At 41.0% G+C, this 58,088-nt stretch overlaps 2 protein-coding genes across 2 annotated transcripts; both read left to right on the top strand.

The window, feature by feature from the left end:
• The first annotated feature begins 2,593 nt into the window (after positions 1-2,593).
• On the top strand, positions 2,594-37,186 carry RFX8 (regulatory factor X8). The gene is made up of 16 exons (XM_068924690.1): positions 2,594-2,673; positions 6,084-6,207; positions 9,232-9,293; positions 10,879-10,965; positions 15,080-15,142; positions 16,789-16,852; positions 17,903-17,995; positions 18,081-18,158; positions 18,690-18,803; positions 19,472-19,622; positions 21,106-21,164; positions 25,412-25,568; positions 27,147-27,241; positions 28,451-28,565; positions 32,449-32,741; positions 36,568-37,186. The coding sequence occupies exons 1-16, from the start codon at positions 2,624-2,626 to the stop codon at positions 36,727-36,729; spliced, it is 1,767 nt and encodes a 588-aa protein (XP_068780791.1). The 5' UTR covers positions 2,594-2,623; the 3' UTR covers positions 36,730-37,186.
• Positions 37,187-38,527: 1,341 nt separating this feature from the next.
• Positions 38,528-57,211, top strand: CREG2 (cellular repressor of E1A stimulated genes 2). The gene is made up of 4 exons (XM_068911787.1): positions 38,528-39,136; positions 41,214-41,383; positions 52,475-52,588; positions 53,559-57,211. Exons 1-4 carry the CDS (start codon positions 38,528-38,530, stop codon positions 53,704-53,706), a joined length of 1,041 nt encoding a protein of 346 aa, XP_068767888.1. The 3' UTR covers positions 53,707-57,211.
• The last annotated feature ends 877 nt before the right edge of the window (positions 57,212-58,088 follow it).

Below are 58,088 nucleotides of genomic sequence, written 5' to 3'. Positions count from 1 at the left end.
ATTCACTTTCTCTCGTCAATACTTTTCTGAGCAGTAGGTCTGTCAAGGGACCTTCTAATCTGTGTGACTGCGCTTGTTTTCAGTCTCTTACCACAGAAATTATCTTTTCATCATTTTTTAGTTTTAGATAAGTTGTAAATTTTTTTTCTGCCAAAGCCTCTTTGAACATTTCCTTAAGGAGCTACACCAATGTTGTGGAATTTCAGATAGGCCCAGAGTATCAGTTGTCAGCAGTGAACCTTAAGAACTAGAACCAGGCCCAAACGCATATGCAAGTCAGTTGTTGGAAACTGGAGATAAGGCTTCATCTTTCTCAGGTACATGAACCTGGAAGGCACTGCTATGACTGCAACGGGGATGGACATACCTGAATTAGCAATAAGTGAGCCAGGCACAAATAGAGCTGCAATCTCACAGGGGCTGCACATTGCTGAGCATTTGTTTACTGGAAAACTCAGTTCAGAGGCTCTATACTTACGTGGTAAATCCACATAGGGCTTACAGTTGCTGCAATGTGTCTGCTGCTGGTTCTTAAGATAGCTGGTTTAAAATAACTTGAGAAAGTTTTCACTACACACTATTTAGAAGAGTATTCACTGTGTAAGCTGAATATCCTGCAGAGAAGGCCAGTGGATTGGAAAGATACAGAATCAGAGATCAGCCAAGAACAGTTATTAAGGGAAACTTCCATTTGCTACTAAGTTTTTGCATTACTGTTGCTTCTTCCTTTGCCTAATAAAATGTCCCTTAAAAAACGCAAATGGAGTTTGACTCAAGTGCATGGAGGTCTTTTGGTCTGGAATGCTCTTGCCTACCAACTGCGTGGATTGATATTAAGCTTTGAAATGCTGGCTTGTGCAGCTTGAACGTCATGCCTGTCACATAATTAAATTTCATGTAGGATTTATATGCCATTTGATTTGAAGACAAAAGGTTATTAAGCACATTTATTAATGTGAGATCGTACTGGTTGCTAAGTGTGTATACTAACCCATGTTTTGGGCAGCCACAATTTTTGAGGCTTCAGTTTGGGGCCCTGAGAATGAATAGGGTCTTCCCATGGGGTTCTCAACGCCATATAAGGCTTTACAGATCAAAACCAACATCTATTATGCATGACAGCTGCGTGCACGCTTGCTCCTTGAACGCAAGCGACGTTGAGAGGCTAGAAAACCAACAACCCTCTACAATAAATTTGCCTTTTTTGCCCCCTCGTCCCCTCACTTAATATTGCTGTCTACCAACACGCTGGCTTCGATTGTCTGGCCATAAGAAATACAGCAAATCTGTCTGTGTCATAGCTAGGCTTTCAGCAACTAATTAAGAAGCCATGGGAGTTTCAGAGAAGCACAACTCTGATGTAACACAATTCCATCCACTAGGAAGCTTTTAGACGCTCTGGCCATACATAATTTATTTTGGTCTGTCACATGGTTGTAAAACTCCTTTTGCATAATGGATAGTTGCAACGGAAAACTGCTTCCAGGGTTTCAGCGGAGCCGACAGCCTTTTCATCTATCTGTATCAAAGAGGAATTAAACAATTACGGGAGTTCACAGCGTTCTTGTATAAAACTCTGAGAATGTTTTAAACGCGTACAAAACCCACTAAGCGTCACTTAAACGCTCTCCAAAAGTGCTGCTGCGCGATTGCTCATCTACGCCTCTTTCCAGCATCTTTGCCCTTACTTATTTACAGATAGCTCATTTTCTGGCTTGTGAAATTCATACTTGGGCGTTGGCGAGTCAGCGCCAAGCGAGGGTCTGCGGCGGCTGGAGTCAGCACCTGCGGCACGGCGGGTCACGCCCAGCCGTCCCCGTCGGGCGCGCTGGCTTGCGCCCTCGCTTCGCTTGTCGCGGGAGCCACGCCGCTGACATCGGCCCGCGCGGCCGCAGCGGAGAGAGGTGAGGCCGCCAGCGCGAGGGTGCAGAAGAGCTTATTTCACGTCAGTGACTGCAGCAAAGGTGACGGGCTACTGCGTCACTGGTCGTGAGCGCTGCTCGGCTCATTAAAAGCGGAAACTAAGCGGGTCTGCCCCTGAAGTGGGCGCGAGTCGGTGTGAAGAGGGCGCACGACGGCATTTCCATTCCCCAAAGAGCTCCTGGGACATGCCGGCCACGTCAGGGGGCAGACGTCGCGCTCTTTGCGCCCGAGCGCATCCCTCTGCGAGCCCTGGGCTGGCGGGGGCCAGCATTATGGCCTCCAACACGCCTCCTTCTGAGCAGGCCGGGAGGCCAACCGCCGCACCGCCAATTTGATGTTTCGGAGGAGCCGCCTCCCGCCGCGGGCCGTCGCGGGGCGGGGGTGAGGGCGGCGCGCTCGCCGCCATTTCGGTGCCGGCGGGGAAGGGCAGGAGGCTCTCTGCCCGACGGGGCAGGGCGGCGCGGGGGGCGACCCCCTCGGCGGGGAAGGACGGGCCGGGCGCCGCTTTTGCGGGGAGGAAGGGACCGGCTGCCCTGGCTACCGTCATGGCGCGGCGGGGCCAGGAGGGGGCCGGGCCGAGCCGCCCGCCGGGGGCGGCCGCCGGCCCCGCGCTCTGGAACCGGCTTCTAAAGTAAACAGGGCGCCCGCCCGCCCGGTCCCGCCCGGTCCCGCCCGGTCCGGTCCGGCCCCGCCGCCTAGGATGGCCGCGGCCAGCCCCAGCGCCGCCGCCTACCAGTCCATCACCCGCTGGTGCGTGCCGCCTCCTCGCCCGCCGGCGTGGCAGGGGGAAACGGGGAGGGGTCGGGGCGGCCCTGCTCAGCCCGCTGGGGCAGTTGGGCTGCCGGCACCGGTCGCCCCCCGCCCCGCCTTGCCCCCCGGCCCCCCGTGCCCGGGCTGTGGGGTGGCCGTCTCGGGTGGCACGGCAGGGCACGGGGGCCAGCGACGAAGGTGGGCAGCGGGCCTGCGCTCATCCCCTCCGCCTGTCCCGGCGGGGACCCAGCGCAGGAAAGGCAGAACTCGGACTTTTTAGCGCCTAACGGCATTTCTGTGAGGCGAAAGTCTCGTTTGCTGTGGAGGGGCTGCCGGGGCGGCGGTGTAGAAACGCCCGGGGGAGCTTCCCAGAAAGTCCGTCCGCTGGCATGATTTGCGCCGGCGTAGAGGTGGTTTGATTTGAGGCAGGGGGAAACGGGCTTTCAGGGATTTACCCAAGCCTGTGCACTCGTTCACATCCAGCTGCTAAGCTGCCGTTCGTTTTAGACGACGTTGCAGTGAGGCGTGCGGACGGCTGGGCTCACTCGCTGCCTGGGCCTTGGCTGCCGGGCTTTTAAAGCACCGTACGGGCAGCTGTGCGGCTGTACGGCCCACGGCCGGCCGGCGTTAGGAGCCGCTCTGAGTGACGGGCACCCTCCGAGGTTACGTGCCCTGGACGCTCGGGTGAGGGTTGGACTCCTCGGCGAGACACCTTGCTGTGACAGGGTCAGGTTGTCACCGTTATTTTTCTTGTGCTCTGAGAGGAGTGTCCTCTGTCGTGTGAGACGCCGGCATTACTTTCTCCTCTTCCCCCGAGCGCAGCTGAGTCCAGGTAGTGAAGGCGACGGTCTTGAAAGTGTGCTGGAACAATAACAGCACTTGCAAGGGAACTTTAACTTGACAACACCTAATCTCAAATCGTTATATGCTACTTCTGGATTGCCTTTTCATGTGTTGAAACTTCTAAAATGTGTAGCTTCAGCTTTGTGGTCGGTATATTAACACCAGCGAAACAGGTTTGGGTCCAGAAATGGTTTAATAGCAGGTATGCAAACTGATATAATGGTCTAGCTACCAAAGGATCACACAGAGCAGGTGGCAAACCCCAGAGAAATGCGGAGTACGTTTGAGGTGGTTGCCTGGAACTGATCCCACATCACAATCCCAGGGGAAAGCATGGGTAGAAAGTAGTAGATAAATAGGAGTGGTCTTTCCCCATATGCTTTTTCTTTATCCTCCTCTTTATTCCTCCCTCACCATGCTCTTTCCCTTTGATTTTAATGTCTTTTATTAAAGTTTTGTTTTGATGCGTGCCATGAGCATTCAGGTTTTGGGAACCTGGGGGCTAATGAGCAAGAAGATAAGCACCGTGGTCTTTTCTTTGTAGAGTTTTTCCGATACACAGTACTTCTGTATTTTTGTGTCAGCACTAAGGTTTGATTTTTTTTTTTTATTTGAAAAAGGCTCACAGTTTAATGAGCAATAAGTTCATGAAATAAAATTGCTGGATATTTTCCCACTAAACAGTTAAGTGTTGAGACAAAACTATTGGCAGGAAGCGGTTAACTAAAGTATGAATTAATTTCTGCCACGCTTCCATCGACTCTTGTGGTGTTATACTAAGGATGAATTTGGACTTGGGCTTAATTTCCTCCAGGACTACTCAATTAGCAAGGGTTTTGAGATGGTTGCTCTGGGAGAAAAAAGTATTTCTGGCTGCTGGGAGGCAGAGCTCAGTCAGGTTTCTTATCTGGAGTAAAACTCCTTTATTTTTTAGCTGCATGATGGGAGGTACCCTGTCACCGCACAGGTCCTCCCCCTTTCTCCTGCCTGTCCTGGGTGCTGGTTTCTGCTCCTTTTTTGTAGCTGGGAAGCATGTCAAAATAGGTGGTCAGGCTGGAGGTGGTGAGGACCTGGCAGGGAGCCCTGCAGGCTCAGCTGGGGAAGTGGAGCAGAAGCACAGCCAGTGGCTTGGCAGTGTGAGGCTATTGTGTTCGTGGGTGGCAACGTGGGCTCCAAGCAGGCAAAAACGAGGCATTTCAGGGCCTTTTGCTAGGGAAAGTGAAAACTGGGGGTGGAAGTCAGACTTCTTCCCTGGACAAAGGGGAGGAGGCGTGAATAAAAAGCGGGGTGGAAGCAGAAGCGAGGCGTCACTGGCCTGCACAGTGATAATGTTCTTGCTCATGGGTATCACATGGAGCCTGTCCTAGCAAGCCAGTTTGCTGAAGACCTTATCCATTATCTACTGCCACGAAAGCTAATACAGAAAGGTAAACACTGGGTAGTGTGAAATCAGGCTATTAGTACAATGGAGAATGCTGATTTAAAACCTGAACTGCTTATCTCACCTGGTGTTTATGAAAAGACTGCTTTCTCAACCAAGTGAATTATCAGTAAAGTCACTGGGAATAACTGGCACTGTGTTGCACTAGCATTCATCTGATACAATAATTAAATACGCACACATCAGTTGGTATAACGGAAGCAGAGTCACAGTAAGAAAACACTGTCATACGATCCATGTGTCATGCTTTGAAAATTAATCTCCTCTCTACCTCTCTGCACCAGCTTTGCTTCTGGTTTGTACTGCAGGAAGCTATTACCTTCTGACATTGAAGCTGTTGGCATTATCTCATAATTAAAGGCCTTTTTCTGGTGAAGGTAATGCTCAAGCTAGATAATTAAGTTCACATCTTCCTTACCTTACTGAAACACACAGTTGCGTTTACTTGACTGTGACCGTTCTGACAAGTAGGAAGAGCAAGAGGTTTGGCCAAAGGATGAGTATTTAAACATACTTACAACAGTTGTAATACTGACAGTTTTGTTGCACAGTAACTGTAAATAAAGTTCAGTTCACTTTTTATAGTCATACTAAAATCAGTGGGGTTGTATGAGAACAGAATTTGGGCCTTCATAGTTTGTTCATTCTCCATCCCAAAGCATCTTACTGGGCAATGGTTTTAGATCAAAAAATGCTCATGTTATTATCTTGGATGTAGTAGAGACCTGTGTAGTTAGAAGATCAAAGTTCAGTTCTATTAGATGCTACTATTTAGCATATTGGTTTAGCATAATATTATAATAATATTAACTTGTTTATTATTAAAAACTTTGAGATCTGGTCTGTTTCTTAGCAGAGTATCACATGACCTCTCACTATAGAAACAAGGTTAAAAAGGTAAAAAGAAACTTAGAAAGCTCTCTAATATATATCTATGAAGATGTACTGTTTTTTCAAGAATACAGATTAACATGAAAGGAGTAGGTCTTACTTTGATTTTACGCTTCTATAAAATGGACGTAACTAGTACAAAGTTCACTGTAAACCTGATGAGCTATTAAAGTGACAAGCTAACAATCCTGTTTTCTAATTTTTACATAAACTGGTTGATGTTTTTGTTTTAAAGGATAGCTGATAATTTCTGTGTGTGTGAAGGATGCAGTGTACCCCGTTGTCTACTGTATGAAATGTATATAGAAAACTGCGGTCAAAATGTCAAGAATCAAGTAAATCCAGCCACCTTTGGAAAGGTACAGAGTAGATAGGATTTATAAGATAAGAAGCTGAGCTACCTGAAGAGAAAATTGGACAAGTTTGTATCAAATACATACATTGCAACAAATATATGCATTGCATACCAAGAGAGATTAAATTAAAAAAAAAGAGTGATTTTGATGCATTATGCAGTAAATAATTTGGCGTTAGGATCCGGGAAGAAGGTTGTGTTTGAAGGCTTCTGTCAGATCTTTCGTTCCTTTTTGGTCTGTTTGGGGAGTTGTGTCTTTATTACTTATTTTCTGTGGCAGGTACACAGAGACTTTTGTTGATGTAGTAATGACAGCTGTGCTTGTGTCTTGTCTAATACACTTCTGGTAAGTGCCCTCATCTAGACACGGTTATACTAGGGAAAAAGTATTCTCTGTAACGGACTTTATTGTCTTCATGGAACTGGTGTATGTTACACTAGCAAAGATTTCTTTTGCCCATGTATTTTAGAAGGCTTTAGCAGGGTAAACAGTGCAAGGTTAATAAAGTAGTCTTGAGTAGTTGCTTCTTCTGTTCTTAAAAGGTTCACTTGATTATTACATAACTAGTAGCTTTTAAGTGCAAAACCCTTCTAGTTCTCATTTCTCTTTTATTGGTGAGGGTTTTAGGTTATTTTTTAAATGTGCTTGGGGAGACTTTGCTGCAAACACATGTCAACAAAGTCTTTATAGAATCATCCAAGTGAAACAAATGCAGATGTAAAACCTAATCTCCTTTAAGCAGTTACATTCTTCTAATAAACGGAAACTGATGCAACCCATAGGGCATTTACCGTTTTAAAATCCCAAATGCAACAAACACTCATAGATACCCAACTTTATTTAACAAATTAAAGAAAACAGAAAGGCTTGTGGTTATTTGTTGGTCAAAACTTTTTGTTCAAAGTTTCCTATTGTTACTGCTAATATTCTTCCATTAGTGTCCATGGTAGGACCTAGTCAGCATTGTTTTAACCCAAGCCAAATTAATGTAAGTAAAAGTTATATCTGAAATTAATGTTGTGTATGCGGATAACCTCATTTTGTTTTAGGAATCATTTGTCTCAGTTCAGCTGAATGTGACTTTTTTACTGGGTTTGCAGCAAATCGCTCACTCTTAAGATTGGAGTGAGTGATCCAGCAAGATTTATTTGCCACAGCTTAATGATCATCACCTATCCCTCAAGCCTGTGAGTAGAGTTTATCTGGCTCAATGTAGATGTCTGTCATGAAACTAGTCATGTTAAAATCTCTTGGTAGTCAATGGAGAGAAATAGTTACATGTGATTCCTCTCACCCTAAATTAGTCATCTAAAGTAGGTCAGATGAATTGTGTTTTGGAATTGCCTGGTTCTCTCTCTTGACTATAGAGTGTGCAGTGACTGTCCTAGACATGTCTACCTTGTAGCCATGTAGGTAAGATTAATCCCATCCTGTCTGTGCACTTTTCAGGTGCCCTGACGGGACTGAGTTGCCACCTGTAAGCTAAGGCTTCCTGTGGTTTAAGTTAAGGCATTTTACTTTACATTTGGGACAGGCATGGATGAAGCATGAGGCTGGCCATGCAGAAAAGCTTAGCTGCTCTAAGTTGATACTTGAAATTGTTTATTCATAGCCTTAACCTATTCCATACATTGCAGTGCAAGCTAACACGTGACAAATGAACAAACTGGAGTGCAGCTGCCTAATGGCTTGAACTGGTCTGTGCTTCTGCAGCAGGGGGTGGGACTGTGTGGCCAGAGGTTGAGGAGAGCAGGAATTGCAGCAGTGCTGATTTCAACTAAAGGTGCGCGTGCATTCGGTTACCATAGCTCAGCTAATGTGCTGAACCATTCATAATTGGTTAAGCTGTGGTAACCTGATTGCATTACATGTCTGTATACCATAATGACATTTGCAGTCAAGCCCCATGTGAATCAAACTGTGGTAATTTAAGATGTTACTAATACCACCTGCCGGATCCTTCTGCCCAAATATAACACCACTTTTGTAGAAGAGGCAATGGAAATGAATATGTGCCTCGTGCCAGAGCAGCTCCAGTTCATTGGCTGGCCTTTTAAAAAAACAGGATTGTGCTAAAACACCAGATTGAAAGACCTGAGGTATATGCTCACAGAAACGTGCAAAGAACAGAACCACCCAAGCACCGCTAAAATGAAGCTGCATTTTAGTGTGAGTTGGGGAAATTTGTCCTTTACAAGGCCTTTGGACCAAGCAAGTGCACTTTTCACAATGTCCAAACTTTGCACTGCTCAGTGGAGACTCCCTTCACTCATCTGTAGCATTTTGTACTTGATCCTCTGTTCTTGCTCTGTAGAGAACATTAGCTCCAGCTCTCTTTGGTTAGCCTTTGGTTAGCCAAAAAGCTCATGCAGAATAATCGTAATGAAGTGGATTATTGCACTGATGGTATCTTATTTTTATGTAGGGCCTAACCTTGACAGATGCTACGTGCCCTCAGTTCACATTTGCCACAGTGATGATTAAAAGGTCACTTTGCAGCTTGATGACTCAGGTTCTTTTAAAAACATAAGTCAGTCCCCATCCTGCAAGCACTCCTTGTAAGTGTGAGTAGGTAGGCTAAGTCCCTTGTGTGAGCAAGGACTACTTGAATGAGTAAAGCTTGCAGGACCGGTAGAATACTAGACAGTCACAGTACCTTTACAAGGCATTAGTCAGAAGTGCTCTTGCAGATCAAGTTCACTTAGTTGATATACAGTAAGTGGCTGTGTGGGGTCTCCTGATGTGTGCATCAAGTATGTTTCAGTATAAGGCAAAACAAGCTAGTCTGAAAAATTCATACTTGTGGGAGGTAATCCCTTAAATTACTAGATTTTGGATCCATAGAAGCCTGTCTTACTGACTTGCAGTTCAAGTGTTACCATTTGAGAGGTACATGAGAACAGGTATTAGCCTGCAAATGACAGAAGGCAAAAGAAATGATTAAGGAGAAAAGTAGTGTAGTAGATAACACTTCTGTGTTTTAGAATGAATTAGCCAAGTATCTCTTATTTTCTGTTTGCTTTTTAGCTTGTTCGGTTAGTTTTCCCAGGTCTGGGGACAAGAAGGCTGGGCACAAGAGGGAGTGCCAGGTATTTTTTTTTGCTTCCTTTGTTTAAAAATCTTACACGTACCTGTCCTAATAAAATTTAAAAATGGCTGAATTTTAAGCTCCAGCACTGTGATACACCAGCTGAGTTGCTGGTTGCAGTCTATAATAGATCAAAAGAATAGATCCAGAGTGATTCATGATGTCACCAAGTACATTAAAATAGAGTTAATTCCATGAAACTAACCACATTGGTGCTGCTTTGGCAGTGCGTGAATTCCAGATCAGACTGGTTTTAAAAAATGTAACACTCTTGAGTTGTACTGGCTGTTACAGCATGGCTTGTGTAGGCAGCCACAGGACCTCAGAACCTGGGTCAGAGCTCTTGAGGCTCTGTGTTAGGAACACCTGGCTCAGGGACACACAGGGATGGCAGCTGTGATTAATGTCTGTGCTAGGACCCTCGTGCACTGAGAATGCTTTTTATCCTTGTGCATATCCATGGCGTGACCCGGCGTGTATTGGTGGCCAGTGGAACTGTTATAAATGGTTGAAAGCCATTTAAATCAAATCACCTCAGTTTCTCCTCCTCCATTTCCCTCCTCTTCCTCTCCCCTCCCCTCTAGCTCCAGAAGAGCATGGAAAGCAGGAGAATTGAGGTCAATACACTCCTTGATTTAGTATCCGCATTTATAACCAACTCATGAAGATCTAGACTGGAAAAGGGGATGTTTTAGGGGCATTGAGACACAGTAATTTTACATGCCTTCTGAGCAGCTGTAAAGTATTGGTTCTGAGAATGACATGCCCTTACTTCATTTGTGATTTTTCTCCCCTAGTCCGGACTTGCTATCAGCTTGATCCAGCAAGATCCTTTATTTTGGGAGTGCTTTACCACGGACGCTCCCAGGCTGTTTCTCATACCTGGCTGGAATTGGGATGGTGCGTGATAGCCCTCAGACTCCATGCACTGTCTTCAACATCAGCAGAAGGTTACCCTCTGCTGGCTGTTTGCGGCCAGAAACTGTTGCACTGCTGTTACCAACTGACCTGTTCCAGGTAGTAACCCAGCCTGAAAATGCCAGGGAAGAGCCAGCTGGTGGCACATGGGTAGCAGGAATAATCACTCCACTACTCACCAAGACTGGCAAAAACTTTATTTGCAAGATTGTTTTTTAACTTGTTACGACTACAGATGGACCGTCCAGTCCATAAGCTATTGTAAATCACAGTAGTGTAACTGAACTAAATCCTTAATCTTCAGTGGGGATACAGGGACATAGACCAACTGAGACTCTGCTCCCTGGCCTATGTAGTTGTCTTGTACAAGTGTGTTGCACTTCATTCACTGACTTCCTGTGTTTGTTCATTTGAAAAAAGGTATTTCTACAGTGCTGAAACTGTTAAAGAGTTTGTAAAGCCGTTCTAGAAAGATTAGTCGAGTATGTACAATTATCTTACTTTTTGGGAAAATAATGTTTCAACAGAATTAAAAAAAATAAATGTAACTTTTTCTGCTTGCTCTTTTCTTGTTTAAACAGAAAGATCAGCTGGAGGAATGTGTTTTTTTGCTGACTTTATCTTGAAAATTGTAGGCTTGTCAGTTCATCTTTTTTTTTGTTTTTTAGGTATCATTATGATGGAATATATGTCAAGAAGAGTTCTTCCTTTTATGCACGTTATTGCTCTCTTCTGTCTGAAAAAAATTATCACAGGTTTGGGTTTTAAATGTTTTAATCATAAAAGGTCACACGAAAGTCTATATGCTGTCTGCATATAAATGTCTGTAAATCATCTGATGAACATTGACAATCATATTATTTTTCCTGTTACAACGGTGCTATGCCATTAAGTAATGTCACTAATAGAGAAGCCCCATTTTGAATAAGTGGCCTGCCTAATTGGCTTCCTTGGGTTCAGCACTTTAAACATATAGCTCTTAAGAGCAGGAACTCTTGCCAAACTTAAAAGAAGAGCTTACTATTTTCAGACTCTAAACGGGAGCTAAAATAAACAAACATATCAACAATTGCTTAATGACATTATAGCACCTTCCTTGTTAAATAGTAGGCTGAAAAGATATCTACTAAAGTATAAATGACTGCATTGTTTTGAAGAAAGTCCTGTATGTAGTCGTTTGTTATCTGCTTTTTTACTACTTGAACTCACGAGGCTTATTACTTGGGAAACACTTCCTTTTTTGTGTTGAAATTTCAGATTTTAAAATCATCTCATGTAAGGAAGCAGCAATGAGAAAATATATAAGACAAGAGTATGGATTGATTGCAAAGATTAAAACTCTCAAAACAGTTAAGAATGTAGGATCCTTAGGCAGACTGTAAACTAAAGGCTTGATCGCGTTCCAGTTGTAGGCAGGGCTAGAGAGAGGTCTCGTGATTAAGCTCATGGTCAAGACAAAAAAACTGCAGGCTTGCGTTTCTCCTGCGTCACACCTTGTGTAGTCACACCTGAGAAAAGAGGAAATGAAATGCTGCCAAACTTTAACAGTTTTGCACTTATTTCAAATGCGTAGGAGAAACAAAATAGGGCACAGCCTTTGCCTTGTCACATCCTCACTCTTTCACATACTCATCCATGACCTTAATGTGCATTCTGTGTTTTGGTATCCACTTGCTAAAATGGGGATATAGCATTTCTCTGTAGCATGAATGCTATAGGTATACCAGAAAGTAATGAGGTATTTTGGTGATGATGAAAGCTGTTTCTGTTTTTGTGATATTTCAGATTATGAGTACCTAACTGAATACATGTTCTTCAGGACACTGGGAAGATTATTCCAATGGGTTTGTTGCCCTTCTCCACTGATTTTATTGCAGGGTGATATTGCAGAAGTCCGTAGAGTGACAGCGGTGCAAGGGTAAAGAGTGGAACAGAGTAAAGAATTAGAGCCTGTATATGATGAAGTAGCAGTCAGTTGTTGTGAGACTAAACAAATTATTCTTAGGCCACTTGAGGTTCAGTTCACCCTTATTCAAGCGATATTCCTAGCTACCCAGTGCACCCAGTATAATCAGAACAGGCCTGAGGTTTGGCATCCATAATGGGAAAATCATATCTTGGCCACTGTTCAAGGAGTACTGCAGGTATGTGGCTGACTCTGTGCTGCTCCTTCAGGAAAAGAATAGTATTTTTTTTCCTGAACTGTCCCGTGGAAACTGCTGGCTCCATGTATCTAGTAGGAGAGCTGCTAGTTCTGGTGATAGAAGAGGGCAGACAGTGAATAGAGCAATTTATATTATTGTTCTTTTTGCTCTGAGGGTAGAGGCCTGCTGAAATTACAAAAAGTAACAGGAACGCTACCCAAGTGACATTGGCTAAGTCGAGGCCAGCTGCAGGAACAGTCTTTATCCGCTGCTGAGCGCCAGAAGCACGAGCTATGTCAGCATATCTTGTGCCATTTGCCCATGACAGGAAACAAGCTGCATTCCTTGCAGATCTAGAGAATACTCTAGAGCCTGTGCTTACTTGCATGGGAGTCACTGCGCTGACTGACGCTTTTCCACTAGCTGGCAGAGATGCCTTCTAGGACACCTACTCCTAAAAAATGATCTTTCATTTAGTCAAACTGGGAAAAGAGATCTATTCCACAGAAGGAGCTTACGTCAAGTAGCCGTGTGCTGATTTTGGTAGAGTTTCTTGGGATAACTTTTTCCAAATGAAAAAATCAGAAAATATAAATTGTTTCAGATAAGACCACCTTTCCAGCTGCAATAGAAAAGTCTCATAACTACGTGATTTCTTTGTCCAATGCTTCCTTCATTTAAGACAGTTATAAGAAGTGATTAAGCTGTCTTGCGAAGCCAGATGGTTGAAATTAAAACAGCTTCTACTTTAAATACTGCCACTTTGTCACTGCCCGGAGCCAGTGCGCACATTAGGAACACCTGGGCAGCTGGCTGTCCCAGTTACTTCTTAATGTCCTTTATCAGAAAGAAACTGAGAGAGAGAAAGCAATAAAAAAGCACAAAGCTCCGCCAGAGAAGCGTGAGTATCGTAACTCTGAAAAAAATAGTAAGGCTATCAACAAAATAAAACGCAGCTTGGCCCAAATGAGTGAATTCATTTCATTCTATTTGCAGAGAAACAGAACTTTGTACATTTTGGCAAATAAGTGGGAACACATCAAGAAAATATTGACTGTTGACATTTTTCTCCTCTGATGGGGAACAACTTGCAGAACCCTTGTTTTGACTTAGAAGTCGAGAAGGGGTAACAGCACTGATGCAGCTGCACTGACCTCTGTATAGAGTTCAGTGCTTTTCAAATTCAGAATTAATTTTCCGTTGATCCAGTGAAGTTGGTGTAACTACTACCAACAAATTATAGAATATATATATAAATATATATATATGTGTTCTTTTACCGTAGGAAACAAATGTAGAAAGAGATTAATCAGAACCTGGGGATTTTTCTACCTGCAAGGCCAAACTTCTTGCTGAGGCAATTTTATAATTGCAACGGGGTTTTTGAGCCATAACATCTCAGTTTGAAATAGAGTGTTGGTGTGGAAATTTCTGACTTCTAGTGAAGAAGACTTTTAATGTGTTATTGCAGTGCAGTGCAAATGCTGGTCTGTGGACCAGACTGAGCTAATGGGATATAGCCTTCTGGCTTGTTGCCATTTTCTCCTGGCAGAGACAGGGAATGGCTGTTTAAGTACTGATCATGGCCTAAATAACTGTTGCTTACTCCCGTGCCTGAGTACAGTCCAACACGCAGATGTTTTTTCTGTTGCATCAACCTGAGGGGAAGGTGGAGTCAGGAGGCCAGCTCAGAGTCCAGCACACCCAGGCAACCTGCAGGCTAGCTGGGAAAGGATTAGTTTCAAACTTGGGATCCGCCATCTCTAATTACTGAAAATAATCTTTGTTGACCATGTTAAGGTTGCTGTCAATTGACACAGGGCTGGTAGAAAGGAACTGGGCTCATGAAGAGTCTAGCAGGTTGTGAGCTTTGCTTATTGGAGTACTATAAATAGCAATAAGATTGTAATTGTTTGCCTTTGACTCCAAAGAAGGCATTTGCGTGCTGATAGTCAGCGAAGCCTTGGATGTGTCGGTTTGCCTTGTTGAAATGTACGCACACTAGGGGTGACGAGGATGTTCTCATAAAACACTTGTGGGTTGGTGTGTTTTGAAATCTTAGATGTTTTGAAGATATTGCTACTGCCACTCTGATGGTGATGTTTTGTGAAGGTAATGCAAATAAACAGAACTGTAGCCGATGGAGTCTCCAAGTGTGTTAAGGAGATTTGAAGGAATATTTTGATGGTTTGCATTACGGTAGGGTGTCTTTGAGGAATGGGAGCTTTGAGGAGGTGATCTCCCTAAAATGGTACCTGCTCCGGCAGATCAAGAAAGCCTGGAGTATGGCAGTGTTAACAAAAATGCGAGCACATGTTAGCCTTATAAGAGTTCCCTTATGATTCTAGTAATGTGGAAGGTCTGGGCCTCTTATTTTCTAGTGAAGCAAAGCTACGATTAAAAAAAAAAATCTAATGTGATTCTTCAGGAACGAGGCTGGCAAATGTTAACAGGGCCTTCTCTAATCTCAGTATAAGCTGATAATCAACAGCATGCATATTCACCAGCCTCCCTTATTTCATTCTTTCTTTGTCCCTCCTGTTTGCCACCTCCAGTAGTTTTTTTTCCATCCCAATCACTGTATTTCCTATTTTAGCTCCAGTTCCCACCTCATACTGTCCTCCAAACTGAGCAAGAGATACGGTTAGATTCCTTGCAATTTTACTGCTACTCGTTTTTCCCCCTTCTTCCACCCACCTTCTTTTTTTGTGTGTCTTGTCTTTAGGCACGGTGTTCCACAGGAAAGGGACAGTTCTGCATGCCAGCCAAGCACGTGTACGGGTGCTGGGTAAGTCTGAATTGCATTTGCTAACAACAGGAGCACATAGATGTTAATCTTCCCTAGCAAAGATGAGGTAGGTATTTGCACTTAATTATCACTCAGCTTTCATCTGGCTGCTGCAGAGTGGGGGGAGAAGGCTACCGCTTGTCTGTTTCTAGGCAGCACCTGTTCTCGCACTGACTGGCCTGCACATGGGGTGAGCCCAGGAGCCAGCACACCCCAGCCTGCTGAACGAGAGTGCTGCTGATACGTGTTGCCATAGTAGCGGCAGCAGAAGATACAGCTGGCCGCCTTCTCAGTCAGAGCAGGAACTGGAAAATATTCGTTAATTTTGTATCACAGGCTTTAGAAATCTGCAAGAATGGCCCATTTAAAAAAAAGTATTATAAAACATCCCTATTTACCTATTCTTTTGTTTGTCCGGCCATGAACTTTAAAAGATATGTGAGAAGGGATATTGCTAAACATAAGCAATATTAAGGTTGTGCCCTGTAACAGTCGTTGGCGGACAGCTTTTTGTTTCAGTGGAGCACAGCTTTCATGGCAGAGAACAGTAGCGGAGGGAGAAGTGATTTTTCAGGTGGCAGGGGTCAGTCTTGTGAATGGGAAGTGGTCCCTGTCCTAATGAAGAATATTCCTTAGACTGCGAAGAATCATGAGGAGGCATTCACAGTGGCTTGAGTTTCGAAGCAGATAAGCCGCTGCATTTTGTCTTCTGCCTTTTCAGTGCATATGGTGGCACCCTGATTTATAATAAATCACAGCAATGAAACCCTGCAGTTGCCAGTGCGCTGTCAGTGTTTGATTAGACAGCCTGAGTGCTGGCTTCTGGCCACTCACCAATGGAAGCACATTTTTTCCAAAGCCCTGACTATGATCTTCCAAACTAACTGAGTCCAAAAGGACCCTGGAGTTTGAAATGACTGCACAAACAGCAAGCAGGTGTCATCAACAGATGGGGGTTCAAATGCAGGAATCCAAATCTCACAGCATGCCCCTTTTCCTAGCAGCATTACCTCTCTCTCCTTGAGGATTAGCCTCATTGAAACGGGTGTGGAGAGAGGTAGGAGATGTTCAAGCAAGAAAGCAGCGTGTGGTTCCCACATTCCTGTTTTTTCAATCTGATTGTCAAACCAGCTTCCTTTGCAGGTCCACATGAATTCCGAAGGTGTGGAACATCGTGGAAGACTTGCAAAGAAAACTGGGGACAGAGTCTTTATTAGTTTGTTATCTAAACTGATAAAGGGTGCAGAAAATGGATGGATATACTATGTAACCAAAGCACGAGGATGGTTATGCTTTCAGTATTGGCATGTTTATAATTATTTTGATTATTGCAAAGGAACTGCAATTATAAATGATAAAAATCATGGATTTGGTACAAGAAGTTGGAAGACTTAGCACTGTTAAATGGCTAATACTTTGCTGTCTTTTTAATGATTCAATTCTATCTTGAAGAACTAAGTCTTCACAGACTCATTAAAAAATCATGGGGGTGCTGAATGACAAGGATGAGGGTTTTTTTTTCACAAACTAAATGTTGTATGCTTCAGCCTAGTGCACTCTATCCAGTTTGAGATCATTTGCAAACTAAACACAGAAGGAATTGGTGGTTTTTTTAAAGGGTTTTTATGTTGTGCATTTCACCACAGTGGAGATGCCTGCAGTTCTGGAGATGCAGCTGGTTACAAGAGCAATAGCCAAAAAACAGGAACAGTGAGTTTTGGATAGATTAGACTTACAGCAAAATGGATATTTGTATGTTTAATTAGAACTGCTCTACGAAAAGTTTTACTGAAGTACAGTTAAACCATCATGTTATTTGAAATAATCTTTCTCTATATAGTCTCACTATATGTTTATACCTCCCATTCTTACTTCACCTGGTAGTTAAATATTTTTATTGTCTCAGTGTCAGCTCAAACAATGTTATCTATGCCGAGAGTGGAAATTGTGGCTGAGTGCCCAGGTTTTGAATACTAGGGGAGTTAGTGGGCACAGCCTTCTTTGTCTGAGGCCCACAGTTGAGAGACCTTCATGCTGCTGAGCCAGCGTCTTTTCAATTCACTGGAGAGTTTATTGGCATGATGAGTATTTAAATACTATGGAAGGAGTAAGAAAAAAGAACACAATCCCTGTTCAGCAAGAAGGGGTGATAACTAGGCTAACCTGTAGCAGTTCTCAAATAAGCGTGTTGTTATGAATTGGCTTGACACTGGAATTGCTGGAAGTTGGCCAGCAGAACATGAGCAACAGAATTATGTGGACCAAAGTGAAGAAAAAGAAGAGACTGGATGTCTTATTTTTTACAGAGCACTCAGATACGGTAATGAGGGCAATGAACTGTATGTAATGACAGCTGATGAAAAATGTGCTGTCACCTCCACAGCAGAGCCAACTATCTGTAGCCTTATTTAGAAGGTTACAACGGCGAAATGAATGCTATGGAAAATACATGTGTGAGATATGTATAGCATCAAATATTCACTTGCTTTGAAAAGAAATGGATGTACTCTTTAGGATTTAAATATTTAGTCAAGCGTGCTTGTTTCTTTCATCTACCCCAACTTTCTAAAGAAAGGGACAAGCATTTCTGTGGAGAAGTACATGCTGTTAAAAAATAATGTTATGCAACTTTTAAAAAGTACTTAATACCTTTAGCACAAGTGACAGGATAATTGTGTGATTTTTTTTATTGTTTAAAATAAATTCTGTTGCATTGAGAGTAAGGATTTGAACTGCTTCCCTTCTGTCATTAATTTGAAGAATGAAGAAGACGGATTTGAATACTCTTTGCCTGAATTTAGGAGACTCTATTCTTGGGAGCAAGAGCTGGGGAAGAAACACCCCTATGAATTGGTATGTTTAAGTATTCAGTAATGAAGCAAATTAGCTCTTTGCCTGTGTGATCTTTTTGTACACTCCTTTTGTTCACATTCTCTAGGTTGCACTGCTTGCAGATGAGTATTGTAGCTATTGTCAAGATATTTTACAGAATGTGAGAAAGGAAGAGCTTGACAAGGTATGCCTTGCCTATGCTTGAGTAACATTCATTTCAATGACAGCAAACAACTGTAAGGATAAAATTGTTTCTATGTAGCTTAGTTACCTGAGGGTCTTATCTAAGGTAGATGGTCATTTGTAGACAAAAGGAACATTCAGTCAAATCATTCTGGAATTCTTAATTAACATAACGTGCTCTGAGGACTTGATTTTGTAGGCATATCCAAAGCATTCCTAACACGCCAACAGGTCTGAGCTCAGCACAAAACACAATGGCCTTTACATCAGCATATCTGTGACCAGTCCTACATTTCTTTGCTTCTCTCTTCTTTCTTATTCTCCCTTGCAAGCTTCAAGCTTGGATTCAGCTTGTTGCCCCCAGAGGCTTCTACTTATGCTTGAGCGTGGCCAGGATAGGGCCAGGCAGAGAGCCAAGCTCCCAAATAATTCTTTTTCTTCTGTGCTAATTTGTGTTGGGTTACTGAATTGCACTTCACATTTCACAAATGCAAAATCAGTGTAAATTAATAAAGGACTTTTTATGCAATAGGTGGAAGACCGTATCATATCATTCTGGAAGTCTTTGCAGCCTGAAACAACAACACTTATGTCATTGCCAGATGTGTGCCAGCTGTTCAAATACTATGATAGGCAGCTATTCAAGGTATTGTAGACACATTTGTTTGTTGTAATTATTTTATTATGTGTTTGTATCTTTCCAGTGGTTCTACCTGAGGAGAAAGATCAGTTGCTTACTATGTGCTGTACAATGGAATTTTTGTTTGAACCTCAAGTGTGTCCTTTGTATTTTATTTTGAGATAGCACAGTTTGGATTTTGACAGAAGCCAGTGGAATTTGAGACAACTTCCATTTTGCTGCCATATATTCCTTTGGAAGTCCCTAACATCAATGGAGTATGCCGTTGTAAATGTTGTCTGTTCTGGCATGAGCATATGTGTGACTGAAGTAGTGACTGATAGCTGTTTTCTAAACTAGGAGGGAGTTATTTTTCCTTTGATAATACTACTGCATAGACTTTCTCAGTGACATTCCACATAGCAATAGGCAGTTTGCTGTTCAAAATAATTTACTTCTTGTTTACAGCTGTTTATCAAGTAATGTCTAATAATTAATTCAGGAAACAGTATTTATAGTTAGGATCTTTTTCCTTCTGCTAATAAAGTGAATGTAGCTTAGCTGTTGGCTTCAGTGGAGGTAAAAATGGGCTTCTAGTGTAATCTATGTTTAAGCCATAGTATAACTTTGTTTTGTGCTGCTGTAAACATCTGTAGTACACCAGTCATATGCAGTTCCATGAATTTGTATTGCAGGAAATGGAGAATATTCTACTTTATGATTTCCTGGAGGATGTGTCTATACAGTACTTGAAGTCAATCAGATTGTTCAGTAAAAATGTTAAACTTTGGCTGCTTAATGCTTTGGAAGAGTTTCCATTGCTTCTCCGAAAGTCCAAATTTAAAGGTATGTTTGAGTAATGGATTTTCAGAAAATAATCTTTGCTTAAACTGCAGAGAAGACTGTGTTGCAAGACTCTTGCATAATTTATTTTTAAAACTTTCTTAGCTGATGTAACTTCATTAGTAGTGAGGACTAGAGTTAATTGGGATACAGTTAAAAATAAATGGTCTCAGATAATGTCTGAGAACAACTTTAAGTCAAATAATTCCCAGTTTATGGTAAATTAAAGTGTGCTTGAATCTTTTTAAAGCTCTGTCTCTTGCCACGATCTCTTTGGCTATGCAGAGGATTATGAATAATATGCAGTGAAGGCCTCCTCTCTGACAATTGGGTATTGTTCCATCTCTTCACCTTCCAAGTGGTTTTATGAAGAAATATTAATTAATAGCTATAGGACAGTTCAATATTAAAGTAAAAAAAAAAAGTCATAGGCCCTTAAGGAAACTATGACTCTGTCCTTAGAATAGGATTTGAACAGTGTGTGATGTATAAAGGTGTGTGTATATGTGTGTGTTTGTAAATATATATGTAAATTCATATATATGTATATATATTTATATATGATGCTGAAGCATTTGGCTAAAACAAAATGTTGCTCAGTTGCTTATTGAGTGAAAACCATCTCAGTGACAAAGCAGAGCTTCTGTGTAGACAAAGTATCGTATTATCGTTATTTTGCAAGGAAGATTTGCACGGTCGGTCTTAATTCTGGTATTTCTTACCTTTTGAATGTTTGACAGTGCAAACTTAGAAGTGTATTTTTAACAATTTGTGCACATGCAGGTATATGTAATTAATCAGATACAACCCTTTCTATACACATCCTGGGCTTTCTGGTATGTACAAACCTCGGCGAGGCGGAAATTTTCACCTGAAAACCTTTTCACTTGAAAACGGTTGCCTGTCTGCAGAAGTTTTAAAATTGCTTTATACTTGATCTTTCTTCCACTAAGAATCAATTATTTTATATTTTATTCTTAAAAAGGATATTCTTGGACCATACTTTTCATAGTTCTAACACTGTGAACGGGAGCAAATAGAACCAAAGAAATCAACTTTTAATCAATGGTGCTGCAGAATTATGGATGCACAAAGGTGAAGATTCAAACTCTTTAATCAAAGTGTGGAAGGTTTACCATTAATGTTGCATTCATTAATCTTAAACCATACGTGTAAAACAGTGTTGCCCTTGAATAAGAAGAATTTCATGTAAAAATTGTTTGAAGTATTTTTCGCTTGTGTCATTTGTTAACAGATTTGCAGTGTAGGAAAAGTGGTAACCTGGGCAGCTACAGCTTGCAAGCTTTAAACCGATACGGTCCCTAGTGCCTAATGCTGGCTCAGTTCCCTCACTGTGCCCTGGTTTAGCCTGTTACATTGCTCCCTCAGGGATCCACTTTCTAACTTAAAAGATCTATCTTCATTACTGTCTTTGCGAATGTAAAATATCAATGATATGAAACATCTGCCTCTTCTTCTTTAACAGAAGTTACAGTGTTTGTAAAAAGACTCAGAAGAAAGACATATCTTTCTAATATGGCCAAGGTAAGTTCCAGGATCCGTGAAGAGAAAAACTGTGCATCTCATTCACTCAAGAAGCCCAGCCTCAGTTTCTTTTATTTATCAGCTGCTTCACTGTTGTGCAACAGCAAAACAAATGTTCTTATTTGTATACTAACCATCGTCCAAATCATACTCGCCCTCCTACGCATCTCTTCCCACACAGAAGCGGCCTTTTCTCTCCCTTTGGCTTCTGTGAAAACCTCTGAGATGATGGAGTCAGTGGTCCTCCCTGAAACACAGAATAGCCACAGTAGTCGGAAGGTTCAGATGAGGGTTTAATATATCTTTGCCCAGCCATAGAAAGTAAGTCAGATAACACATGCTGGAGTTACCCTAAAGTTGATCTTATGTAGCATGCTAACCGCTGTCTCTGAAGAGCACTGTAGCAGCCTTTACCAAGGAAACCACTAATACCCTAGTTTCACTGAAGCCATGCTCTTGAGGAACTGGACATAAGATCCTTAAGGGCTCAAGCTGTTGCAGAGACCCTGATCTTTTCCATGGGGTCAGTTGACAGACTCTTCTCCACTCTCTGCCCAGACCGTGTTGGAAGGAGCATTGCAGGAGTGTATCCTCTGAACTTTCCTCCTCAGGGTCATTACTCTGACTTTTTTCCTTGGGAAGAATGAGACAAAATGGGAGTTTTTGAACAGTATCTCTTTTTACTTTTTGCTCTGCGGTATCATTCTTCTCAATTATAGCGATAGAGGAGATATATCAGCCCGTTGAACAGTGTCGTATATTGTTTCATAAAACTGCAATTACTCAGTGCTATTTAAGTATGATGGGCTGTACCCTCACAGTAGGGTTCCTTCCATTGCTAGCCTTAGCTACCTTTGGCTTTTCAGGTGGTCCAGGCCACAACAGAACAGATAGGCAATGGATGGGCAAGAAAGCAGAAGAAAATAGGCACTATATTGGCTCCTCTGCGTCAAAAAACAAGTACAGGATTCTGCCAGGATACTGGCTGAGTTAAATCACTTCACTGTGTCCCAACAATGAAGGGAATGAGAAGGGGAACTGTGGCTCTCTGAACTGCATGCTGGTGTCACATTTTCCCTTACTAAATGTAGCCTTTCTTTATGAGAAAACCTCATCACCAGCAACATACAAAAGACCCACTTCAGTTATTTAAAAAAAAACTAAAAAATTGATGCACAAACATGCATACGAGGGCTAACATAGGCAAAGGGTTTACTTCTGTGAAGTGCTGAGCACGCTCAGTCCCGATTTACTGCAGCAGCCCTTGGAGATACTGAACACTTCATAAGCTCGGCTTCATATGCTTCTGAACAGTGCTTTTTATGCATCAAAGAACTTGATCCAGCAAGACTGCGAGTGCCAGCTACTCCCAGTCAAGTTGAAGTTGATGTGTGTATTTAGACTTTCTTCCTGCGCTTGATCCGTGCTGTCAAGGGGCTGGTTGGAGCTTTTTGATTCTTCCCTGCCCATTCCTAATGCAAGGAAGAAGCCACAGAGTGTCAACTTTAATTTATACCCTTAAGATTTATGCCAAGAGAATTTTAGCCTAGTTGGGGGCAATTCTCTTGTGGCGTCCTCTAGCTGCTTTATGTCCACTTCACACCATTTAACCAGCACAAAGTGAACCTTGTAGATTTGAGAATCTGGGTCATATGTATACTTCCAGCCGAACGCATTCTGAGCCTGGTTCTTGTTTATGCTAAAGAGCTCTTGGCACTGTTCTCACAAGTAAATGATACTTGCGTGCTCTCCAGGGCCTCTTTAAAATACAAGGGAAGGGCAAATGTGTTCCAGTGTAACTGACTATAAGACCCATTAGCTATTTCAAAGTAATAGTTTGATTATTGTATACAGTATAGTTCTTGTATATGAACATTGTATAGTTCTTGTAAGTGAACGTCCCAATGGTCTTTCAGCAGTTGTGTAGCCTGAATTAGAACTTTTGTTAGAGAATTTGCCAAGGCTATTAAATCTGGGCTCCAGCAAAAAAGAGTAGGTAGTGTATATCAGAAGACGGTTAGTGGAACACCACAGAGTTTTAAAATTTTCAGCTTGTGAGAAACATGTCCCCCACTTCATGGAGACATGGATGTCAGTCAGACAGAAGGTGTTTTAGTCAGACCAGATACTAGGTTTATGGTGACTTGTATCCTCTTTTCCCTGGTGGCCCTCATCAGGTGCTCAGGTGAAGTGGATAAGAACAGAGCAAGTGACATCTCATTCCTCCTACACTGTACTATCCTAGCTTCCAGCAAACTGAGAGGAAGGTTGTATCCACTTCTTTGTACTGAATGGCTTGTTCTTGGCATCCACAGCATCTCGGGGTAGTGAGTTCCAGGGTTTTATGGTTTCTTGTGCGAAAAAATACTTCATTTATTTTAAAATTTCTGCTCTTCTTCATGCTATTTTTCATACAAACCTCTATCATATATTTCCTCAGTTATGTCTGTCCTAAGCTGAAGTTTATTTAATCTTCTCGTATAGGAGTCATTTGATATTTCTAATCATCTTCTGTTTTCTCTGTTGTCAAAAACACATCTTGAATTTCAACTAAGGACTGGTGGTCAAAGCAGGTTGCTGTGCTCCTAATGAGAAGTAGTGCTGAGGAACTGTACAGCTGCAGTTTTTGAATGGTGTAAACACACAGTCCCTTGTAGAGTACTTTGCAATAATTTAGCCACCTGGTGAGAAAATATGGGCAATTTTGGCAGGGTCAGCATTCAAAAGGAAGAAGTAACTTTCCCATCACGGGTAGATAAAGCAGGCTGACATCTGCTACTACCTGGCCATATAGAAATAATTGGGGTATAAAAAGGTGAGAATTCCCTGTGAGAAAGGAACATGAGCGTAATGTTTGTCATTTCTTGTGGCTGCTTCCTGCCTCTGGTAAGCAGTATTTAAATGTTGTCAGGACTGGCTCTCAGCCACTTAACGATGTTATACTTAGTATAGTGAAGCAAAATGGCTCAAGAAAGTAGTATAAAATATTGGCGTATGAAATTGGGCGTCAGCAGCATATTGAAGGATCTGTCCTTAGTAGTTCCTTTCTAATGTGCACGTTATGTGTTCTTGTTGTAAGTAGCAGCTGTTCTTTTGATACTGGACACTCCAAGTAAAATAAGAAAAGAGACTCTGTCTTTAACTTTGTGGAAAGAGATTACTGAGTCAGAATCACAGTGCTTTCAGTAAAACTAGCAGAATAATGAAAACCAAAAATCACCAGATTGGGAGTTATATCTGCGAAAAAATGGACAACTAGATTCACTGCTGTTTGTGAGGCATAGTGAGCAGTGTTCTCTATCATGCATATAATGAATGTGATTTGTGAAGGTGTTAATGAATCCTGAAATTTTTCTGAATTTTACCAGAAATTATTTTTCCTCTAGAAGGCCAAACTGGGCACGCATTATTCGTTATGCACTGAAAAGCGCAAATTCAACAAAATATTTAGGCTCCTACTGGTGCCAGTGTGAAAGTGAGAGATTAAATGTGTAGATGAATGAATTTTCATGTATTCAGGTTTAATTTTCTTCACTATTTTCCCCCTTAAAATGTTTTAGTCAGGAAGCTGAAGCAATACTGTGTGATACTGGCAATTAATTGAAAAAAATAGTGAAGAAATGGGCAGTTCATCAAAAGTTAGGCTGAAGATTTTTGGCAGTATCTGTCTGAGTAATACTTTTTGGGACAAATATGAAACTAGAATCATCCACAAATGACTCATAAACAGGTAAATGAGATAAAATCTCAAGTAATATTATTTTAACTAATGCCATATTTCTAAAGCTTCCAGTGTTATTTTTCTCAAAGGTTTGGGTAACTTGAGGAAAGTTGCCTTTAAAATTAATTGAAATGTATATGAAGGACAGGTGGTACTGAGGGAAAGTTGGTCCTGATACACCTTTCCATAATTTTAGGCAAAATACTGTTATTTGGCATTACTATAATAACTATAGGCAAAAGATTGCTCAGGAAATTGCCTAGATACTTTAAGTATCTGTCAGCCTTGTCTGCTCCATCACACACAGCAATACAAAGTGTCATTGAAAGGAATATCATCCAGAACAAAAAACACTTGAAGACAACTTAAGATTTGTCTCCTTTGATTTTTTTTTTTTTTTCCATTTGGAGACCGTGTATATATTTAAAGTCCCTGTTCTAACTTAGCATTGAATAAGGGAAGCTTTTTGACTGAGTTAAGGATTTAACAAAATGAAAGACATTAACTGTTTTCTTATTATCTGTAGACAATGAGAATAGTCTTGAACAACAACAGCAAAGTCACTGTTCTAAAATCAGACTTGCATGCTGTCATCGATCAGGGATTTGTGGATATTCATGGAAACCCCTTTCAAAAGAAGTTTAGGAATCCGGATGAACTGGAGCATGACATAGAACTCAAATGTAATATCTTTTTGTATATCTTCTCTATCCATTTAAGCCCTTGCTTGACATTGTTAAAGCTCTAGCATTTCCTCTTGTTTATTCATGGCATCTGCCCTACCGGGAATTACTGTCTTGCAGTAACCCTAGGTACTGGAAAAGAGCCAATAAAATTGAGAATGTAGTGTATAATATTATCCTTTTAACTTTAAAGGTTAAGAATGAAAGGCTTTCAGTTTTGATTGTGTCTTAAAGATTTCTATGGCAGCAGGGGTGGTTTTTGTGTTACTAAATGATAACGTCTTCTAGAAAAAGGTTGACAAAGAGGGTTATTCATTTGTTATTGTTTTCTTTGATAAAAAGAAGTTTGAAGAGTTGCATTCTGCATTTTCCTCTGTTATTAATCTAAGTAGAGAAAATTATTTCCTGCAGCCAGATTTTAAATATTGCATGTTGAAACTGGACAAGGACTACTGACCTTAAAGCGTTCATGTTGTTTTGCTGTATTGTGGCCTTTAGAATTGATGTTGCACTATAAACAGTCAAATGCACAGTTTGCATGGAGCCATGACATAATATGTTTGCCAGTTTAATGAAGAGCGATGGTAACATAATGGCAAGTGAATTCTTAGATTAATGAGCTGCCATTTAAATTATTAGTGAGAGACAGGCAACTTAAACTAGACTGTGCACAGAACTGATAGCAAGAACCTGAGCTCTTTGTTCCTAGCCTGCCACTGACTTGCTCTCTGACAAGGGATGCGTTACAGCCTTTCTCTGACTGTTTTCAGTAGGAATCATTTGCCTTGTTCACAGAAGCATCATGAGAATCATTTAAATAATGCTTATATACATGTCCTAAAATCCAAAATACTCTGCTGAATGATTTCATTGCATTTTCTCTATATATTAATGATGATCTTATTCTTTTCAAGTTGAATTTACTGCATTTGCTGTTTTTGCTGCTTTTCTAAGTTCTAATTTATAATAAATAAGGTCTCACAAGCCTTATGCACATACCTTCGTGAAGGAAGACATTTCAATTAGAAGGATTCAGAGAGGTGCAATAGTAATGTAACCTTTGGGGCTGGGTGGTAGATTCTAATCTTTTGGGGATACAGCTGCAGGAGTATTTGGCAATATTATCTATATTTCTGTTGGTCAACAGAATTTTCTGTGATTTCTATTGTTATTTTAAAACAGTTTTCTCCCCCTCAGCAGGTAAAACAAGGGAAACAAGGGTTTTTTTTTTTCTCTCAGTTACATGAAAGCTCAGATAAGTAAGTTGATATTGCATATAACCAAACTCCAGCTTTCACAATTAAACCGTTTATTTTTGCCACCTCTACCATGATGACTAGGCCAATACAGCCATGGTAGAAATGGACATAAGTCTGATTGGGCCGGACTGATTTTGGAGTAGGGTACAATTCCACAGTAAAAGAATGATATGTGAGTGCATTAATCAAAATGCTATAAACAGATGTCTTAACATACTTTAAATTAAAGTTGAAAGAAAAAAAACCCTAAAAACTGCAAATCAAACCAAAAAGCAAGCCAACCATTTCAAGTACTGTGTCTCTCTTACGTATTTTATAGGCTTGAATGACTTAATATCTTTGCTGGACACTTCCACAGATATTCGGATTTTCCTGAACTGTATGTCTTCAAATCTTCAGGCTTTTGTAATTCAGGTATAAAATTAACTTCATTATTTCAGAAAAGAAAGAGTAATCACACTATTTATCATGTTACATGCTGACTTATGAATCGTTTGCAGGACTTGCATTGTATGCTAGCAACCTGACCAGACTGCAGATTTACATAAATACAATTTATGCATGCTGCGGAAAAAGGGGGAATTAATTGGCATACAAAAATTCCATCTGTGCAGACAACCACAGGCATATTTCTGTGCATATATCCACTCAGGCAATTTCAGTATCTGGTCTCACTTTATAGACACCCCTTACAACACTCTTAGAAACTAAGATTTATAAGAAGAAGGTTTGTAAAATGAAGAGAACACTTCATGATTCCTGAAATTGTTGGTTCATGAAGCTGTTAATTTGAACAGGTGGTAAGAGGGTGATAAATTCTAGTACAATGGCTCTAGCATTTATTTTTGAAAGATTCGGGCATGACCGTTCTTGCTTATACATCTTTCCCTAGGTTATCAGCTCTGCCCCTGCCTCCCCCCGCCATTAGTGATTCAGAACCAGCAGTAGCTTGATGGTTCCACTGCATTCTGATGGCTGAACAGACCAGTTAATTTTACTGCATGGGGCCAGGGGTGGTTAAAGTCTTTTCTTCCCTTTCTGAAAAAGCAGGGTAAACTGTACTTCTTTAACTTAATTATTTCCCAGTAATTCATCTGTGTGTGGGTTTTTTTTTTTTTTAACTAACAATAGTACTTTGCAGTTTTGTGGTGCCCTCACCTTATAGAACCTTCAGCTGCCTAATGGGATGGCAGAGAGAAGAAGGAGTCAGGCTTTTCTTGGGGGTTCACGGTGATAGGGCATGAGGCGAGAGACACAAGTTGCAATAAAGGAAATACCTAATAGGTAAAAGGAAAAAAAAATACCATGAGGGCAGTTGAACATTGGAAGAGATTGGCCAGAAAGGTTGTGGAATCTCCATCCTTGAAGGTATTCCTTGACTGGAATAACTTGACTGGATAACGGTATGAGCAACCTGAATTAAGCTGGTCCTGCTTTGAGGAAGAGATCGGACAAGATGACCTCCAGAGGCCCCTTTGAACCTAAGCTATTCTAGGATGATAACCAAACCACTGTTTGTTCCACCTTTGTATGCAATTTGTATACAGAAATAATCTCTGCAATATAATAAGGAATTCTTTTAATTAGACTGATCATAAAGCAAAATTTTTCTCTTGCTTGCAGCCAAGCAAAAATAAAGAGGAGTTTAAAAAACTGGCAGCTAATTTCCAGCTGAGATGGAATTTCCTATTAACTGGAGTAAGCAAAGCTATGACACTCTGCCGTACAGTGAGTTTTGGTAAGATCTTTGTGACCTTCATCTGATACACCTTTCTGTGACCTGAGATGACAGAGCAACAGATCATTTTAACTGACATAAATTCAAGCTACAATCAGCAGGGGCATTACTTGTTCCTACTACCTTTCTTTCTTCAGGCGGTAACGTTTGTCTGATGATAAGGTTAGCCAGGTCAGGGCAATAAAATCATTAGTTTTAAACCGGATCAGTTCTCTAATCCAAACTCTAGGATGAGCATAAGGGGGGAAAGTAGGATCGTGCAGCTGGAGATGGTGGGAAGGGCAGGACTCCCTCTCTCGGCAGAAGCTGTCATTTGTCTGAAGGGAAGGGGGGAACAGTAGCCTGAGGGGTGAATGTCTGTTCAGCCATGTTACAAGAGCTGCAAACTGTAGCAGAAGGGTGTGATGGAGAGCTGGGCCAGTAATATCTCAAGCCATAAAAATTCCAGCTCTCTCAAGTGATAGCTCCTAGTCTTTCAGATTCTTTCTGTGTAACACAATATACCAGAGCCAGTGTAATAACTAGTTGCCAAAAATGCAGTCCCGCTGACAGCAGCTATACTCTCCTTCCTTTTCCTTGTATCTTATATGACACAAGTGTTTGACCAGCCAGCAGCAAGGGTGTGTTTAGGGTGTTAAACTGACCGAGAACTAGTCACTGCTTTAGTTGGACTAGATTTCTCTCTCTTTTAGTGCTCTGAGCTGTCGAGCATCAAATCAGTCACACAGCAGTGCAAGGCAAGAGAAGCAGTCAAGAGGACAGGACCCCAGCTACATTTGTTCAAATTGTCTGGAACTGGCAGAGCCATGTCTTGAATCCATTCTCTCTATGTGTCCTTTCCATTTCTATATTGCATCAAACATAAGTACCTTTCTCTTTACTTGCAAAACCTTTCACAGACTGTCTGTAATTCATTCGGGAGAAATCCTCCATGAACCCGTGATCAACACCTGATCTCAGACTGCATGAACCATTGCTTGTTTTTTCCCCCCAAAGAAGCACCTTTGCCTTTTTTTAGTGTTCTTTTGGGTAGAGCTTCACACAAATAGCCACAAAATACTTCATTATCTTCTTTGAAAACTCTCCCATGTTTCCTACAAAGACATAACAAAGGGATGTGCTAAGCTTCCTGCCTTTTGTGTTCTCCACTCTTCCCAGTTACTTTCTCTGTGTGTCTGTGTGTATGAGTGTGTGCATGTGCACGAATGCACGCCTACTTCTCTGTCTGCATCTAGCTGTTACCTGCTGCCTTAAATTGGAATTGCAAACTCTTTGGAGCAGGATTAGAATTTTGTTCTGTGTCTGCCCTGGCACACAGCACAGTGGAGTCCCTGTCGATTACAGTAATAATAAAGTAATCATTCCTATCTAACTCTGAAGATCTTGAGTTCTCTAAAAAATTCTCCAGTGGTAGATGCAGTATTTTGGGCAATGAGGAAATTGTGAATGAATTCCAAGAACAGCAGTGGAAGCATAACATTTATTGAAATTCTCCATGATGACAGAATCCTCTTCCCCTCTTGCCACCACAAGTGAAGTTTAATTAATTGCTTCCCTGTTCTGCAGTTGTCAGCGGTTGGGGACACGGTTAAAGCGATTTGATGTATAGCATCCTTTCCTCTGCTTAGCCTTCCTTTAACTGGTTACAAATGATGTTTTCATCCTACTTATGATAGTCTTCCTATTATACTTCATTAACACTAAGATTGAATTTATTCTCACATGTGAAAGAGTTAAAGAATCTCTTCTGTTCTTGCTCCCTGGTGCTCCAATTAATTTGGCCATTATTCTCTTCTTTCTTAATACCCTTGGTTCTTTAAGATGTCAGGTCATATAATCTAATAACACCCCCTTCTTTCCTATGAGAGCAAGTTCTGTAGGATTTTGAGTTTTAGCGGACAGAGCTGAAGTAGTTATGTTAGCAAGCCATCTGGTATAAATGTTCTGTAGTCAGGGTCACTGCTTTTCAGAAAATCCTTAAATCTCAGCATTTCTTGCAGGAATTGTGGGCATCCTGCAAGTTGAAATAAGCAGCATCCACACTGAGGAGATATAATTACTGTGGCAAAACATGGAATTTTCTGTAAATGTGTGAGTGTCCTGTTAGTGTAGTGTGCCTTCGCCCCAAAACAGACGGCACAACAGTAACCAAAACCAGACTCAGGTTCTGTCTGGAGGCTCTTGCCTGAAGCTTGGTACTTTTGGCAGATGTAATATACTGGCATACTCACACCTCTGAATTCAGGATCCACTTTTACTTTCTTCCAGCCCAGTCTCCATGTGGATGGTAAGGTAGCAGGGTGCTACAGTATTCAGTGCTAATGGGATTGCTACAGCCCTTTCAGCCCCCCCCTCCTCTCCAGGAAGTGTGTTCCTGTCGATCTCCATCACAGAACGTTCTGTCAGCTGATACACCTCCATTTTCTTTATCAGTCTAGCTGCTGTGACATTCAAGGATGTATTGGCGGAGCCGTGCTGGCTAGATGGTGACCTTGGTATGCATGTACACCTGTTTCAGAAATTCATACTTACAAAACGATTTGATGGGGTCCTGGTCCTTAACATAGCTCTGTTTTGTTTCTGGTTCGAGTGCCAAAGTAGAAGGGAAGAAGAGTCCTCGTAACTGTCTTTAATGATTAACCCTATGCGAAGGTACCTCCTCCTTTCAAGTAGGAGACACTTGCAGATTTATATTCAAATAGCTCCAGATCCATGAAGATGACCTCGGTTTCCTGACCACTGACTTCCACAGGATTTCTTTTGATTCTTTGGACAGCACAGATGATTCACCAGGTGCCATTGATTCCTGTACAAAAAGGTCCCAGGCCAGTATTCAGCATGCACTACCTTACACATACTCTCAAAAAATGACTTTTTGTGAGGCTATTTATGATTAGCAGTTTATGCATTCTTCTTTTGTAAGCAAGCTGCTTCAATTTAATGTCAGTTCAAAACTGGATCCCTCCATGTTATCCCAAGGAACAATTGGAATGGTAGCTTTTGTTTCACACTTACTCTTTTTGAAGATACTGAAAACACCTGTGCTGTAAGACTGTTAGAAACGCTTATGGACCACTAACATCGGGTTGTATAGTTTGAACTCTGAGTATCATAATCACATAGATAAACAGGCCATTTCACTTACTTTATTACAATTTAAGGATGTGCAAAAGTACAAAAAACAGAAGCAGCAGCTTCTCAGACATCTATAACATCCGAAGAGGCAATACTTTTCATTTTTAAAGCTCTTGGAGACCTTGGTCGTGCATAGAAATTGTGTCTTGCTGATGCCCCTGTATACATGTTTGTTGGTGTGGAGATTATGAATTGTTTGGTGAGTTCCCGTGTAGATTCATGACGTGGAAGAAGACACGCTCTGTAAGGGGCTTGCAGCCAAAGGTATGTTTCAAAGTTCAGTGGCCTCAGGGAGTTTTTCTCTTGGTTTTAGCAGCTGTGCCCCAAGCTGCATGGTAGGCCATTGTAAATGCACAATACACTGAAGTTTGTAGGAGGGTTTGCTTGGGAGGAGGTGGAATGATTTATCTGTGTGAGAGGGGAATAGGGATGATGTGTGGTTGTTAACCCTCATAGGAGCAGTGAATTTTGGGAAATAACTTGAATAGGAAAGTGAATAAGCACAAGTACACTTTTATCTCTAGCTAAAATAAGGGGAAAAGGCTTTTGCTTATGTTTAAAATCTGCAGTTGGTGCCTATTTTGCTGATATTTGGAAGCACATAATTTTGTAAGTACTACTTGGTGAGTGCTAGGCTGCTGCTTTGTCTAGCCTGATACCTTAATGAAGTCCTTCAAAAAGGAATACATCCTGAAGATATGCAAATGAAGAGGTTGTTATAATTACTTTTGTTTTTCTTTAAACCTAGGATCCTGGCATTTGTTTAATTTGCTACTCTTGGAATACGTTGCTCACATTTTCCAGTCCCACCTAGAGGAAGAGGGAGATGAAAATTTCTGTGTCATAGAGCAAAATGATTCAACTGTTCTGTTGGTTCATGAGCCCAACCATCCTTTGGACAATTTTGCAGAGCAGCAATCTCAAACCAAAGCCCCACAGCCAACTCCCATAACTTTGATGCAGAGCCAGAGCGATGTCAGTTTAAGCAACATTTTTTTCAGAGTTCTGAGTTGTTTGGAGGATGCAGACACAGGCAGTAAGGTGAAACAAAACATTAGCTTTACAGAAAATTACAATGAATGCTAGGTTATAATTGGGGAAAACAGGGAGAGGTATGGGGTTTGTTTTGGGTTTGCTATGTGTGTGAAGCAGAAAATGAAGTCTAGTTTTGCATGGAGCTGCATCCAAGGTCACCTAACCCCCAAGCCACAAAACATCTTCCTCATTGCCCTTCCACCTCATGATTCTTTTATGGAGTTATATTTTCCTCCTCACCTACATTTGCCTCACCACAGTTCCCTAATTCTTGCACAAGTCCTTAGGTTTCCAGAGTACCGTCAGCTCTCCTTTAGTGCTGTGTAAGCCAGACTAGCACTGTTCTGGTGCGTTCCATGCTGTTCATGGGCTGACCTGACAGGATGCATGTATGGATCAGAAGAGAGAGCGCATTGTATCATCTTTTCCCAATATTAGAAGCACTGATAGACTTTCCTTCCTCCATCTAGCTATTAATTTCATCAAAACATATAGAAATATAAAATCCTTGAGAAAAGGAAAAAAAAGTTTTTTTTTTTTTGCAGTCAGTCCACTCATTTAAAATTATTAGTAGAAGGAATGACAGTCAGGCAGAAAACATAATGTCTAACTCTCCTTAGGAAACGAGACTAAATGTAAGGACATGTGGGAACATGGATCAAGCCTCTGTGGTTAATATAAGTGATGCATTAGACTCAGCTGTTTTCAGATTTCTCTTCCTTGTAATAACACCACACATCTTTAGTCGCACAGAACATTGTGTTTTCCAGAAAGCAGAGCTGGACAAATGTTAACGGCACCGAGATTCATGAAGAAAATTATATTTTAGGGTGATCCTGCTCTAGTTCTTAGTTTTGGTAAACTAGGATGAGGATTAAAAGGAACTATTGTAAAAAATGTCTTTATTAACTAAGACCATTGAAGGGATCATATTTTTAAATACAAAGTAAGCTAAAATTAGATCAATAAAGAAAACTAGGGGAGAAAGAAAGCACAAAGGGGACAAAACACAAGAATGGTTTATAGGTATATCATGGGCATGTTTGACAGTGATTGTTATTTTTTAAAGTGTAATAAAATGGCCTCATCCTGCCATACCACCTCGACTTCAAAAACCAAACTGAGCTGGATGCAGGCTATCATCAACGAATCTCTAAACCACTGATGGTCAGAAGCGGGGAGATTAAACAGTGGAGAGTTACTCTGTGCCTGCCCTACTTCTTATGCTCTTTCCGTCTACTGCTAATAATGGCCTTTTGGCATGGTGACCATTCTAATGCTCTTATGCAGGTGACAGCAGACAAAGATTTGCCCAGGCTTTTTGTTTGTGCAAGTGATGTGCTTATAAATAGATTTATCATTTTTGAATATTTTGTGCATGATCTCTGGTCTCAGGAACAGAGCAAGGCTGACTGAAGTGAGGGACAATGAGTGTCAAAGTAAGAGTGGATGGGTATAAAACATGAAACGGGGAGTAGAAAGACCTGAGAGAAGGTGTGGAAGAGGTAAGGAGAAAGTGAAGGACTGAGAGACCGTAGAAAGTGCTTAGAGAGGTGAAAGGTCCTGAGAGCTAATGAGCTTGAAAGTCCTGGATTCTAGCAGTCCATGTACAATCAGCAGCTGCTGGCACTGGTGAGATGAAAAAAAGCCTGTAAAGAGGCTGCTGGTGCAGCGGTTCAAGTGTTTGGAGTTCATGAAGGAGCTGAAAAACTTGAACCTGCAGCTGAGAAGGGTCTCAGGAGCGGTGATGGGGCAAGTGAACACTTCTGGCAACTTGTGTCCTTAGAAGAGGTGGTAACTCCCAGCTCAGCAGTTGCGGGTTCCTTCCCTTTGGGTGTCAATACTAATTCTGGAGGTTGCCGAAAAATGCAGCTGCCAAAAGCATCTCCATCACCCACCACTTTGCTCATATTGCTGTCTCTGTAGATCCCTTGAATGGATTCCCATTGCACGAGGATTTAGGTTCTGCGCCTTTTGGTCGCCTTCTCATGCTCCCAAGCAACCATCTGTCTCTGTTCCTGATGAATCATCTCCATAAACCCCAGCCATAAACCATTCTGAAGGGTATGTAAACCCTCAGCAGCCTCAGGGGCATCCACCAGCCATGCTGCTTTCTCCTGGACTCTATTTCTGCTACCCAACATGTTGGTCTATCTATCCAGGGTACATTTTGTAATTTTTCCTTTAAATTCTTTACCTCATGCAGCCTCTGCAGTTCTCTTTGGCCAAGTGTCTTTTTCTTCAACTCCCATCCTCCACTTCATCATCTGCCAACAACACCAACCTCCATATCTTTTTCATCTTGTCCCACAAAGCATTTCTATGCCTTCTATACAGCCTGTTACGCTTGGAAAAATCTGTTCATTGCACCTCCACCCTCATCTCATTGAAATTAGTGCTAAAAACTCAGTTCTGCTATGAAGCCCTGGAAAAATGAGAGGGAGGACTGGTAACAGAAATCAGAAAAGAATCTCCGAACCCTGCCCCTGCATCAGCACTCTCAGTATGTGTCTGTGTCTTAACAGATCACTCCCTGATCTTTCAGTTGTCACCTTCATCCTTCCAGTTTTCCTTCCCCATCTGTTTTTGGTCTTCCATTCGTAGTTCATGCTGAATATAAAATTACACTTCTCGGCAGAGAGACCATGCTTTTCCATTTATTTTGAACAGCCAAGCACATCTTTGAATCTTTTTTTTTTTTTAATTTGAAGCATGAAAATTATTGTTAATAATCTTGAAAACGGAATAAATACTAAGTTGCTGAGATCTCCCAAGGAAAACATTATTTTAATATGAAAAGCTGTAGAGGAGGGGGGAATGGGACAATGCAAGATTTTTTAAAAAGTAAACTTAATGGGCAATGTGGCATATTAAATACTATGTAGCTAAATGGAAGTAGTATCAACTAGAACTGTTGAAACAAACGGCACAAGCGAAGAAGGTCTGAGTGAGCTGTAATCTATAAATAAAGTGCAGCTCAGAGAGCATTGGCCTGATCTTTCTGGCTTATCACAGAGCTTGCAGTTGCTTTCTCTCAGCATTAATAGCATTTTTTTCATCTAGGAAATCCCCTTCTGTGCTTCCTCCCTTTGTTCACCTGTTACCAAATTAAAATCCTGTTAAACTGCACACCTGCAGTGGGTTTATCTGCAGAGCGCTGTGCTATAGCTTTTAATCCAATTCCATGCTCACACGACATACAATATACTGCAAATCAGAGCAAAGAGGGAGCAAGGTAACACTGTTCATATGAAGCTCAGCTGGCAGATAGCAAATCAAACACTTTGATTTAGTACAACGGGAGGGAAAAAAGGAAATAGTTAACTGCTTCACATAAATAAATGATGAGTGTTCATCTGAGTGGTGTATGTAAACCAGGATACAGAGATGAAGTAAAAACAGTAACTGAAATGTTCAAAAATTAGAGTATAATCTTGAACCTACTTAAAAGTCAGTGGCAGAACTTCCCCTGACTTTAAGAAAGCCAGGATTTCAGCGTTAAAAAGCGGTCCCCATGAGGAAGAGAGACAGGAGTGAGATTATTTGTTTTGAAAAAGTGAAGAATAGAAGGAGTTATAGCAGACATATAAAATATGAATGATGTATTAAAAGACAGTTATGTGTTCCTGTCAGACCTTTGCTGCCCCACGAGGAAACCCAGTGTGTATGTCTGCTTGTTGGGTTAATTGATGTAAAATTAGGTTGGGTATCTGCAAAATACTTGGTGTTTAGCAGGAAAGAATGGAGAAGAGTTTTTTATTCAGTAAAGGGAGAAATAGTAATATGTGACTCTACGGTCAAAACATTTACACGTTTCTGTTCTAATTTTCAGCTCATCCAGGTCATGTTGGAAGACAGAATTACTAAAACTTCTGTTAAATTGGATCTTCCAATTGGAAAGGAAGCACTTATTACTCTAAAAGATGGACAGAAATTCATTATTTGTGCCTCTGATGCACAGCAAATCTCCATGGAAGACCAGTCTGACTTGTGAAAATTATTTATGAGGATAGACCATACTTACTTTTTGATACTGTTTTAATTTTTTAATTTAATTTTTTTTTTTTGGTAAATACTAAATTCAAAACCAGGCTACTGATTATTCGGTTAGGTTTTAAGTTTTTATGTGATTTAGCTAATTGACTTTGTTTGAATAAATCTTCAGAATACAAAGTGAAATACTTGTGTTTTATCTGTCTTCTTTATTTCTGTCATCAGTAAAGCTCAAGGCCTACCTGAAGTCATTGTGGTGAATTATCTGGAAGCTACTCAATAGATTAATGACCCTGTATCAAAGCTGCTCTGTGTCTACAGTACACAATTAAAAATTGCTATTTATTGCATACAGAATTTAGCACTAATCCCTACGTCCTGAAAAATTCCTGAGTTGCTTCCCATTGTTGCAGGATACAAGAGAGCTGATATCTCAGATGTATTTCTATTAACTGAAATAAAATAGGTTGTATATAATGTTATTGATTTGTTCATAATATGTCAGAAACTTAAGCAGTTCAAATTTGCTCTATAAGCATAGTACGAGCAAAGAATCTATAGAGAGAAATAATGGAATAAATTTATATGTAATATTAAATAAAGGGAACAAAATTTGTATCATATGCACATCAGTTTGCATTAGGAAATTGACTAATTGTCCTGTGAGAAGCACAAGGCAATTGGCTTTTTAAAATATGTTTGAAGAGTATGCCTGTGGGAAGTTGACTCTAATATCAAGGGCCTGCTTCATTATTTTAGGACAGGATGTTTCCTGAACTAGAGAAAAGCCCTTGTTGGGGAGCTTATCTAGCTTTTATTTATTCTGGTTTTGGAAATCTACATTTATTTTCCACTTCTAGCTACATTCTTCTTTCTCAGTCCAAGCACTGAAAGAATCGATATTCCAAAGTACCACAACACGAGAAGTCAGGACCATATTCTAAAGAAAAAGGTAGAAGTGTTTTCAGTTATGCTGATAAGCTTAAGAGTTTGGCGGGGGAATTACTTTCTTTGGGGGAAGTATCTTCAGAGTCTGAAAAATGAATTTGGGTTTTATGGCCTGTTACACCTGTTTACACCATTCCTTCAAGTTACTATGGTGAAAACAAAATACCAAACAGTGGGTCTGGGAAAACAGAAGCTAAAAAAACTCAGTATTTCTGTTAATTTTTATTTATAAAAGTTTCTATTCTAGATTAAATGTGCAGATTAAATGTTCTTGTGAGACGAGCAGATAGGAGAACAGCAGACCAACCTTATGGTCTGTTCTTCACCCTGCAAAAAGTCTATGTACAGTCTAGTAAAGGTATCTGCGAACCTTATGAAAGGAAGAGTCTCCTGTGAGATTTATTCCTCCCTGCCTAATATTGAACCAGTGCTCCTTAAATAATTTACATGAATACAATGAAAGTTTAAGAGTATGCATTTTAAAGAACTGTAAGTTTGCACTGAAGGGGTCTACTGCCAAGAGCAGAAAAGGAGCCAGGATAAAAAAAAAATACTTTTATTTAATAGGGCCATTTATTTCAAGTCAAATATGCATTTACATCTTTGCCTACCTAGTTAAGCCCTTACCTAGTGGCCACACGCTTCAATAGCGGCTCCATGTCCAAATGAAGCCCACGAGTACGGGATGGGGTCTGCCTCCCCTGTAACTTTGGGTCTTGCGGGTGCCTGGCCCTGGTCTCCCGAAGAGGCTTTCCCTGCAGTGAGAGCATTTCTGCGGGCACACTCTGTGGCGGATCCTCCGTTCCCTTGACAAACGGAGCCATCGCGCTGCCTCTGTCCGGCACACGGGGATGGGCTCGTTCCCGCTCCCGGTTCTCACGGAAAGGTGCAGGGAAGGCGCGGGCGGCGCCGCTGCCGGTGCCGGCGCGGCCGCGGGAGGGTGCTGCGAGCCGGGCGCGGCGCCGCTGCGGCAGAAGATGTCGGCGGGGCGGCGGGGCCGGGCGGCGGCGGCGGCGGCGTGCTGGCTGGCGGCGGTGCTGTGGGGCGGCGCGGGGCTGCCGCCGGCCCGGGGCTACGTGGTGCTCAGCTCGGTGTCCTGGCCGCTGCCCGACGGCGACGGGGCGGCGGGGGACGAGCTGCACAGCTCCTCCACCGAGGAGGCGCTGCCCGCGCTGCTGGAGGAGGCGAGCAGCCTTTGGAAACAGAGCTACCCGGCCTCGGCGTACCGGGAGGACGGCGAGCTGGGCCCGGGGCCGGCGGCGCGGCGGGCGGCGCGGGGCGCCTCCCCCTCGAGGATGTTCTCCTACCGGCGGGAGAGCGGCCCGGGCCCCGGCCCCGGCCCCGCCGCCTCGCCGCAGCCCGAGCGGGAGCCGGAGCGCCAGCGGGCCGCCGCCACCGCCCGCTTCCTCGCCCACCACAACACCTGGGGCTTCGTGGCTACGCAGGCGGCGCAAGGCAAGGTACCGTGCCGCCCTGCGCGCCCACCGCTGCTTGGGCGCCCGCGGCAGGTGACGGACAGCCCGGCGGGCGGCGCGCCGCGTGAGGGGCGGCGAGCGGCTAACGGCCAGCGCGGGAGGGGCGGCGAACGGCCGCGCGCGGCGAGCGGCGAACGGCCAGCGCGGGAGGGGCGGCGAACGGCCGCGGGCGGGTGGCGGCAGGGCGCTTTCGTCCCCGCGTGATGGGCGGGCTCCCAGGCAGGCAGGGGCAGCGCCGGGCTGTGCAAACCCTCCCTGCCGGCTATAGGGAGAGAAACCAGGCGTGGAGGGCAGTGAAGGAGGCCTGCTAAAGGCGACCGCGCAGGCAGGCGCAGGGAGGACTAGCCCGTCAAGCCAGACACCTGCAGCGTTGTCTGCCCGCATCCGCGGGGCGGGGGTTTAAAGGGCACGGCTGGAGTTGAACGCAGCATTCAGCGCCACGCCAGCCAGAAAAGACGGGTTTGACTTTCTCGCTGTCTTGAAAATATTGCCAGATGGATTAACTTAAAATCTAAAAAAAGTTAGAAGTAAGTTAGACTTCAGCCAGCTCTGGCTGACCAGTGGCTGAGTTAGTGGCAATTTTATTGTGAAATGCAAAGCCACAGGGATAAGAAAGATACCATGAGTTAAAATATTCTCATTTATATACAAGAAGCCCGTAGTTCTACCTCATGTTTTGAGAGATACTGTTAAATCGTATGACCTTAGCTCTTCTGGTTTATGCTTTCACTAGAAACCCATAGTAGAATTACAGCCTTAATACAGTCTGCAGATTTCTGTCTCTAATTACAGCACATAAGTAGTACAGAAAAATCTGATTCAGAATAAAATTTGGAACTGATGAGTGGAATGTGGCTACTCTGATGAGTTATACTGCCAGTGATCACAGTTCTTTCCGAACATCTACTGTGAAGTTAACTGTGCATGACAGATTGAGAATATTTAAGCAATTGAGACATGTAGTGCAAAATTACTGACAGCTACTACTTTTCTACTTTGCAAATCTTAATAATACACAAACATTTTTAGTTTCTAAGTTAGGTAGTTTCATTAAAACATTCCTACTAATATTCACAGCAAGGACCACTTATAAGCACTATAAATATTAACATTTTAATGACATATAAACATTAGAAAACATGCAGCCCCAGTAACAACATCACCCTGGGTCTTCTTATTAGCTGCTCATACTTAATTTCATTTTATTATGAAGCATTTATCAGTAACATTGAATTAATGTATTGACTGATAATTTTACTATTTAACATCTAATTGGCCATGAGGAAAGAAATATCTGGAGACATGCAAAAATAATGATTCATTAACTATCTGTCACTGCCATTTCCAATGGGATGAAAAGCATGGTAAGAATATAAATTGTTGCAGAGAATGTTAATGTGTGTCACTTGTGGACAAAGACACTTTTGCATGTGTAACATCCATCATGTGTATGCAAGTCAGTGACTGGGAGCAGACTGGGAAAACTTGGCTCCTTGGCTCCCTCCTCCTACATGGAAGCAAGCTTTGCCACTGGCTGGTCTGACGTTCAGTTTGACTTTAAGCACAGTTCTAGCTAAAATGCCTTTCCCTCTATTTTGGCAAATTGATGCAACCACATTCCAGATCAAGGTTAAAAGGGGAGCCAAAATTAGACTAAAAGCAGATTCAATCAAGTCTACATTAGAGTCTATATCCTTTTGGGTTTGAGAAAGGCTATCAGCACTGTTTGGGGATAAATGTTTCTTGGTGCTGATAACACTGATTTTAATGCACTTAAACATTTTTAATTGGGAAGTTCTTTTAAGTTCAGTAGAAGAGAAAAATCTTCCCTGTAGCATCACAGACAGGCCTAGAAAAAGAAATGGAGGAGAGATCTTTTTTCATAGAAGCGTGATAGGAAGATCTGATTGAGAAGATGGTCTGCCTAGTGGTGACAACAGAAAGTAGGAGACAGAACAAATGGGTTTTGTTGCGCTTTCTGCTAAAGGCCTTGAGGAAGTCCCCAACATGGCAAACTGTCTGTGTGCAAAGTTGTAAGGCAATGCTTATTTGGATTTTCCAGATCCAAGGTATGCCCTATGGGAACTGTTTACTTGTCAGTGATGGGCCCATCAATAACAGCACCGGAATCCCTTTCTTTTATGTGTCGCCGAAGGATAACACTGTGGCAGATCTACTGAAGAGGCCTGTAGCTTCTCTGACCCTGCCAGAGGCAGATGGCAATTTCTGCAGGTAACAGAATTTTGTCTGTGTAGTACCACGTTCAGTGAGAACAAATACAATCCTCAAGATAAATCTGTGATAGCTTTATGCTAGGTCATCATCGGATGGGACCTTCATCGTCCCACTGGTACTTTTGGCTCCCACCATGAGCTACAACCTCCTCTTTAGGTTTATTTTACAGTAAATTGCCCCAGTAAATTATCTCAAAGAAAAACAGGAGTGTCATTTAACTATATTGTGGCATCGAAATTTGGGGTGGCTTTCAGCTTGCCTGTTAACAAACCTAAATTTGAGTCTCTTCCTGGAGATGTCTTCATAAGATCTAGGTGTTTGAGATTCCGTTATAATCCACAGAGATCTAGTCAATAAGGTCAATAGAATCTTGAGAGCTGTTCAAGTCACCATAAGGTAGACACCCTTGCTCTACTGAACAGCTCTTGAGGCCTTGTTGTCTGCATCGACTAGTTCTCTATGAACTATAATGGGATCCCAAACTCTTAGTTCACAAGTTATACGTAGGACCATGCCACACAGTTGAATTTCCATCTCTTTCAGAGCATACAATTAAGTATGATATCATCACAAATTTTTAGTGCGTTGTACATCATAAACTATTGTCAAATGATCCCTCACATAAAGGAAGCCAGGTCTGAGATTTACTGTTTTAAAATGCAGCTGGCCCCAGATTTGTCTCTCCAGAGGTAGTAGTGAGTTGAGTTCTTTCCTTCTAGTAGTGTGCATAATTCTAGATCACCAGTGCTTTACATATATAAAATGTATGTATGTAAACTCAAAAATGATACAGTTCTCCCTCACCTACTTGTCTCCTTGAAAAAGACATATCTCTGCCGTATGTTTGTTTACAGTCCAACCATGTGACAAGCTTGGCTGGGTCAGCCTTGTGTGAAGTGTTATTTCCAGGGGCCTCTTTACATGATGAGGTATGTGGTGACACTGAAATTGTGTCAGACAAGACCCCATTAGCAAAGCAGATCTTCAGAATGAAATGGAAAAATTTGAAATTTCAGGCTGCCTTGGAAAGAAATGAGTTTAAAAGAAAAGTTTTTATCCCAAGTTAAGATGCTCTTTTGGGGAGGAGAAGTTTATCTTAAGAACTGGATCTCAGATTTACCCAACCGGGGATCATCCTGGGCATCATCCGGCCTTTCAAGCCTGCTAGCTGAAAAGAACAGTGGGGAAAAAACAATAAATGGCAAATATAAAGCGCATTATTGTTTCACTTGTCTATATTCGTCTCCAGAATATGCAGCCTGTTTTCTTAAGAGTTATATCATAGTAAAATGAACTGTTTCTTTATCCTAAGCAGTGATTTCAAGCTGACATCCCATTCTCAAGGAATGGAAGGCCACCAGGGTATCATGGCTACCTCTTGCAATGTCAGATACCCAATACTTATTTTCCATCACAATGTTTATTAAGGTGCTTCAGTTTTGAATGCTTGAGAAAGTCAACACCACTGTAACATTAAGACCAGAATAGTTCTGTTCCTTGAAATTGTTTCATTACTTGATTTTGAATTGATCATTTCAAACAGTAAATAAATTTATCAGCTCTTTCTTAAAAGACTAACAAAACTGATTGCTGCTTTTTCATTCAATCAAATAACAAGCTGAATATCTGGACTAAGTGCTTAAAAATGTATGTTACGTCCTACGTCCTAGCACCTACGTAGATGCTCTATTTTCAGAGACTCCAGGCGCAGAGCAGCTTCCATTGATAACTGCTAGTGATGAGCACCTCTGGAAATTACACACTCTTTTAGGCACCTAAGTGTGGCCTTTCATCCCTGACTTTAAACATCCACTTTTGACAGTCTTTGCCTTTTATGATTTAGCAACACCACTGCCTGATTCACCTGTTTGGGACGTGCTAATTCACCAGTAAAAGAAAATCTGTTCATGATTTATAGAAATATGAAAGTCACGTACATCACAACCCTTCAATAATATTTATCCACTGGCTTCCTATTAAGTAACCATTAATTTCAAAAATTAGCCACTACCCTTTTGTTTAATGTCCCAGAAATTACTGTTTGTCCTGGAGCCAGGGCAACCTAAATTCTGTCACATGATTCTCTAATTCCCTTAGCAGCCTGAGACTAATATGGCAATAAACGCTCTCTGGACACTGCCAGTTAAGCTGAGCATGTATTTCCAAGACAGTCTAGGCCAAACTAGTTACCAGTTGCCCCATCCTCATTCTCCCTTCCTATGACTGGTTGGTTGCGCGGTCCTTCCTTACATCAGCTTCAAGGATTTGCGTGACCCTGAATTGAAGCATAGATCAGAAGCAAAGTAACACAGCCACGTGAAATTTCCTGCTGGTCCTCGTTCATTTCTTTCTCTACCTGCTCCTCCTGCTCCTGGACCTGGACCTACATAGCTCAGTAACCCAGCAGAAGCCTCTTCCCTTTTTTTGCTGGATTAGGTTTCTCCTGGGTTAGTACATTGAATCATCTCACCAAGAGCCAGAGGAGCACAAAGGAGAGGGGAAGGGAGAAGAGAAGGGTGGAGGAGAGCGGGACGTCCCCATTTCAGCATGTAGCTGTCTGTTAGCCTAAAAACTGAGGTTACTACTGAACTGAATACAAAGATTAACAGTCTAATCAGTGCTCCTTGCATTATTTATTTTGTTGTTACATTCAGTTTGTTTTTCTTTACTTCTAGAGTTCCCATCTGCAACAGATGGTGGCATTAGGGCAAAGAACAAGTGATACAGAGAATGGAAAATTGGGCAGTTGCTGAGCTGCAGTCTTGAGTTTTTGATTGGTAGGAAAATGTGAAAAGGTTTTGGTGACTGATGTCTTGGCAGTCAGGAACAGGCAAGGTATGAGGGCTGGGAGAGTTTAACTGTCTCCCTGTAAGCAGTGTCAGAAATGAACTTACCTTTTAAACTAGAAGAGAAACCTTGCAAATCTGTACAGGATCCTTCTGTTACCCCACAGAGAGGGCTTCTAAGGCCAGTGCAACAGTTTCATGAAAATAACCACCATTTCAGGATCCTACTGTCAGTGCTGTGGGGTTATTTGTCTCCCAGCACTGTCTGCAGCATTGATTGTGCAGTTGGTAACAGAGTCAGTTAAAAAGGTCTGCCACAGGCAACCCGAACCTTTCTTTTGGATGCACTCTGTCTGATGAGGTATTAAGATTGTGCCATGCAAACAGCATGTACCATCCTTAGTGCAAAGTTTATGTGGTGGTTTAATTTTCATATAGCAATTTTCTTTCTCTTTACTCGCACTGTATGAGGCAAAATCTTTTAGTCTGAAAGACCTCAGATTCTTCTTGGTATTAAGGTAGCATCTGTGGGGTTTCCTTTTCAAAGGAAAATGTCATTCATAGGTAGCTTTACTACCAGAAGTTCTCTGGTCAAAGGCATCATTAATTTTTTTGACTGCAGAATCAGCTGAAATGAATAATGCTCTAGGTGAGAAAGTTCATGCCCTTGTATGCTAGCAATGCATTTGGCTTGTTTTCATGTAGAATTTCATTATGTACCTACTCTGAGGTTTAAGAATTAAAATAAATGTGAAAGCTGTTTGATGCAGGTAGTCAATGCTCGTGGGAGTATTTGGCACTCTGCTGGAAATGCTTCTGACCTATTCTATGCAAAAGAAATCTCTGGCCTTTAGAAAGAAAACATAGCTGACATTTCAATAGTCTTGTATCTAATGAGTATCAAGTGACTTGTTTGCTTGCACATCAGTTTGTTATTAAATTTAGTTAGTAGTGAATTTCCTTTGTTTTGTTTCAGAACATACTCCAGTCTCAAACCTTGACAATAAATATTTTCACTTTTGGAGAAGTGAGGAATAGAGTGGTCTTTTTGGTTTTCCAGTGCTAATATTTAATCCTCTGGAAAGAAAATTTGAAAAGCCTAAACTAATAGCAGCAATAACATTTAATAATTAAAGAAAGAGGGCTATGATACATCTGAACAGGCACTAATTGCAAGACTTTTTAGTGTTGCAGCTATAGTCTTGATTCCTCATCTCTGACCTAGAGATTTCCATTTCCCAAAGGGAAACAAGCTGCACTTCTTTTAGAACATTCTCTGATGGTCAGTCTAAAGAAAGCATTAGTTAGTAACTACTAATACTGTATTTTATCATAAGGCTAATAAATGGATAATAGAAAAACTAAATGGTTCAAGGCTATAAATAGACAAAGCTGGCAAGTCTATTCCACAGAAAAACTGAAAAGATTGAGTTCTATTCTTACAGATTTCAGAGGGAACAAGACTGAGCCCTACATTAAAGAATAGAGCAGCTATTGTTCTAAATGAATGTCCCAACACACAAGCCGCTCAGATGATCTCTCTTTCCAAGTAAGCTCCTGGGCCTGCCTCATTACAGCTGCAGTCTGGAAAACAGGCAATTAATTTTAAACATGTGTTGTCTCCTTGACATCAGGTTCAGCACCTTCATAGGGACCAAATGCAGCTTTCTTAGAGAAGCAGCAGTTACACAGCTGCCGCAAACTGATTTTCACACAAGAGAAAAAGAAAGAAAAGCAACACGCTCAGGGGTCAATCCATAGGTGTGTTTTCCTTTGCTATTAATCTGCAGGATGGTGTTTCCAATCCACACTGCAGACTGTGGTATTTTGAGTGATCCCCTACTGTCTGTGATCTGCATCAGTGGTGGGAAAGCTGCTTCCTTCAGAGCCATTTACCTACATATACAGATAAAACTGCCATGGGTCACAGACACAACCTCTGAGAGGCCAGTTAGCCGTCCAAAGTGTATCTATCTACTCCTGTGTTTATATAGCCACTGTCTGTTAATACGAGGATGAATATGACAAATAAATTTGGCATTACACCTTCAAGCAAAGAACAATTATACACGCAGAAGAGAAATGCATCTGCTAGAGAAGAGCCTGTGCTGAAATTCTGAATCTAAACATCCCGCAATTTTTGAGAAGTTGAGACCAATCTCCTAGTTCTGTGGCAAAGACACATCTCTAGCTCAAGAATTTATGTTGGCCCTCTTCAGTCCTATGCAAATAGTTATGTCAGTAGCTGTTCCTGAAAAATCTGTATTTAAAATTCAGGAAAATACCAAATTAGAAAGTTAAATATGAAACCTACTATCATCATGGCCCAATGCACACAATATCGCTCTAAATTACTGTTTTTTCTGTATTCTTAAATAGCCAACTCTACAAAATCCCTGTCTGGTACACTAGTATGTGTTTCTCTGTCTGCTTTTACTGAAATAATTGATGCTGTGATTCTTTTTTTTCCTGTGAATTGTCTATTGTTAAACTCTATACAACTTTCCTGGCTTAGACATGTAGTTCAGCCAAAGAAATGGGTTGTTATTGTCAGCAAAGACAGACAAACAGACTGACTTCACTTAAATTATAAACAAAAACAAAAACAAAAACATTTTAGGAAGGATTATCTTCTAGGAACAGTAACATGATTTAAAACATTAAAGTAGGTATGCTCTGAATACAGAATCACTTATATGCAAAAAAGCCATTTTAACAGTATTCATTACTACCAAGCATCACTTTAGATTCAGAATGGAAGACTGCACTTCTGAAAGTAAAGTTAACTTTTAACTATCTTTGCTGGATCTCAGACATGACTGATAAAGTTATTCTTGTCAAAAATCAGAGCAAGCCAAGGCAAAATTGCCCAGCCATATCCAGCTAAAGGCCAGCAACAGCTTTTCTAATTATGAAATGGCTTTCAACAAAGATTTTGTTTGACATTCGTGCCATGCAGATTAGTAACGCTAATACACTGTTTCTACTTCAGAGCCTCCATTAGTTAATGATGAGCAAATGGAATGTATAAGGAGGATAGCTTCTGCTTTTCAAAATATGCAATCAAAACTCTATATACATTACAGTGATTTTCTCAGGACATTACATTTCCTCCATTTCTTTCTGTAGATTTTAGGGGGGTGGGGGTGGGGGGAATCAATGATGAAAGCTCTTTCTCAACTTCTTTTCCTTTCCCTTCTGTTCAAAAAGTAGAGGGGTAAAAGTAGCGCTTTCTCACAGGGCAGGGAGAACGGTGTTCAGGGGAGATTGGGAGGGTTTAGGAAGCCTGAAGGGGAGGAAGGAAGCGCCTGACTCCCCCGGGAAGTGGAGATGAATGGTGACGCCACAGTGGCAAAAGCAGGTTGGAGAGAAGAAGAAAAAGACATTGCCACCCACAAGCCCCTGCATCCTCCCACAATCCCTGGAACATTACTGATCCCTCCCACCTTCTTCCTACTGATTCCTTCTTGGAAACACTTGACTCTCCTTCCCAAATGCCTCCTACACTCCTATTTTGCCTTCATTGCTGATCTGTGCCACCTCACTACTGGACTGCAGAGGCCGAGAATGGAAATAATACCTAAGAATACTCTTGGTCAGAAAGCAGGAGACAGAGCATCATCGGTAAAAAGCAGGGATGTCAACTGTGAAAGAGAATCCTAAATCCTAGCATCACCTTGTGTGCCAGTACAGATGCATCAGCCTGAGCCATAGTTTCACCAGAACTGAACTTGACTAGTTTTTGTTTGAGAATCCTCTAGTTAAAATCCAAGAGATGGCTAGTGTAGTAAATATTTTAATGAGTAGGTGGCACTCTTTACTCTGAACCACTTTTGAACCATGACCCAGAAAGGGCGGAAGGGGAACGTAGTGAAATAAGTGGAAGATGTTCATCAGCAATGCGCTTCATTGCATTGCATCATTGGGAAACGTATTTCACTTGGACATAGACTTCTCCATAAACTCAGAAAAGCTGACACCTTTGTAAGAGATTGCTCTCTGTAGGCCAACTGAATGAGACTGAACACAGCTCAGTCTCCAATCTCACATACTCAGACAACTGCTTGGACAGAGTTAAATGCCGCATACATAGTTTGCTCGCCATAAGCAGAGGAACAGAGACAACCAGTTCTTCCCTGTCCTCAAATCAGATGAATAATTAAGATAATCTCTCTTAATGCACTGTGTTCTTATAAAATGCATAAACGGAATCATCCTCCATTTTAATCTGGCTTCCTTTAATTTTTTCCACAAGGTGAACTTATTTTACATAAGCATAAATAAGTAAGTGTGCTGTCTATTGGTTTGTCTCCTTCCACAGTTTCCTGCTTTCTGTTCCCCTCAGTTCATATTTTATCGTAGCCTTCATGAAATCCTCTCCAGGGATACCAAAGACCTGATTCTCAGCACTGGTAAAGACAGGGCCTAAGAAGCCATCTAGGTTTTCCCTGATATAGAGCCTGTATAATCAGTATGCCATCTCTTCCCATGAACTGTGCTTCCCCCAAATCCCCTACTCAGTAGTGCACAAATGTTACAGAAAGCCACTTTTACGTAGCTACTTGTTCTTGTGCCAGCAAAGATAAAAGGGACCCAAGGACTGAGAGCTGAATATGTATTTATTTATACAGAAGGCAAGAAATAACTGGTGAAAGCATGAGTAGACCTCTACAGATTTATCCCTAGTATCCCTTTATCATCTGTAGTAAAAATAGGAGGCATATTCCTGGTTATATCCCTTTACTCCTAGGAAACAAATCCTGTATTTACATAATTTACACCAGTAACGCCACTGAAAATTCACAGTAGAGTTAGAAGTGGTAGCTCTAAGTTTGCTGATTTTTAATAGTTTAGGGAGTGTAAAAATAATTACACATTATTAGGGAAATACTATGCCAAAAGTGAGGCAGAAAGAAACAGATTTACTTTAGAACAAGAACAGCTCCTTTGATAATGAAAATACTGATGTCAATATAAGACTAGAATACAAGGTTACTATTCTGAAAGAGAAAACCTGTGATAAGAGGCAGTGCTAAAAACAAAGCAAAGAAAGTAAATAACATAGTATATTAAATTCAAATGTATCATTGTCTCTGTTTAGCTCTTTGAAAAACTTTATCAAACATAATCTTAACAAATAATTTGTTTGCCTCATTTTCCTGAAAGCTAAGCTTCTGATCCTCCAGAATATCATTCCAATGTGCAAAATTCAGTTTAAATAACTCTTACTAGGAATGATAATATTTTACTTTTGTGTGTCAGTTAATGCAACACCCAGGGTCCTGAGGAATGAACTTAGAGAAAGCTGAAAATAAAAGAAGTCAGGAAAAAACAGAGATGAAAACATTCCAGATAAAGGTGTACAGTACCTGGGTTCTGTTGTCAGCCAAATATGCAGAGAGCATTTTTTTTGTTGTAAATCAGTGAAGAGTCAAAGCCATACCCGACACTCCCATCTTAGGCAAAAACCTCTCAGTGATTTCAGTAAGGAAAGTAGCATTCATTGCTTAAGGACAGCAGCATCAGGTTTGTTGCCTGCTCAAAACTGGCAAGTACAGTTTTAGAATAAATGAATAATTACAGAAAAAGATCTAACAATTGTAATTTTTTTAATTTGAGAAGGTATCCGACCAAAATCTCTCACTGCTCCTCATCACACCCAAATTTGTCACCTTGATCTATTCCATGAGCTGTAGACATCATCATTAACAATTGCTTTGTAATTCCTATCTGAAAATAATCAACAACATCTAACCTAGGATCTACACCAAACAAAAGCACTTGCAAATATTCCTAGTTTTCCCAGCTGTTCTGTTTTACAGTACTATTAGGCTCCATTGGAAAGAGTTTCATGCATGCAGGTATATGGTTATTAGTTTAAATTAAATTTCTAAAGTGAAATTTTGCTTGTGAGAAGTCCCATTTATTTTTAAGAATTATCAAGTTAAATATATACATATATGTAAAATGTGCTACTACAATACAAAAATTAAGCACAAAACATAACAGTAGATCAGGAAATGCCTTCAAATGGACTTTATGACTTTTCAATACAGGGCCGATTGTGTGCAGGAGTGTGAATTTACACTACCCTAGCTGCTGGACATTCAGGCTCTGATCTCCCACTCTGTAAGTGGGATTCATTCCTCCTTCATATCTCTTTCTTCAGCTGTGCGCACTGTATTCATCTACACTGTAGCTGAGCTGATTTAACAAAAGGGGTAATTCTGCCCCTCCTCTGCATCAGTACTCAGGCTGTGTGCTGCTGCCCCCTTCTTTGCATGAACTCTGGGAATTCAGCTCCCAGGAAACTATTTCCTTTAAAAAAAAAAAAAAAGGCTAGGTTAGTTTTCTGCCACAGAGGCACTCCAAGGAGTCTTACTGTGCAGCCTGAGAAGTATCAGACCTAGCATGAGGGAGAGAGAGTGAGTGCAGTAGGGAGGAGAAAAGTGAGGTAAGAGGGAAAAGCAGACCTGCACCTTTTGGTGGCAACTAACTGTTAAATCAGTTCGGCTATAATCTGAAATATCATAAAGTACAGTTTTATAGTTAGCTTAATCTAGTCTTAAACTGCAGGCTTTCCACAGCTGCACATTACCATTTTCTCCTTTGTTTCAGTTATAATGACTGATATTTTTCCTTTTTTGATGGGTTAGTTTTCCAGTGGCTCACACACACTAAACGGCCATCCAACATCCAAAGCCAATGCAGAAGAAACAATGGGAACTTTGGCTAACGTTGGGGCAAAAAAGGTCAGCATGGAGCTGCACCGTTTAAGGACAGTAGAGTCTTAGACCACCTTAAGCCAGTTGTGAAACGGCATCTCCAGCACGCCGTGAGTTAGTGTAGAAGCTCTGCCACGTGCTAAGGTGAGCATGTAGACAAGTTCATACTTTGAATATACATTGATAGAATTAGATCCAGAGTTGGGGCATGGAATGCAGATTTTCAGGTACTTAGACCACCATTCATCTATTAGTTCATATTTCAAAAAATGTACTGGAAAAAATCTAGAGCATTATTTATTAATGTGCATAGAAAGCTTGAGCTGGATCCTTGGCTGCTGTTCTTCTTCCCATGCAGGTAGGTAGAGCAAAAAGAGTATGAGTGGAGTTTGTCCAGACACCATCAAGCTGAACAGCTTCAGAGAACTGCTGCTCCAAAGTGATCAGGATGCTGAAAAAACATCCCAGAGATGATGTGACTGCAAATGGCTCTTTGGAGCACCCACTTCAAACTGTGCCAAGTGCTTACTGGGCATAGCTGAGTACCAGCCTGTTATATTTTCTGGCATACTTCTGTTCATAGTCCTACGTATAAAAGCCGACACTTTATCCAGGAAGTTACACAGTCTTTCATAACCATCTGTGGGGAATCTGCAGGTGTTAAATTAGCTGCAGGAAGGTGCCCATATGTTTCCCGCACGCACTAGACATGTACTGAGAATTACAGGGAAAAAAGGCATTGCAGAGTGCGTTCACAGTGAAGGCTAAAGGGTTAAAGCCAAGAACTTTAAGTAAAATTGCACACCGATTAGATTTAATTTACTGTGCTTTGGTGCTTCAGATTAAAGCACAGATAACAAGAAATGCAATCTTCATTTCCCAATGTGATTCTTTGAGCTTATGTTCTTATGTGGGACACAGTCCTGTGAGACGCTTGCGGGTGGCTCATCACTTCACAGGATCAGGCCTTTACAGTGATTTCCTCCAACTTTTTTGCTATTGGTCAGTTATGTGTAGCGTATGTCAGAGTCAGCAGCTGCCCCGTAGCTGCTCATGGAAGTTATTTAAATACTATTATTGTGTAGAAAGATCCAAAAAGCAACTAATACCTTTCCATTCTCAGTTTAAAGGATGGAGATATTTCAATATTTTTTTAACAGATTTTATCTGTCTCCTCTGTTTGCAAAAATAAGCTGATATAAAGCAATCAGCAGGGTACAAGTAAACAGGGACTGAGTCTACAGGAGGCACTAGGAAAAGACCTTATATTTTATACACGCACGTGTTTTTTAGGCTTAGCTCCAGACTAACCATTTCACCAACGTTCCTCAGAATCCTGACTACATACTCTAATCTGGTTTTAAAGAGCATAAATGAGGATTAAACAAACCTCTACCCTAGAGGTCTACTTCAGGTGAGTATTCCTTCAATAGTTCCACTGAATGTTATTGCTGTGTAGAAAAGGTCTGACCAAAAAATGACATATATATGTGAGAATGAGTTCACATTCGTATTTCTCAAAAACCCATAGCAAAAAAAGCAAGCTATTATACATGAGCATTTTTCTCTGCGCACAGAAAAAATGTAATTGATCCTGAGGATCCAAGGTGCACCAGACTGACTCTCACAGGACAGATGGTCACAGTGCCTCCGGAGGAAATGGAATTTGCCAAGCAAGCAATGTTTTCTAGGTCTGTATGTAATACGCATATAGTATAATACAACCTGCTGTTTTGAGACAAATATACAGACATGGCCATTTGGGACTGAAAACCTGAGAAGTAATGAACCTGGCCTTTATTTGGAGGCCACAAAAGTAAGTTGACTCCTGCGTTTCTTAGAATGATATGCAGAGCTTTAGAACCTCCTTTTAACTCTTAGGATAATGAAATATGGAGATACATTAGTAAATATTGGACTCCAGTAGCACATGTGATTTATAATCTGGGGATTAGGAAACTATTTCACCTAGCTTTGAGGAGAGATTCCTAACTACAAGGTGGATTTGTTCAGTGTGACACTACCTTTAATAATTCTCCCCCACCTTAGGACAAGATAGTGCTTTTTAGCCACAGCCTATTAAGATACAGTGAAGAACTTTGCTGCTTTCAGGCATCAGGCTCAGACCTTTTTGTGAAGTGGAGCGCCACAATGGTCTTCTGTGATGCCCACTGAACCTAATGGCCTATGTCAAGTCCAACAAAATTATGGGTCATCTGCTTCCCATCTCCTGGAACTTCTTTGCAGGCTGAAAAGGAAAAAATTGTCCCATGCTTCTCCAAGAGCTGCAGTTCTTCACTTTCAAATGAGCTACGCTGGAGAATAAACAAGCATGCTTAGAATCTTGGTCTTACTGTTTTTTACTTACTTATAGACCAAACAACGTCAGCCTTTGGAGATGAAGTTCTGCAAGAGGGAGGAGGGTGGTGTTCCTTGGCTGCCTTAGTTGTATTTCTTGCCAGATTGAGGTATGGAGCATCATAAACTTTATTACAAGAAAGGGAAAAAAAAGATGAATGGTGGTGATTCTCACGTCTCAGGTTTCAGTCTGACCGAGTGCACTAGACAGTAGAAAAAAGCGGACTATGCATATGCTTTGGCGCATCTTTCCTTTTCTTTCTTCTTCTTCTTTTTTTTTTTTTTTTTTTTTTGTCTTTCCAGGCACCCAGTGATAAGAAAGTGGCCTCGCAACTATGAGTGGTTCTTCATGAAAATGAACGTTGAGCAGATTTGGCTTCAAAGCTGGTATGGAGAAGTTTCTACCATCACAGTAGAAGAGTATTTAAAAGCAATTCCAAGTAAAGCATGACTGAATGGGCTTTGAAATACAAGTCTTCTGAGTTTCTTTTCCGAACACTTTTAAAATTTCATGCTAGATGTTTTCTTTACAGTGATTTTTTTTTTTTCAAAAGTGTTCAAAATAGCCCTATCTTACATGGAACAGAGTGGAAATAAACCAACACAGACTCTGAAATTATAAAGGAGAAGTGAATAGTAACCTTAACCTGCAAAGTACAAATATGTCATTTCAAACAGGCAATATAACATCCTGAACATCGCTTTAAAACCTTTTGTATCTGTTTGTTTTGACTTTTATTGCTGCACACCCACATGGAAATTATAGTATGTGCTAAATATAATGTTCTGATTTACAGAAAAGCGAATTGCCTATTCAAAACCCTCTGTGTATTGTGGAAGTATTATTGCTGCCTGATCTCTCTTGTTTTGTAGGTATTCTAAGCTAAATCTAACAGCTACAACTTTAGGTATCTAAGTTAAAAAAAAAAAAAGCTGTCCTCATTTGCTAACTTATATATTCTACATGTACTTTTTCCTAATTATCTAACTGGATACTTAATTTGGAAATTGAGTAGAGAGGCTGGTGGTAGAACGCAGCCTTCCATCAGACACTTAATAGAAAAAAATGCAAGCAGCTCGAACAACACAACTTCAGTACGGCTTGTCTTCTACTGACGCAAAGCAGGTTAAACATGTTAAGGGCCAAACAGCAAATCAGCCCCACAAGGATTATCCCAATACAAGTACGCACTTTCTCGTTAAAAAACTTAAGTAAACTTTCCCAGCTAGCCTGTTGTAGATTATGAGACAGAAAAAGTATTTTAATAGCCTATGGTCCCAAATATTTTACATCCCATCTCCTGCTCCTGTTTTATTTTTAACTCATTTGTGCAACTGACTTTTGTAAAGTGTCACTAACCCATTTAAGGGCGGAAGCCAGTCCCTTAAATCTGTTTTCTCACTAAGTTTAAAAGGGTTCCTTCCTGAATTTATTTTTCAAAGGAGCCTAATGATAGTTAGATATTTCAGTCCACGAAAAACCCACTTTTTTAGTGCGGAAAGTGCAAACTTCATTTCAAACACATTATGAACTGGCATTTTTCACTATAATAGTAAAATAGTTCAAAGGTCTTTTATGAGTCTTCGGCCTTTTCTCTAGATGGTAAGCTTATTCTGTAGCTTCTGAGGGTATCACAGTTAAAAGAGGTCCCATGGCTTAACTGGCTAATTCATTATACAGTCTGTAAATTATTCAGCTGTTCTCCCTGTAACATTAAAAATAAGATAAATTTAGATTGGTTTTGTGTGCCTGGGAGGGAATGCACAAGTCTTTCAGCATCCCTGGGAAGGAACCAGAGCTCTTAATAGTAGCCCATGCCAAGGTAGACCTGAGGAAGAGCATGGGTCTCTCTGCTAGCCACCTCTGCTAGCTTTTACAAGTTAAGCCTCGGACAGAGTTCAGAGGCAGCTCAGGGCGCTGTGACCAGCTGGCAGCCAATTATGCTTATAGCTGAGCCTATTTTGGTTCATGCATGAAGAGAGGGCATCATTCTTTGAGCTGGGCTAGACAACATGCTGTTTTATCTACTAGGGGTCACTTAGACTTTGGGTGATTTCAAGGCTCCAGGCATTGCTACCATTACTAATATTCTATAAGAACTGGAGAAAACTGGGGGGGGGGAAATCTTTGGACACTTGCTAAGCATATCTTTTCTTGTCTCAATTCCAGTGAGCCTGTTAGCAGTGCTGATCTTTTATAGAGGTAATTATGCAAAAAGGGGAAGTGTCCTGCCTGGATGCATTTCCTTTTTTTTCTTGGCAGATCAGCAGCATTTTCTCATATGAGTTTGCCCCCTGTCTTGTGGTACGGAAGCAAAATAGCTGATCCCATATAGCTTTATAGATTACCATTAAGTGAAATCCTCCTGGATTCATACTGTTTTACCATGGAGATCTTTGTCTACTGTGGATTTGATTCTGTCCCCCTTAAGATTAATGGGACTTTTTAAAGAGAGTTCAATAGGCAGAGTACTAGACCCAATAAGTGAATCTCCACAGGTCTGAGGTACAAATTTATGTGCAACTTTAATTACATGTTGTGTTATCCTAGTTCACTGTTATTCCCAGAGAAACCTGAAATGCTCATATTCTCCTTCTCACATACACAAAACACAATGTTCAAACAAGCTGAGGAAGAGAATAAAAATTGTAGAGATGTTCTTATTACTATACTGTCATTTTCACTGACATACTTGGATAGCCCGATTACAGTGATATGGCTCTAGGAGGTAGTATCCGTTACTTATTAACACTCTTGCCTTAAAGTAGTAAGGGACAGTATCAACAATATTTAGTAGAACTTTAACTGTTTTAAGAAGTCAATGTACGCTAAGAAAGGTTTTGAATTTACAATACACTATTTGCTATCTGCTCTCTGCCTGCATTGTTAGATGAATTGGAGTAGCTACTGTATTATGAAGTGACACATCAATAAACAAGCTCTTCTCTATGGACAAGCCTTGAGACTCTTGACAGAACCTCAAAACATGAAACAGCAGGGTCATGTAAAGTGACAAAGAGGACTTTGTAAAGAAATGTCATCTGAAATCACCTGTTCTCATTTCATGCGTCTTTCTCCCGAAGAATAGTTTCCATGAAAGCCCTTGAAAGTCTGTAAAAATTCATCAAAAATATGCCCTGCAGGGTTTGAATGGGATTTTCTGCAGCAAAAAAAGGAGAGGAGATAGATAGTCATTCATTTGTTTAATTGGACTTCACACTGTCAGTTATATATTACTTACAATTTTTCATTAAACTGACAAATGTCTCAAGTGATACTGGTCATCACATGGAAAGTGATGTTTGTTAAAGCTTTTAATCCAAAGATTATCATTAAGATCCATAATAAGATCATATTTTCTTGAGACTGTAATGGGTCTGATCTTGCTTTAGTTCAAGTCAATAGCAAAAATCCTGTTTATTTGTTGTGCTTTAATTATTAGATCAAATACACATTTTATGAAAGGCTTTGTAAGCCTTTATGAATTTATAAAGCATTGCAACTGGCTGATTTTTATTGTCATGTAGTCTGTATTTTAGCTATTTATTTCTGTAGCTTCCTCAAAAAACCTTGTTGTGCAATATATGTTAGTTTAAACTTGAACTGTAGTTTTGCAATATTTAAGAGATGCATTTAGTCATGTCTGTGTACTTGATGGAAAAGGAATAAAAAGTTCCGGTACTTGAGTTCTAACTTTTAGCTAATTTGTGCAAAAGTAATGCATGCACAGTATTTTAAGTACAGCTGGTTTTAACTGCTGTTCTTATTTAACCAAAGAATGCTCCATTGCTAATGAAATTTTCATCACTTAACTGGATGAAATTCACTACGTCTTGTTTCTGGATGTGTACTGCAATTTGCAATGTATTTTGACTTCTAACGATATTGAATGTTGTTAACAAAATGTCTATCAATCAAGCACAAAATGCAAATAAAATAAATTTCAAAAGTGAAACTGCAGTTTGAACATTCTAAAGTCCTCAGTACAGCGCTAGCCAGAGTAACTGACTTTTTGTTGACAGCCATTATAATTTCTATCTGATTTGAACATCTGCTTGGTTCTGTTTTCTTGAACCAAGCTGATTTATTTCAAGGGACTTTTGGGAATTGAGACGCAGATCTGTCTTAGTACAGCCTAGCTTCTCCCGAGGGCAGAAAAGTCTAGCCAAGCACTTTTTATCTTTCTTTCATCTTCTTATTTCTACCAGCTCTGCTTTCAAGGTAGCAGTTAACTGTCATTCTTAGTAAAGTTTGCTATTCTTTTCTGCACATGGCGATTGAGCACTCACCATTCAGGTGTGCATTAATGATGTTTTGGAGGTTTCCTCAGCGCTATTTCTTCCCTTGCTAGCCTTGCTCTTGGACATTCTTGTTACACCTTGTTCTTTACTGTCTGCTTTCCTCTGACAGTTTTTCCCAAACTAAGGTCGTTCACTGACTTTTTCATTTTGCTCTCCTGCCATCTCCTTTCAACAAAATTCAAGCTTTCCATTCAAAAATTCCTGCTTCCTATCCAAAAAGGTTATAGGAAACAGCCTATGTTTCCTATTTATGCTGTACAATCTTTGGCTTGTCATTTGCTTCATTCTCTGCGAAGACTGTGGCAATAGTGTTTCTTAACCTGTATAACCATAGTCAACACCATTTTCCTACTGCCAGTGTTTCCATATTCTTAAAAGAACACTTCCTGCAGATGTTCTTTTCATTTTTACTGACTATAATGAACACTCTGTACTCTTTTTAGTTTATCGCATTTCTGGAGTGATTTCAGTTTCAATACTGATGTCTATTCTGCTTTCATTAGGTGATTTTCACTTTCTTTCCAAAAAATT

The sequence above is a fragment of the Struthio camelus genome, chromosome 1, assembly GCF_040807025.1.
Source record: "Struthio camelus isolate bStrCam1 chromosome 1, bStrCam1.hap1, whole genome shotgun sequence".
NCBI lineage: Eukaryota > Metazoa > Chordata > Aves > Struthioniformes > Struthionidae > Struthio > Struthio camelus.
This window is presented reverse-complemented; position numbering and strand designations above follow the sequence as displayed.

Excerpts from the sequence above, each read along its gene's own strand:
- RFX8 (XM_068924690.1), top strand. The coding sequence starts at position 2,624 with ATGGCCGCGGCCAGCCCCAGCGCCGCCGCCTACCAGTCCATCACCCGC. Across the intron at positions 16,853-17,902 it reads ATAGCCAAAAAACAGGAACA|AATGAAGAAGACGGATTTGA; the intron begins GTGAGTTTTGGA and ends ATTAATTTGAAG. Across the intron at positions 25,569-27,146 it reads GCATGACATAGAACTCAAAT|GCTTGAATGACTTAATATCT; the intron begins GTAATATCTTTT and ends CGTATTTTATAG.
- CREG2 (XM_068911787.1), top strand. The coding sequence starts at position 38,528 with ATGGGCTCGTTCCCGCTCCCGGTTCTCACGGAAAGGTGCAGGGAAGGC. Across the intron at positions 41,384-52,474 it reads GCAGATGGCAATTTCTGCAG|AAAAAATGTAATTGATCCTG; the intron begins GTAACAGAATTT and ends CTCTGCGCACAG. Across the intron at positions 52,589-53,558 it reads AAGCAAGCAATGTTTTCTAG|GCACCCAGTGATAAGAAAGT; the intron begins GTCTGTATGTAA and ends TTGTCTTTCCAG.